Source organism: Blastomyces gilchristii (assembly GCF_000003855.2).
Source record: "Blastomyces gilchristii SLH14081 genomic scaffold supercont1.18, whole genome shotgun sequence".
In the NCBI taxonomy this organism is placed as follows: domain Eukaryota; kingdom Fungi; phylum Ascomycota; class Eurotiomycetes; order Onygenales; family Ajellomycetaceae; genus Blastomyces; species Blastomyces gilchristii.
In genome coordinates this window covers 140,308-212,396 of record NW_003101665.1, presented here as the reverse complement: position 1 = coordinate 212,396, position 72,089 = coordinate 140,308, and the positions used below count along the sequence as shown (strand labels likewise).

Below are 72,089 nucleotides of genomic sequence, written 5' to 3'. Positions count from 1 at the left end.
TGAAATCTCTTATAATCATTCTCTAGATAATTCAGCCAGTTCTTGACTTCAATGTAGTAGAGATCTGTCATTATATAGATAACAGCTTCTTTATCTTTCATATCACACAGTCAGGCTTGTAAGTCAATTTCAAATACAAACTTATAAAAGCTTTTATAGATTGTGATTCAGTAAGTGGCTTTAAGTGATCACAGCTTAAGAAAGTTTCTTTTCAGTTTATAGATGTCTCTGAAAATTATGTTTAGAGACTTGATTTGAGAATGTTTACAGACAGTAAGCATTTCTTGTAGAAAAATAGCTTAATTCTGTAAAAGATGCTCAAGAATGTTCTTTACTGAGATTGATTTATTCATGAGTCTGAAGAGTTTCTCTGTCACAGATACAGAGAATAATATTCTGTAAGTAATTGATAAATTCTCTGAAACTTCTTTTATAGAAGTTATTCATAATTCAGATGACTGCTTCTGAGTGTCTGCAGTAGAGTTCACAGAGATTGAAGCATGCAAGTTTCTAGTTCTTTCAGTCATAACAGACAATTGCTGACTGACTGAGCTTGAAATGTAAGAATAAGAGCTTGCAGACAATTATTCAGATGTTTGCAGCTTGACATAATATATACTGTTAACTACTAGAAGTATTCACAGTAGAAAGATAAAATATAGACATTAAATGTATAATAGCATTCAAGCTGAGTTATGAATAGTATTCACAAACTTCAGTCTATATAGTTGTGTGTAGCCAAGAGCTGCTAACTCTATTAGTTACATGAGAGATAGAAATAGAAGTAAAGAATCCGCAAGAAGCGGGATTTCTTACAATTTAAATGTATCTATCTCAATGTAGAAAGGTTTATCATGATCTGATTAAATAAACACTGAGAATATTGTTATATGTTTTCTCAGTGTGAGAAAGGCCTCTTCACATGCAGTATTTCAGATAATTGAATAAAACTTCTTCTTTTGCAGATTTGTATCTATTTCTCTTAAGAGATCTGAGAGTGATACAGATATTCATGTGAAATTCTTGATGAATCTGCAGTAATATGAGACTAACTTAAGAAACTGTTATATATAGTGTACATTTCTCAGCTGCAGTCAATTCACTATAACATTCAATTTCTCTCAGATGAGATGTATACAGTCATCACTTACTACATATTCTACACACTTTAACTCTTTCATTTCAAACACATACTTTGTTAATTTAATGTAGAGCTTATACTCTGTCAGAGTTATAAGCACTTTATCAAGATACTTCCGATATTCATTATATAAGTTTGAGAAGACTAGAATGTTATTCAGATATATAAGATATAAGATTTCATTCTGTTTATAAAGAATTATATTTATCATTGTTTAAAAGATGACAGGCACATTTATCCGATTGAATAATATTATCAGAAATTCAAACTTCTCTCATTGTATATTAAATACAGTTTATAATACTGATAGTTCATCTATACACATGTGTTAATATTCTGAGAGAAGATTGATCTTCAATAGATATCAGGCATTTTCAACTGTATTCAACTGATGTTGAATCTGTGATAATGAGTATTCATTCTTCATTGTAAGCTTATTAAGTGCTTGATAATTGATACACATCTATCACTTCTTATCTGTCTTTTTCATAAATAGAACTGGAAAGTCTCACATACTTAATGAGAATTATATAAGACTATATTCTAGAAGATCTGTGATCTAACACTTCTGTTCTTTAAGATGTATTTGTGACAGAGAGTACACATTTTGATTGACTGATTTTATGTTCTCTGTGTTAATCTCATGTATAAATTCTTGTTTCAGCAGTAATTTCAGTAAAAGATCTGTTCAGAAGATCTTCTTATACTTCTTCAGAAGTTTCTTCATACACTTACTCTTCTATATATTCTTTATCTCAGTTTTCTCTGCTTCTGAGTCTCATATGATATACAGAATGCTTTTGAATGAGATCTTGTAAATCATTCTCTTTACTTGTTAATGTGTAAGCAGATTTAACTCTTCTATATCAGAGATGTGAAATGTTCTTCTCATATCAGTTGATAGAATTGTATGAACTGTTTTCTTTCTATCAGTTAACTGTATATAGCATGTATATTATTGAATCTGTGAATTGAATCTTTGAAATCAATTGAGTCTGAGAATAAGATTGTATTTCATGTTCTGCAGCTTTTGCACTTAAATATAGTAAGATTATTCTCTGAAGTGCAAGAAAACTCTTACTCTTGCAGATGATACTAAATATTAATTATTAGACAATCTTACATATTGAGAATTCTTCACTCAGTGAATCTCTTTTAGTCTTCAAATTATATAATTATCAATATATTATATAGAAGCTTCTATGTCTGTTAATACTTTTACAGCTATCACTCAATTCTTACTCAAGTGATCTCTATATATTAACATTTCAGATCTCAAGATATTGAGATAAGCATTTACTTCATTCTCATCTGTATCTTAATGAGAAGCCTGCTTTCTCTTTACATTTACAGAATTCAGTGAGTTATCTAACACAGACATCTCTTTCACTTTGAGAACTTTTCATAGAATATCAGTGAGTGTCTCTGAGCTCACTGATTCTGCTAGTTTTTTGACTCTCTTGACTGTGTATACTGTGTGTAATCTTTTACATCATGATTTTAATGTCTGCAGTTGAAGTAAGCTCAATACTTATAATATCAAGATTTTCACTCAGAGAATTTCTTTTTCAGAGAATTCAGTGCTTTAATAGTGACATTTAAATCTAGATTCATCACATCTGAATATATAACTTATATTGTAGAAGTCTGATTATCTGTTCTTCACTGAGATATACTTGATTGCAGTATTTTCTGTTGCAATTGACTCACTTGTTCCTGTATAATAAGAATATTGTATACTTCTTTCACTGTATCTGATTATGAGATTAAGCATTTTCATTCTGCTCTCAACTCAGGTGTAAGATCATGAATGAAGATCTGTAAATAAAAAGTTGTTAAAAGCTCTTTATTCAATGTGAGATAGTTTAAACTGAAGTGTGTAAAGTATAATATAAGATTACTCACTTGTTTACACTCAGTAAAGTATTCATAATACTTATCTCATATATTCACTTTCTCAAAGTTATACAAGATTCATTTGAAAAACTCATTTCATATTTATAAGAATGAATATCACTCTAAGTCTGTGAGATTTATCTTTTTATAAGTTATTCATAATAACTTTGCTTTTTTATGTAGAAACATAGTAGATCTTAAGACTTGTTGAAATTTCATTAACTGTCTATCTATAAGTTCACATTTAATCTGATAATATAATCACATCTGACTTAGTCAGCTGATTACAGCATCATTTTGTTAGTTGTTATTAAAGCTCAGTGACTTCAGCAGATCTTTCAGCTTGATATATTTTATATTCAGATTCTCATTCTGCACAGTGATCTCAGATAATATGTATACTTCTGAAGAGATTATAAATAATTATAATAAGATGTTCAGATTCAGTGTAATTATCTGTCTGTGTAAATATTCAATTTCTCACTGTAGATCTACAACCTGGTTTTCTCTATTCTTATTAATAATGACAATTGTGTCAGTGAAGCTCTTTATAGTAAATGCTTGATTTATAATAAATATTAATTACTGCTTAACTTTCATCTCAGTCTGTCACTGTGTACACAAGGTCTTAATCTTATTTAGAATTCTTATATATATACAGAGTTTCACTTCTGATTTAGTGATCTCAGTTATTTTTCTTACTACTTTAAGTAAATTCTCTGAGAGATTCTGTATATCTTTCAGTTCAGATAGCAGAGAAGAATGTTATTCATAATAATTAGAAAAGATGTTTATTTCAGTGATTTCTCATTGATTATATAATATCTATTATTATATTATTATATGATTTCTGATTTCTGTTTTCTGTTATTATTATATAACTTCAGTGATGACTATCTTTCTTTTATTCTTCTAAGTAGAGAGCAGTCTTCTTTGAATCTGATTCACTGCTCTTATTTCTTTTCTCACATCTCATCTGTTCATATATATGATATTTATCTGAGTGTGAAGTTTTTCTTCAATAAGTAGAGAAGTATCAATCAGATGCTCTTCTGCTTATCACTTCTTTATACACTATCTGTTGAGATATTTTAGAATCACACTGACATGATAACTATGAATTGCTTTATAGACAGAATTATCACACTCTGATGAAGTCTATGCTTCTCACCAGTTTTTAGACATGCTATCAGATGTGATTCAAAGATTGCTTAAGTCAGTGTATAATTACAGGCGTACGCCGGCTTCTTATATACATTATACTAAATTAATTAGTGGCTGCTATGACCTCTTCACATTTAGACTGGCCGCCGGGACTATGAATTTCACATTTGATTTCATTTGATCTGATCTTATATATTTCTTGATTTGAATTCTGCTGAGACTAGTCATTAAAAAAACATGTAAAGTGACAATAGATCAGATCTTAAAATGAAATCATGACTTGAAAAAAATGAGAAAGTAATCTCATTTAATCTCATTTAATCTCATTCTTGATATAAAGTTACCTATTTTTAGACATTTTAAGGTTTTTTTTAAACTATTTTTTAATTTTTTTAAAAAAGTAACACTTTTTAATAATACTTAAATAAGATTTAAAGTTATTTAAAGTAATAAAAATAATTTAAATTGAGAAGTAGAAATCATGATCTTATTTGAAAAATGTGATAAGAGTAAATAGTAAGTCTCACTGAGATAGTATAAGACTACTATCTAATGTTAAAACTGTGTAATGAGATCAGTTGAATTGATAATAAGACTATTACAAAATCTGGTTCTGGTCTCAAACACGGTCACACGGTCAGTCTATTCACATTCGTAAGCATATTCAGAAGTGTAAGCATGTTCGGAAGCGGCCGCATTATTATCTAGTGATTGTACATTCTTCTGAATCACAAATCTGAGTTAGTACTAAAATTATAACTAAGTTAAGAAAGAAGATTATTTTCTCTTATAATAATTCTTCTTACATACATTAGTAATTAGTTATTGAAAATAAATTATTATCTTTCTTAAATTATTATTATATTCTCTAAATTCACTTCTTTCACTTCTTTTACTTTTATTAAAGATTTATAAACTCTTTAAGAAATCACTGTGAATTACAAAGTCTATATTATTTACAATTCAATACAGAATACTCTCTTTTAATTGTAATGAATGATTACTTCATTCTTCATATCTAATTTCAGATCGTGAAACTTATGAAAAACTCAACATAAACACTGCAATGAACTATGAAATAATTATTAATAGATTATATTATAGATTACTAGAGACTCATCTCTTTACTATAATCACTATAACTTCATTTAGAAATATTTATTATAAACTGATCATGATTCTGAAGAAATTTTCTGATATCTGAAGTGATCAGAATGCAGATAATAAAAGAAAAATAATTAAAAAATTATTACTGAGCTGATAAATTACTCTATCAGATAATAATTTTTAATAATACTAACTTTCTAATTTGAAGAAAATTATGTGAAAATAATTATATATCAGTACTCTGATTCTACAACTTTTATCTGATAACTTCTGTGAATAATTACTTTGTATATATATATCTCTGAATCTTTCTCTTTAATTAATTGAAAACTCTGAATTCTGAACACTTCTTTAAATACTTAATTTAAATCTTCATATTTCACATTGATTCTATTTTCAGTTCAATCTTAAGATACACTACAAAGTTAATATATAATATCTAGAATCAGAGTTGAAGAATCATTGAAGAGTATCTCTTATAATAAATGTATAAACTAGTATAAATAATCTTACATTTATGAAAGTTATATGTTATTATATTGATGAGAACTGAACTTATTAAGAGATATTAATTGAATTTGAATCATTGATTAGTAGTTATACTGAGAACTATATAGTAGAGATTAGACTGACTGTGTGACTGTGTCTGAGATCAGAATCAGATTTTTTGATTGTTTCATTATCAATTCAACTGATCTCATTACATGGTTTTAACATTAGATAGTAGTCTCATACTGTCTCAGTGAGACTTACTGTCTACTCTTATTATATTTTTCAAATAAGATCATGATTTTCACTTCTTAATTTAAATTATTTTTATTACTTTAAATGACTTTAAATCTCATTTGAGTATTATTAAAAAGTGTTACTTTTTAAAAAATTAAAAATAGTCTAAAAAAAACCTTAAAATGTCTAAAAATAGTAACTTTATGTCAAGAATGAGACTAAATGAGATCAAATGAAATCACTTTCTTATTTTTTTCAAGTCATGATTTCATTTTAAGATCTGATATATAGTCACTTTGCATATTTTTTTAATAACTAGTCCCAGCAGGATTCATATCAAGAAATGTATGAGACCAGACTAAATGAGATTAAATGTGAAATTCATAGTCTCAGCGGTCAGTCTAGTAGAGATATTAATAACTGTGATTAAAAATAACTATTAAAATATTAGTCTCAGTCTTCTTACAATTATAACTAATAATACTGTGAATAACTACACTATAATGAAGAGCTTGAAGCAAAAATTAACTTTGTATTTCTAAAATAGTAAACAAGGTCATATTCTCTGTATTACTTATTTAGTTCAACTTATAATATAAATACTGATAAAGAATCTTAATATTGAGATGAAGAATAATAAGATAACTAATTCTTAAGATAAGAATAAGATGAAAGTGATTACTTAAATAACTTTTATATTCATTTTATAAAAGATAATATTTTTTAATAATACTTTTTAATATTGCTTTTTAATAATACTGTTTAATAATACTACTGTTAATTTTAAATAGATTAACTAATAATATAAATATCACAGATTTGAAACATTATTAATATAATTTGTATCTTCTCTAAATAATAATGATAATTTATAATATTTAATAAATAAATAAATCAGTCACATCACTGAATATAATACAGAATATTAGAATATAGTAAAGTTTGATATATAAAATAACTGTTCAGACTCAAAACCGCTCCACCATGAACTCACTCGATTTTTCAAATAAGAACCCGCCGATAGATCCATCGAAAAGCCCTCGATCATACGAGCATTTTGACCCCATCGCCGACTGCATACCCCGTGTGGTGGTGGAGTTATCCAGCCAAACGTGAACCAGACGTCGTTCAAAACTCCTGTGTGGGATTATCCCTCATTCTCCCCTATCACACCACAACCCCGGGCCAAATTGCCATACAAATTGTAAGGTGAAGAGACCTAGCCATATGCACCAATCTTCTCAATTTTGGAAGATCCTCAATCTGTAGTTGTGGAGATATCTGAGGAGTGACCTCTGCGAAAACCCTGTCCATCTTTGATGTTCCAAAACACCAATGCCAAGTCTCACCCTTGTACCACCCTTTCTAATCTGGCCCATCCCCGGCAGAAAAATACAAAAAGATACCTTGATGATAATATCAAGCACATAATCAACAGCCACTTCTGAAGTGCAACCTCCGCGGTCTGTCTTCAGTGTATCTAGACATCAATGCCAAGTCTCACCCTTGTACCACCCCTCTCAATCTGGCCCATCCCTGACAGAAAAGTACAAAAAGATACCTCAGCAACTGTACTTGATACATAATCAGCAGACACAACAACTATAAAATCAGTATATCTCAAGGTCTGACTGAGCCTTTGATCCCTGCACAGTGAGATATATTAAATCTAGTTTTAATATCTCAATATTCAATAGATTCTGTAAGGAATTGAGAACAGCAATACTAGATTTCTATTGAATTTAAGAATTAACTCTATATTGATATAATCATTGACAAAGTCTTCTATTTTGAGATATAAATAATCAGTTTCTCTACATCCTTCTGATAATATTTATATTATTATATAGAAACAGACTTATATTCTCTATAATATCAAGACTCTGAAGAGAAAAAGTCTTGATAGAGAATATATAGTAGTGTATATCTTAGCAGTTTCTATCTCATTCTTCTGCAGCAGTTAATGCAAAAAAAAAAAAAAAAGATCTTAGAAATAGTTTTTTACTTCTCTTGAAAAAGTAAGATGTTTTTCTCTGAGTTTTATACAATATTCTTACAAAGAATTAAAAACAGAGTTATTTTCTGTTATAATTTCATATTCTTTTAAGTAAGAATTACTTTTTCAGTGACTGAAGAGCTTTTATTAATATTTAATTCTTTTTTACACTCTTTACTAACTGATTTGAGTTGCACACTTGTTGTGTGAGAAGAATTGAATAATTTAGAATAAAATTAAATAGTTTTAATCAATTTCTCTGCAAAAAATTAATTTATTTTTTGTCAGTTTTTCTCTCAAAAACTGTCATATTATCTGATTTATTATCAATTGATATCATACTTTTTCTCACTATATCTCAAGAAAGAGATTGTAAAGATTTTACTGATTTATCTTAAAAATCAATTTTAGTTTATTAGATTCTCTTCAAAAATCTAATCTAGTTACTGAACTAGTGTGAAAAAAATCAGATATTTTATACACAAAAGTCTGTTATTCTTCTTTTGAAATAGTCTGATCAACTTTTCAATTGAAAACAGACTTAGAAATCTGTTAATTGAAACAGTCTGATCAACTTTTCAATTCAAAAGAGTTTAATAAATATCTCAATTAAATTAGTCTGATCAACTTTTCATTGAGTAAAAACAATGAGTTCAAAAGTACACTTAGTTGATGTGAAAAAGAATGCTTTCTCAAATACTATTTCTGAGATTGAAATTCTGAAGAGAAGAAAGAAAGAAGAAATAGAGAAACAACAAGTTCTTGAAATATAGAAACTTGAAAAAGTAAGTAAAATTCTTGAAAAGCAGTGTCTGAGTGAGATAAATGAAGAAGTTCTGTTAATTCTTCATACTCAGGCTAGATAACTACAGAAAGTGATCAAGTTCAAACTTGAAATTTCAAACACAGTTCAAAAAACTTTGAAAATTCTTAATATAATTACTGACTCTTCAGTTTGCTCTTCTTTCTTTTCTACTTCTTCTTCTTCTTCTTCTTTAAATCAGAAGAAAATATATACTCAAGCAGCTGAATCTGCTGTCTCTAAATCTGCTATCTCTAAATATGCTATCTCAAAACCTGCTCAAAATTCTGAGAAAACTGAGAAGAATACTGCTCATACTTCTATTGATAGAAGAGTAAAGGAAAAAATGTAAAAAGAGAACAATCTTCAAATCTTCAGAAATAGAAGACTTATTCTCAAAGTCTCAAATCAGGACATATTTCAGAGAAATAAGCTAAACTCAAACCTCATTTTCAGAATTAGAAATGAAATCAATCAGCAGTTCTTTTCTCAGTTAATAACTGATATTAAAGTTCAAAAATCAGTTATAGCTTCAATTGAGTCATTCTTCTTTGAAAACTTCATCATTCTGATCACAATGCCTGAATTCAGTGCAGAATTCCTTATTCAGAATAAGAATCTCTCAAAGTCAGCAGTAGAATCTCTGTTAAACATAATAATTCTATCTGAGAGAGATGAAAAGTAGAATAAATTCATTCTTTATAATATTTCAGTTGAAATCTTTGACTGTGAGAAAGAAATGCTACTTCTTAAAAATGAATTGAAAGAGTACAATTCTATTCAACTGAGAAAAGAGTCTGTATGACTTAATTCAATTGAGTTCAGATAGAGTAGAAGAAATGTCTCTGTTCTAGTATATATAAAGATACTTGAACAATCAAGAATCTCTGAAGTAAGAGTAGCAGGTTTGAAAATGAGAGTTCATGAATACAAAGACTCAAGAATGAATCTCAAAGCTTAAACACAGTGTTCAAACTGTCAAAGATATGAATACTTTGTAATCTCTTATTTCAGAGACTTAAAATATGCATTCTGTACTAGAGATCACAAAACTAGTGAGTATAAATGTGAAACATGTTTAAAAAGAGATGAAATATGTTAACATACTCTGCTTAAGTGCTTCAATTGTAAAGAAAAATATGCATCTAGCTCAAAAGAATGTGTATTTACTTCAAGAACTCAGAAGAACTGAAGAAAAGATGAAGCTTAAAGTAAATCTAAAACTGAAGAGAAAAGTCAAGCTAGTAAATCTACAACTGCAAGCTTAAAAAGAAGAAATTCTTAAGTATCTAGATCTTCAAACTTCAACTCTTCAGCTAAGTGTAAACAGAATTTGAATTCTCAAACTTCTGTTAAGATTAGAGAATTGAGAAATAACTCTGATGATAAACTAGATATAATATAAGCAGTTGAGATTCCTACTTTTTAAAATAGTTATAATCTACTATCTGATAATAGAGATTAGATTCTACTCTATCTCTACTCTCTCTTAGTATGAATATACAATAAAAACAACAAAAAAAGTTTAAAAACTCTTCAAAAATTATATTTATTCAAAATAATATGAATAGAAACTCAAATTACATTTATTCTTATCTTCAGATTGTATTTGAATAAAAAGTTGATTTTGTACTTCTTTAAGAATCAAACTTTGATACTGAGTAAAAGTACATCATTTCTCATTCAAGCTATTACTACTTTCATTCTGAAAAATCTGAGATAAAATCAAGAGTAGTGATCTATAAGAGAAAAAGATCAAGATATCAATTTAATTTGAGATTTAATATCATATCTGACTCTGATATTCTAGTGAGTGATATTATAGATAAAGAGAATGAGTTTAATACTATTCAACTTATAAATATCTATAATGAAAAGTCATTGAAAGAAAACAACAATATCTGAATAATTGATAGAGGATTTTTAAATATAACTCTCTTAAAAAACTCTATAATTACAGAAGACTTCAATGCACATTATTTCTGATAAAACTCAGAGTGCATAAGAGCAGTAAGAGTAGATAAACTAGTTGAATGAACTTTTAAGTATTTAATAGATTTAGTTAACAAGTCTGATCAATAAACATTCTTTAGAAAAGATATGAAATAGAAATCTATTATAGATCTAACTTTCATGTTATAAAATCTAATTGAAAAAAGACTTATAAACTGATTTATTAATTCAAATGAAACCTCAGAATCAGATCATGAGATCATTCAATTTAATATTGAACTGAGTGAAAAACAAAGAAGTGAAAATCCTCTTCTCTCTAATCAGTATAACTTTGAAAAAGCTGATTGAAAAGCAGTTGAAGAAAGAGTAAAACAGCTGAAATCTGAAAGACAGAGTGAGCTTTATTGAAATCAAAGTCAAGATATCTCAAATGAAATACTTAAGAATAGAGTAAAGCTGATTATATCTATTCTTCTAATAAGTATTGAAGAAAATATTTCAAAGAAAAAGTCTTCTGAGTATTTCAAATCTTGATGAAATGAGAATATCACTTTTAAAAGAAAGCAATTAGTCACTGCTAAGAGAGAGTGAAAGAATAACTTAATATCTGATAAAGAGTTTAAAACTATTCAAAATGAATATTTTTCAGATATTAAAAAAGTCAAAACAGATTGCTGAAACAAATTTCTTGAAGAAGTATAAGAAAAAGAAGTCTTTAAAGTCTTCAACTATACTAAAACAAGAAGTGTAGCAAAGCTTTCAATCTTAGAATATGAATTTCAGAATGAATTGTATACAGCAAACTCTTTTAAGGAAAAATGTTAAGCTTTTATAAGAATTCTCTTTCAAAACTCATCATATTTAGAAGAGAAGAATATGTCATTTCATAAATATATTGATGAAAATAACTGGGAATGATCTGAGCTTACATGTGATAAACTAGAGTTAGTAATATTCTCAAGTTCAATTAAAACTGCTGCAGACCCTGATTCAATTAATCATTTAATTATTCAAAACACATATTCCTACTTGAAGAATGAATATTTTGAGCTCTTTTTCAATCTCTTAAGAAATGATTATCATTCTGAATACTGAAGAGAAGCTACTGAAGTAATCCTCATAAAATCTAATAGAAAAGTGTCAGTTTCTAAGTTATATAGAGTAATATCTCTGTTGAACTGTTTAAGAAAAGTTCTAGAAAAGATAATAGCTACTAAATTATCTTTTATAAGCTTTATTAGTGATTCTCTTCTATTTAATGAATAAATGAGAGATAGAAAACAATGTTCTGCAATTGACACTGTTCTCTCAGTTATTCATGATATTCAAGTAGCAAAGCATGAAGATCTGGTCTCAACTGCAGTTTTTATTAATATAAAAGATGCATTTAATCATGTTTCAAAGTCTAAGATGATTCAAACTTTGAAGATATTAAAACTGTCACTTTCTCTAATAAAATAAGTTGATTGTTTCATATCTAAAAGAATTATACAACTATTCTTTGATGAAAGAAAACAAGATAAAACTGAGATAAAAATAGAAGTATTATAAGAATCTTTAATCTCATCTGTTTTATTTGTAATATACACTGCATATTTATTCAAGAATAGAGAGATGAAAATAGTGAGATCTTCAAGTTATATAGATGATATTGATCTACTCTACAGTTCAAAGACAATCAAAGAGAATTTAGAAGTGATTGAGAAAGCAGTAAAGAAAATCTTTGTGAGAGCAGATATCAATCTAATTCAATTTAATATGAATAAAACTGAGTTAATTCACTTTTTTCTCAGATTTAATAAGAAAGAACTAAGTATAACTCTTCTGAATAAAGAGATTAAACCCAGTTTGAATATCAAATGACTAGAAGTATGATTAAACTTCAAGTTGAATTTTAAATATCATATTCAATAAAGAATTATCAAGGCAGAGAGACTACTGAATAGTATAATCAGACTATTAAATACTGAGAGAGGTCTATCTTTTCAGGCTATGAGACAGTTATACATAGCCTGTATTATCTCAGTAGCTGATTATAAAGTTCAAGTTTAATGAAACAATCAAGATAACTTCACTGAACTGTTTCAAAGTCTACAAAACAGAGCTTTGAGAAGAATTCTGAGAGCATTCAAATCATCTTCTCTTAAAGTAATGAAAATTGAAGTCTCAATTCCATCTCCTGCTATTTAATTTGAAAAGGCCTGTATGAACTATGCTCTGAGAGTCATAAAGATGAGCTCAAATCATATAATCAGAGAAAGAGTCTCTTCTTCATTTCTATCAGTTAACTCAGGAAATGAACTGGATTGAAATAGATTTCTTGATTGAAATGAGAATAATGCTTTAAAGAAAATACTCTCTCAACTGTATAGACTATGTTCACTTATTAAGAATCAATTTTCTTCATTAAATGTTGAGAAAATTGATCATGAGAAGATATCTCTCTGAAGAGAAAAGCTGAAATCTCTTATAGACTTACAAATAAGTGAACTATCTAAAGAGAGAGAATATGAACAGCATTTGAAGAAGATCTCTACAATCAATATAAAAGACTCTATTCTGATTTACTCAGATGGCTCAAAAAATGAGAATTTGAATAGATTAGGTACAGACATTGCTTATACTGAAGATAATATCAATTTTATCTCAGATTTCTGAAATTTAGGCTGTGAATCTGAAGTCTTTGATGCTGAACTATTTATAATAGTGAAAGCTTTCAAACTCATTGAAATAAAATCTCATAAAAGAGGAAATAGTTTGAAAGAGACATGAATATTCTCTGATAGTCAAGCTGCTTTAAAAAGACTTAGAAATAGTCAGATTCATAATGATTAAATGAATCTTGATCTGATTTTAAACTCTGTTTTGAAAATTGAAAAGAGAAGAACATCTAAACTGATAATTTATCTACATTGAGTTCCTGCTCATATGAATATTCATGACAATGAATTGGCTGATTCAGCTGTAAAAAAGAGTTCAGAATTAAGCAGATCTATTCAAAAAACAGTGTTCTGATCTTTTATAAAGAGAAAGATAAAAGAATCTTGTTTAAATAAGTGAAATGAAAGCTGGCAGAAACAAAAGAAGAGCATATATTATTCAAGATTTGAGATAAAATCAAAGTGAAAATCTTGTTCAATTAAATGTAAAAAGAAAATATTCTCATTCATAATTCAGCTAAAACTAGAACATGGTTATTTCAAATCCTTTATACAAAGATTTGATGATAGATTTGATTCAACAGAGTGCTCATTCTGCAATATAAATGAGAATTCTGAGTATATTGTAATACATTGTGCATTATACAATAGTCTCAGAGTCAGATTAAAGAAGAAGTATGATTTAAATCAATTAAATATGAGGTTCTTATTCTCAACTGAGACAGAACTTAAATACTTAATAGACTTTCTATCAGAAACTCAAGCAGCTATAAGAAAATGACTCAACTCAGAAGTATCTGAATATGAAGAGATGAAAATTGATTAGATATAGTCTGTTAAAACAGCTATACACTATCTTTTAATAATTTTATTTTATCATAGTCTCTCTTTACTGTACTTGTTTCTTTCTGTTCTTTTCTATCTATCTATTTAATGTGTCTATCTTTAAGACTATGTTCTCTTTTCCTTTGTCATGATATTTTCAAATGATTTCAAAGTATTAATAGATGTTGAAATACTGCAATTTGTAAACAGTTTTTGTATTCTGAGCTGGAATTTTCTGATTTTGCATATCTGAAATTGATAAGTGTATAATAGTTGACTCTATAGATATAGGAAAAACTCTGAGAACTAAAGATTCTCAGATAGATGTCATAGTCTCTGACTGCATACATCTATAATTAAAGAATAATAATAATAATAATAATAATAACTGTTCAGACTCTTTAATTATATCAGATAATTAATTATTAAGTGTAATACTCTGATTAGAAAAAGATTCAGATATTACAACTTTCTAATATAAAATAAACTCAGTTAAAATATGTGATTAATTTACTGTTTCAGTTTTATAAAATAATAAAGATAATTTTAATTACTTATATATTAATACTGCAGTCAGTCTTATAAATATATAATAATTTATTTACTTATCTTAAGAATTAGTTAAATTTTTTAAAAAGAAATTCAGTCTGAGATAATACTATAGTACTGACTATCATTACTATAAGAGATAAACTAATATATTACTATAGTAAAACTGAACAATCTTTTACAGAGTACTATATTATAGTAACTTTACTAGATCTCTTTTATTAAGTTAATATCTATACTTCTCAAGATTGAATAGAGAAGAAATAAGACTTATATATTAAATTAATCTGAGACTACTATAATATTAATTATCAGAGATTTGAATAAACAGATATTAGAGATATAAAGATAGTAAAATATAATTCTCTAGTAAATAATAATCTTTGATAACACTTTATATTATATAGAACTATAATTCTAACTTTAAAACAGAACTTATATATATTAATTATAACTGAAAATCAGATAAAACTATATACTTATAAAACTGAATTTAATTACTATCTTCAAGATAATCTGATGAATTTATATACTAAATTAATTCTAGAGTTATAAAAAATTATTAAGAGTATATATTTATAAGGGGTCTACGCCGAATAGATCGGTATAATATTATAGGTCTTATATAACAAAGATAAAAACATTAGAGAAGAAAAGAAAGAGAAAGTGTGAGAATCAGTGATCAAGATGAATATTTATACGCGTATGTGATGATGTACACAGTGGAGCTTCGGGGCGGGAGAATATACGCGTGTTCATAGCAGCTGAGAATCAGTAATCAAGAATGACTGAGAATCAGAGCATATGTATTCAAGAATGAAGTGATTGAGATCTGTGAAGTGTAACAGAATAGTCTATATAATTGATCAGGCACAGTCTGCTACATTAGTCCTCTCTTTCAGAAGCAGTTCTCATCAGTCAAAGACTGCTGTTTCAGATAATATGAAACTCAGAGTTCAGGTTAGTTAATTATAGCTGACTCATTTCATAAGATATTACTGACTGCAGTCACAGAGTCTCTCATTGAGAATATTCTCAATCTCTCACTCAAGCTCATTATCTTCTTCTATGATATCTGATGAGTGTCAGTCAGAAGTCAGTTGAGAAGAGAACAGATTAGTGATAATACAGCAGAGCAAGCTTGTATGAAATACATTATAAATCTCTGATAATATGTTAAGACAGTAGTTATGACTATCTAGAACTTCTATCACTTTATACTTGATATGATGATAATCTAGTGTATAAGATGAATATATGATTCATATATTCTTAAGATTCAATCATATCAGATCTTCTATCTTATATTGTTCAGTGAGATCTCAGTGAACATTGATTTAATTCTCTTGATCTTGTTTCACAGTTGTCATGAAGACCTCTGCTTAATCACAGATATCTCAGAGTTTCATTACTATATTATCAGTGATCTGAATTGAACTGCAGAGATCTGATATAAACTGTGTGATCTCTAGAAGATTCAACACTTTTATATAATATCTATGTGTAAGAAAGAACAGACTTATATCTGTTGAAATAGTATCTTAACTGTTAATAGTAATCTCTGTATGTAGAAGAAGATCATACTAATTGTCTTATAAGTGATTACAGAACTTTCAAAGATAATTCTTCACAGTCTGAATTGTCTGTTCTGATACATTATCAGTCTTAGAATGATAGACAGTTGATAGATAGCATGTAATCTTGAGAACTTAACAGATTCTTATTCAGAGAGTGCTCACAAATTAATAATCTTAATCTGATACTATAGATCTCAGTAATTTATATATCTGATAGAACAGGCTCTGTAGAAAAGCTTTAGTGACTTATTCAGTATTTATCTTATTACAAGATTTCAATATTATATCTTTACTCAGTTAATTCACAATGATCAGAATGTTTCTATAATTCTTACTCTCAGATAGATTAACAGTGAAGTTAATTACTACATCTCATCAGATTCTATCAGAGATATTAAGTGATTTTAATAGATCTTTTCTACAGTTCTTTTATGAGATAATAGAAGAACAGTGATTGCAGTTTCAGATAAAGTGTCTGATACTGTTTAATATCTTGAGTCAGTAGAACTCTTAGAAGATCATTCTATACAGTTATTTACAGCCTGAATAATCAGTTATATATGAATTATACATCTCTTATATTATCTGAGTGTATAAGGGTTCAGAGTGAGAGACTCAGTATCATTCACAGAATTATAAAGTATTATTATTATCAATTGAACATTCTGAGATATCAATTCTTATATATAGTTCTGAGAGAAATCAGAGTGTTTCTTGATATACTGCTTCAATGAGAGTCTGAAGAAGTTCATTCATCTGAGCTGCTGTATATCACAGTTCATTCAGTGTAGAGAAAGTGAAGATATCAATAACAGTTTTAACTGAAGAAGCATGTATAGTGTCATGAACTGTTTCATCTTGATTAACTAGTATCTTCAGATTCAAGAGCTGATGCTCTCAGTTCATTCAGTGAGTATCTGTTACATCAGATAATATATCTTGCTCTCATTGTAAGAGAACATCTATCATCAAGTTCTGGCTATCAGAATGATAGTGTATTGTAAAATAAAAGCAGCTTAAGAACTCAGATTATTATATCTATCATTCAGTGAGTTTACAGATAGTTATGAAGTATTTGAGATTCTTATAATCTGTGACTATCTCAAATTCAGAGATACTTCAGAGTTCAGAGTCTCATTCTTCTAAACAGTATATAATTACAAGAAGTTCCTTGTCATAGATCTTATAATTGTATTCAGTGAAACTCAGTTTCTTAGATATGAAGATATATAATCATAGAATCTCTTTATCATTATATTGCAATATCACTTCTTCTATTATATAGTCAGAGAAATCAGCTTCAATAACTGTCTTATAATCAGAATCAAATATTATCAGTAGAGAAGTATTAATGAATATCTTCTTCATCTGTGTAAATACAGCTTCAGTATTCACTGATTATTGAAATACTGAGTCTTTCTTAGTAAGATCTGTAAGTGATCTTGCAATATCTGAGAAGTTTTATATAAATCACTGATAGAAGTTAATAAATCTGATGAAGCTTCATACATCTTTCATAGTATATAAAGCTTCTTATTCAACAATGATAGAGACTTTCTCAGAATTCATTCAAATCCTCTTATCAGCTTCTATAATAAAACCCAGATACTTGATACTCTTGACTTTAAAATCATACTTATTAATATCTATCAGTAGTTCTACTTCTTGTAGTCATTGTAATATCTTTCACACATACTCTTGATATTCTTTTCTGAATTTATTAGTAAAGATGAGAATATCATCTAGATAAGTAGATACAAACTTATTAAGAAAATCTCAGAGCACTCAGTTGATATACTTCTGAAATATACTGAGAATGTTAGTCAGTTCAAAGAGTGTGACTATTCATTCAAAGAGACTATAATATGTTTAAAATACTGTAAGTCATTCATCTTCTTCAGTGATATGAATCTTATGAAATGCAGCAACAATATCTAGTTTTATAAATCATTGAGCTTACTCAATCTGTGCTAGGGTTTCATTGATGAGAGATAAGAGATATTGATCTTTCTTTGTCAATCTGTTCAGATCTCAGTAATTCACACAGAATCAGAGTTCTTCATCTGATTTCTTTACAAAAAGAATAGAGGCTGCAGTAGAAGAGTTACTAATGTATATAAATTCTTTATTTAATAGATCATTGAGTGTCTTTTGAAGAAGAAGAAGTTCATCTCAGAACATGTTATAAAGAGAGTCTTATAATAGTTTAGAATTCTTATCATTCTTTTTCTCTAACTTGATACTGTGATTCACTTCAGAATCTTGTAAGAAGAATATATTTATAATATTATCTTATCAGAAGATATCTGAATATTCATAATATTATTGAGAGAGTTTTGTACAAGAATCTGTTATTATAATATTGAATAATTTTTCTAGAGCCTTTTTAATATCAGTCAGACTGATGAAATAGATTGATATATAATTCTGCTATCAGTGATTCTTTCAGTAACTTCTTTTTCTAAGCATTTCATAGATATTGACAGAGATCTGTGTCAGATCAATAGTCTTGTGAATATCATCTTTGTGAATTCTATCATTATTAGAGAATATCAAGCTTTTGTTTTAAGCATTTAATAAGATGTCTTATTCAGATAGTCAGGTAAGTTCTAATATAAGATTGTAATCATGATTATCAACTTCATATGCATAGACATCTTCATGTTAATATTCTCTCACATCTATGATCAGCTTCATCATGTAATAAGTACAAATGTCTTTTGAATCATCAAATTCTGTGAGAAGTCAAGGTTTTAATAAAGAAATACACTGAAGATTATAATATCTTACAACTGAAGATTTTATCATTATATAGTGACATAGATTACTATCTATTATGACTTTCATATTATACATGTTATCAATCACAGTAGATATAAGAATCATATTCATTGTTATCTTCTCTTTAAATCATTATTATCTGATCTCTTCAAGCTTCTGTTTACAAATTTGAACAGAAGCTAATCTTTTTTCTGTTTCATCAGAGCATTCTTATAGTTATCTTCTGAATCTTTCTCTAATGTAATGTAGTTGATGTGAACAGACACTGATTCATTCTTTAAATGAGAAGATGCTGATCTTTCTCTCAAGTATGAAGATATATAGATTAATTGATAGTTGAAAGCAATGTGTTCTGATCAGTTACAGTTAATACATACTTTATATTGATATCAATCAGTGACTTCTTTGAGAGTGATCTCAGAGACTCAGAAGTCTGTCTGAACAGCAGAGACTCTTGCTTATGTATAGATATTCAAGTCTATTCAATTCATAGCATCTGCATCATTATTATTTCTCAGTGTGAGTGTATCAGTTGCTGAGATATAATATGTTCTATCACTGTTCTATATATTCTTGAGCTTAGTAAGATGATCATTCATTGTTCAGAGCTGTGTGCAGAAGTCTTCATAAGTCTGATCTTCATCTGCACTTATAAGAGCTTGTAAGAGTTTGAAAGTTAATGTCTTCTTGAGTATACTAATCTTTATTCAATTCTTTCAAGATTGATCATCTGCTTCTAGAATCTTAGTGTTAAAGTCAGAGATGAATATTATAAGAGAAATATTTCTCTATTAGACACTCTGTAGTCAATCTAATACTTTCTGTTATATAGCAGTGTCTTAGAACAGAATATCAAGATATTTCATAATATTATCAGATGTTTATAACACTGATTCATATACTTTCATTCATGAATAAAACTTCTGTTTTATATAATCTTTTAATTATTCATTAATATACTAATCTTAATTGATTAATGAACTGATAACATCTTCATCTACACTTAGTTTCATGAGCATTTTCATTCTTCATGATGAGTAGAGAGTGAGATCAGAAGTATTAAAATATATAAAAGTATCTAAGCATTCTTTCAGTACTTTTGTATTCAATTCTGTAGATGTTGAAATTATGTGAGTTAGTTATTAAATCTCTTTGTATTGATGTTGTTGAGTTGCATGTATATCAGCTATTTATTATTATTGTAGTTTCAACATTACTCAGAGTCACTGTGACACTGCATCTATACTTATATTTGAGAGTTTCATATTATCATTAGACATGATTATATCAATTGTCAGATATATAATTATATTCTTATACATCTGAGTGTCAGAACTCTCAGGTCTTTCACTGATATTCTCTTATAAGATCTTATTCTCTTCATAAGATCTTGTTGTAAGATCAGAGTGACTGATAAGCAAGCTTCTATCTAAGAACTATCTGAGAACTCAGTGTTCACTTAACTGTTTGACTGTTTCTCTATTTCTTACACATTGTCATGTGTTTGAATATTTCTTGATGAATAATCATTTCTGATGAGAAGATAATGAACATTTTTATAGTGTAAGAGACCTACACTGAATAGATCAGTATAATATTATAGGTCTTATATAATAAAGATAAAAACATTAGAGAAGAAAAGAAAGAGAAAGTGCAAGAATCAGTGATCAAGATGAATATTTATACATGTATGTAGTGATGTACATGATGAAGCTTCAGAGCAGGAGAATATACGCGTGTTCATAGCAGCTGAGGATCAGTGATTGAGAATGGCTGAGAATCAGAGTGTATGTGTTTGAGAATGAAGTGATTGAAATCTGTGAAGTGTAATGAAATAGTCTATATAATTGATCGGGCGCAGCCCGTCACAATATTTAACTGTTACACTGATAATATATAATATTCTAATAATTTTATTAATAGAGATAAGAATAAAGTAAAAGTTCAACTTAAGTTGAAATATTTATTACTATTATCAGCAATAATTATAAGAAGAAATAATTAAGATACTTGTAATTATAAAATATAAAAGTATTATATAGTTTAATATCTCTGATTATAGTATATCAGAGAAGTGTAGTTTTTATAAGAAAATAAAGAATAAACTTATACAAGAATATATTTAGTTATTTTATAAGTATTATTAATAATTATTACTAAATTCTGATTATATAAGTAATTACTGAATAAACTGAATAAGATTAAATTTAATCTTCAGTCTCAGTCTTATTCTGATTTTAAAAGAATGATTATTTTTTACAGTTTATTCTAAGAAATTACTTTTATTTTACTATTCTTGAATTAAATCTAGTCATCTTTCACATCATTTCTCTCAGAAATAATTTATTTTCAGATTTTTTTAATACTTGATTCTGATGAGACTTATGTTAAGAAATGTATAAGATCAGATTAAATGAAACTAGACTGACTATATAACTATATCTGAGACTAGAATCAGATTTTTTAATAGTTTTATTATCAATTTAACTGATCTCATTACACAGTTTTAATATTAAATAGTAGTTTTATACTGTCTCAGTAAGACTTATTATCTACTCTTATTATATTTTTTAAATGAGATTATAATTTTCACTTCTTAATTTAAATTATTTTTATTACTTTAAATGACTTTAAATCTTATTTAAATATTATTAAAAAGTGTTACTTTTTAAAAAATTAAAAATAATCTAAAAAAACTCTTAAAATGTCTAAAAATAGTAACTTTGTATCAAGAATAAGATTAAATGAGATTAAATAAGACTACTTTCTCATTTTTTTCAAGTTATGGTTTCATTTTAAGATCTGATATATAGTTACTTTGTACGTTTTTTTAATGACTAGTCTCAGTGAGATTCATGTCAGGAAATGTATGAGATCAGATTAAATGAGATCAAATGTGAAATTCATGGTCTCAGCGGCCAGTCTAAATGAGATCAAATCCGGCCAGTCTAGATGAAGCTAGCTACAAAGAGCTTAATACCATATGAAAAGAACGTAGGGTTATTACACGACCGGATTATGGTTGTTCCATCATTTCAATCAGCGACACGGTCGCCGAGCTGTAAATCATAGTATAATGATGAATGAATGATGGAATCACTGTAAATAAGTAATAAACTGAAAAAATCAATTATTATATTAATGATGTCACTGAATTCAATCTATATAACTACTAATTCTAAAAATCATCTCATTTATCAGTATCATTCTCTATTGAAAATCACAGACACTTCTATCTAAATCCTCTCAAATTGACTGAATCAAGTTTCTTTCATAGTCTTCATTTCTAGTCATGTTGCTCTCATTGACCATATCACTGAACTTGTGAATTGAGGTTTGCAGATTACTCATGATCTGAGAGACACTGTCATCAGTTATCTGATATTTGAGAGTTGAGATTTCAGAGTGATCAGATGCTGAGTATTTGAAAGTCTATATAATTATTAATCTCTGAATAAATCTGGGAATCATTTCACTGACTCTAGCTTACTGTTTCAGTAATTGTTTCATAAGTTCAGAGACTCAGAACACTCATTGAAGTCAGAAGATTGAAGAAGAAGAGAGAGGAAGAATTGACAGTGATAATAGAGAGACTGATGAGAGTTGCAGAGAGAGAAAGAGAATTATCACTATTAACAGATTTCTTATCACTACTACTCTCATCAACTGTATTACTGAGAAGTTTGATAATTATTTCAAATCAGTTTATTATTTCATATATTTCAATGAAAATACACTGTGCTTTCTCTCTAACACTGTTGATCAAGTTTGTGAGATTCTTCATTATCACTTTTTAACTCTTATAATGATTGTTAATCAATCTCAAGATCTTCTGCTGAATAGTAAGCTTTGTATTTTCAATATTCAATTTTCTCTTTTCAATGATGATTTTCTTCTTCTTCACAGCAATTTTCTTCTTTTTAATCTTCAATTTGACTCTTTCAATATTCAACTTAATCTTCTCAATTTCAAGTTTGACTTTTTCAGTGAGACTGATAGACATATTTAAGGCTTTCAATGTGATAGCTATACTCTTCATTTTTTGATTTTCTGCTTCCTGCCAGTGTGTCTTTGCTTCCTTGATTTGCTTGAATAAATCCTTCACTGTCTTCAGCATGGCTGACTTGACTGATTTCTTCATAGCTGTTGAGATGACAAGATAAAACTCATGAGTTCAGACCAGGTTTTCAATTTCATTATTGAATTCATCAGAGTATATCATGCAATCTTTCTTTTCATAGTTACAGTTTGAACATGACTTTATACTTTCTTCAACTTTGTCACAAACAGATTCAATATACTTTCTTCAACTTTGTCACAAACAGATTCAATATAATGAGGAAAAATATATAAGATACAGTGCTTGCACATCATTGACTTGCTAGATTTGATGAGAGTATTCAGCCTGCTTGCTGCCTCTTTCTCTTGTGCTTTTACTGCTGCTGCATACATACACTTAAGAGTGTCTTCAGCCATTTTGATGTTATTGCTGCTGCTGTTGTTGCTGCTGTTGTTACTGCTGTTATTACTGCTATTGTTGCTGTTATTACTGCTGTTGTTGCTGCTGTTGTTGCTGCTGTTATTACTGCTGTTGTTGCTGCTGCTGCTGCTGCTGTTACTGCTGCTGCTGCTATTGCTGCTGCTGCTGTTGATATTACTGTTATTACTGTTACTGTTATTGCTGTTACTATTATTACTGTTGCTGTTATTGCTGTTACTGCTGCTGTTGAATGAAATAATAGATCACTGACATTCTTAGTATACTATGCACATTAGATATCTTGACATTAGAACTGTTGATATTCAAAGCTTTCTATTACAACTGGCAGAATACTAATCTTGCTGAAGATGAGAAGAGCTGAGTGAACTGAAAAAATCAATATTTGCATTGTGATATAATTGCAAGAAGAAGAAAGAAAGAAAGAAAGAAAGAAAGAAAGAAAAAGAAGATGATAAGTTATTCTTCTTATATATATTATTAATTCATCTTTGCAGGTTATTATACAATGAATGCAAATACTTTCATATTTCATCTCTGAGTGCAATCAGCATATCTGATAGATTTTATTCATATCTTAATACTTTCTACACAGGCTATCACTGAATGAATTACAGCTATTTTGAATATAAAATCATTTCTATTAACTAGGAACAAGTGTTCAATGCACTGTCAGAAATATATCTACAGAATTCAAGATTTTCTAATACAGTGAAATCAGTGAATTCTCTACAGTCATAACTATACAAATTGCAAGATAGAGAATATAACAACTTTCTTCAGCAAATATTAAGACAGGTATATTTTAATTATGTATATTAAAGTATATATTAACTAATTTATATATAAAACTCATAGAAAACTAAATATATTGAAATATAAATAGATTATGTTGGAAATCTCTACATCACTGATCTGCCTTTTATCAGAAGTGTTTCTGAAAATTTAATCTTTTTTCACATCTTCTTCTGTACATCTTTCACCAGATATCTCTTTTTTACTGTCAGAGTATTCTGAATTATCTCAGCAAAGTCATCTCTGACAATTTGCTGATATTCAGAAATATCACTCATCAGATCTTAGAATGTCAGAATATTTTATCATTGTAATATAGCTGCAGCAGAATTTTCATTTATATCAGTATTATTAAATATTTTAACCTGGGTTGTAAGATTGATATATATCTCTATTTTTCAGAATCAGTTTCTAGTTTTTCAATCTGAAGTTTTCAATTTAATATCTTTAACTAATGAATATTTAACTTACATTTCATATATCATTGTTCTCACTCAGAGAATCAATCAAAGTCAATGATTTCTTACACTCAGTAAAAAACCAGAAAGAACTTTTCAGCAGTAAATGAATCACAGAAGTATTCAAAGATAATTAATTCTTCATAGCAGTTATATAATTTAATTATCACTGAACTTTCTCTGCTCTTTATCTTCTTCTATTGAATATGATTCTATATTAATAAATGATTAGCTAAGTTAGTCAAAAAAATTTTAATATCTCACTGAAAAGTTTCAAATTCTTCTAAGATATCTCACTGAAAAGTTGATATATTTACTAAAATCTAATACTACTTATCTTCATTTCTTTGAGAGTTCAGAACTTTCATGTTTTAATTGTATTCAGTATTATTATTCTGCTGAATAAAAAGATGTATAATGTTTTATTCTTTATTTTTATCATACTTACAACTGTTCAATTCAAATTATCTTTGTTAAAAGAAAGAAAATACATTTATTTTATCTTCAGACACAGACACTGCTCTGTCAGCTGAATTTCCTTCTTATACATTTCTACATCTGAATGCTGAGTTCAGTGACATCTTTTTAACAGACTGCTTGATATCAGTAATGAGTTTGACTTCTTCTCATCTGACTGGTATTCACTATTACTATCATTATATTTATTCTATGTTCAGATATATTAATATCAGATTTCTTTTGAAATCAGCAATTTATCTCATTAAATCTATCAGATGAGAGAGTTCAGAGAGATCTAGTAGAGCAGAATTCATGACAATATTCATTTTCAGAATCTTGATAGAACTCTGATAAATTTGTAATATGAATAGAAATATAGTAGTTTGATTCTTAATATTAAATTGATATAGATTGTCACTGATTACAGCTCTTATTAATATATCTCTTTTCAGTAATTCAATCTCATCTCTTTATTTTATCAAGACTGCTTATTCACTTCATTCATATCTTTTCAACTACACAACTTTTTTCTACAAATTATATCAGAAAGTAAAATATCATGTCTGTTTAATTAAAATCTGAAACACTATCTATTATCTGTCTCTAGACAAGAATCTGAGAATGATCAATACTCTTCTTTTCTGAAAACTGTAAATGAAGATTTCACTGATAGTGATTCAGATATTGATACTTCTGATGAAGAAGTATTACTATTTTCAGTAAGTTTATTACTTTTGATGTCTCTATCATTATAAAAACTAATATTCTCTAAAGACAGAGTCATATAATGAGAATGCTGCTGATAATATTAAGTATATTAAGTGGCTTTTGAAAGCAGCTGCTGAGAAGAATATTTCTGAAAATGATAATCAAGAGAATTCTGATAAGTTAGTTACTAATAATATTGAAATATCAGCTACTGATACAATTACTGTTACTATTACTGATCAATTTATTGATTCTGATTCAGCAATTGATATACTTTATAAATACAGTAACTTTGAAATAAATTCATTTATTCTGATAATGAAACTCTGAACTGAAGAGTCAGATATTTTCTGAAAAAACTATAAATCACTACTGTAAATTCTGCATTTATTGAAGAATATATCACTGATAAGTCTACTCTCTGAAGATCTATCAACTCTGAAAAAGCAATGCAGAGCATAATTTCTGATTTTATCAGTCAAGAAAACCTCAATTTTAATAGTGTTATTAATATAAATATCAACTCTGAGTTCTGCTCAGAAAAATCTCACTGAATTCTTTATAAGATTACTATACTTTTAAAATCTGATTCTCTTAATATCTGCTCTTCTCAAATCCCCAACTTTTCAGTGACAAATGTATATAGAAATGACAGAAATTGTTAATAATTTTACAGAGTTATAACAATCTCACAGTTGAAGAAGCTCTGTTAAATATTATTTCAGTAAATTCATCTGATATTTATCAATAAATAAACCTATTTTTTCTTCTGATTTTATCTGATATCAGTGTGAGAATCTTGAATACTACTGTAAATCAGAGTTGAATAATATATCTTATATTAAAAGAGTGTATTTTATCAGATATAATTATTAATATTCAGATATGAGGTCTTATATAATAGTTCTGAAAGTTTAAGAAGCTATTCACTATACTCTGCAGACTGCACAAAGATTATTATTCTTAAATTCATTATTTAGTCTCTTTGAAATAATTGCAATGAAGAATGAGATGAAATATATCTTAATTACTCAAGTTCTCAATCAACTTAATATTTATATAAATATAATATTTGAATTGAGTTCTGATCTGTCAGTATATAAGAGTTAAGATCAGTATTTTCTTCACTGAATCATGAGAATTAAAACTGAGATAATTAAAATATAATTATATTATAAATCTTTACTGATTCAGACTGAGTTGAAAATTGCAGTATATAAATAAGATCTTTTGAAAAGTATATTTTACTCTGATATACAAGTTATTCCTCTGTCATATTAATTATTTATTGATGAATTTAACTTATATCAGAATATATACTGAAGCTTGATAAGTTTTTATTTAATTTCTGCACTGAGTGCTGTTGAGCATTTAAAGTGAAATAATATTTTTATTCTAATCTTTGATTCTTATAATATCAATTTTTCTGATATAGTTACTGCATTGTCACATGACTTATCTACATTGAATTGTGAGAAGATTATAATGAATATTAATGAAAAAAAGATGAGAGTGATTACATCTTGTATTACATTTCTTAAAGATATATCACAGTAAAATAGTAATATAGAGATTAAAGAATTAATAGTAAGAAGATCATGCTGAAGCTGCTTTATTAATAATAAGAATTAACTGAATCTGAATTATAATCTATATAATAACAGCTGATTTCACTATTATATATAACATCTTCAGACTAAACTGAATGATCTATCAAATCTCATATATAGAGACTAAATATATTAAGAGTAAGAAATAATATCACAGACTGTATCTCTTTTTCAGATATATTCAAGTTTGAATTTAATCTCTTTTTTTTCATCTGATTTATATTATAGTGAGTTTACTGATATATCAGAGATTTTACACTTATTACTGATCAGTACTGTCTTATCACTGTATAATTAGCTAGAATACTTCTGAATATTATAGATATTCTCTTTTTCTCACAGTTGAAATTGTCTGCAGTCATTAATTACTCATCTTAAGAAGTATCAGCTTCAAGAACATACTTAAGCTTCAATCATTATATCTCTTATCTTGCAGTGTGAGCTTAAGAAGAAATGACTTAATTTAATGATTAAGCAGATCATTTCTGCAGCATTTTTAGCATCAAATCAATCATCTATTAATCTTATTATTCAGATATATACAGTCATTATAAGAAGTAATAGTCTATTAATATCTCAATCTCTGAGAGAAAATGATTCTGAAGTAACTTATCAAATCATACTTACAGTCTGTTAATAGCTATAATTTCTTATTGAAGCTGCAGCAAGAGCAGCAGTGATATTTAAATTATTCTAAGCTGATTCAGTTATTAGTTATCAGTCATTCTCTGCTTCAACAATGAGTACAGTTACTATACATATCAGTGATTATATTAAAAAAGCAAAGCTTATATGATATATAAAGAGTCAGTTAAATATATATATTAATTTACACTATATTAAGCTGATTAAAGAATACACTGTATCTAATAACTGTAATATTCTGACAGAGAAGAATAAGTATTAAGACTATAAGAATCTAGTACAGTGAATAAATTATTGAGATATAAAGAAGATACTACTCTTATAGAAGAGCTTTTATTATATCTTATAACTAGTATTAAGAGATTCTTTTAATAGATCTGACTTACATCTAATACAGAAGATTTAACAGCTATATACAGTTTATTTAACACTGTTCAATAATCTGCTGAGAATGAATAAAGAACTAGATAATAATAATAATTCATTAAACTACTCTATTAAGTTAGAGTTAATAAAAGATTATATTACTCTGAAGATTTTTAGTTATCTATTATTAAATAAGATATCAGAGAAAGTCAGTATATAATTTATAAATCTCTTAAAACTTGAACTTCTTCATCTCTTTCTTAATAAGCTGTGAGAATTCTATAATACTGATTAAAATAAGTTCTCAGTTTTGAAACTAGATCACTATCTGATTCTTTTCTATAATAAGTTAATATTCTCAGTTCAGTATATCTATTAATCAATCAGTTATTAACTTATTACTAACTTATAAATTAGAGATTGTATTCACTGAATCTCTCTTATAAAAGAGAATATCATTCAATATTAAGAGACAGAGCTTGATTAGATTACAATTATATTTATTTATAAAATGAGAGAAATTAAGTAAATTTTCTTTATACTTATTTCTTTATATTATGTCATACATGATTATCTACTGAATCTGCTAATTTTACAAGAGAATTCTGATAATTACACTATTATCAGACTATTAGTAATTTGAAAGACAGTATTGTATAACATTTTAATACAGAATAGTGATAAAAATAATGATTATTTAGTATATAAGTCTCAGATAACAAGATATTTGTATTATAATTAAGATATCTGATTTCTTTAAATAGAATAGATAGTTGATGAATAGCAGCTGTTGTACTGAGTAATAGATAACTAACTAGCTTAATAGTATTAATTTCACTGACAGAACAGTATACAGTGTCTTGTAGTATCTTAGTAGTATTCTGATGATGACATCTGTCAATTACATGATTACTGAGTAGTGTCATGATAATGTTAGAAAGTTCTGCACTGTCTCAATGCCATCTTGACATTTAATATTCAGCAACATGTCACTGAATATAATGATGGAACATGTGTTACGATCGGCGACACGTGACACAGGTGGAATGGTGGATCCACGGTGTAATCACCGTAAATTAACCCTACGTTCTTCCGGTAAGGTATAGTGGTCGGTCACGTGATCTACGGAGATCGCCACAGGCAATAGCCGCAGCGGCCGCAACGGCCAACAATATCTTTCTCTGTAAGAAGCATTTACTTCCGAAGCTAAATTCTGACTTAAGCAACTTTTGAATCACAATCAGCAGAGATGATTCCAGTCCCTTGCTTAGAGCAGTCAGTGTATTGTTTAGCGCACACCATATGATTCATATCCAAGAAGTAGGGATTCCTTTTGCTCTTAGCCTCTTACAGATAACGATACTATTTCCCCCATATATCATCCCATCGGCCTTCCTTCTCTTCAGCCCACATGTGGCTGTTGTTCGGGTATGGACCGTACCGTATCCATGGATCGTATGGCGAACCTCCAGCAAAGAAATAGAGCCGAAGCTATTCATCAACTGTGTTATTTAGCGGCTCCGGCTCCGTCTCCGTCTCCGCCCCCACACTTTCCAGTTTCTCCTGACTGAAATTGTCTCCGCATTTTCCCCCGGACAACGCAGAAACACATCAAATGATGGATCAACAGCAGCTGGACTTTGAAAAGCGGGAATTATTTTCAACCACCACATGAATAGTTACCTACTATTCAGCAGTTCACGCAGACTACCGAGTTGTGCACTTCTAAACCTGAACCTAATATCCCTATCTACACGCATATATAATAAACCTCGGAGCCAACGCAATTTCTTCCCTTACGCTCCCCCGATTAATAAATTAAATAGATAACTAAGGGCGCGTAATGGTCGACAACAAGTTAGACGCTGCGCCTACACAGTCCGGCGCGGGGGTAGATGCGATTAAGGCGGCAGATAACCCCAGCAGCGCACATGTTGAGATGAGCGCGATCCCGGATTCGCACGAGCCCACCCCACCTAATGCTGCTTCTGGGGCGATGGGTGGCAGCGAGCGCCCCGTATACAGGATCTATAAACGCCGTTTCTTCGGCCTGGCGCAGTTGGTATTGCTTAATACCGTTGTTAGTTGGGATGTATGTGAGAGTCATGGTCGCATGGAAAGAGACACATGAAAGGGAGATAGGACGAGAGAGAGAGATAGATAGAACGTTCGCTGACCTTATGATATCTCTATCACAGTGGTTAACCTTCTCCGCCGTTTCAAAAACTGCCTCAGAACATTTTCGCGTCTCAGAAGGCACGATCAACTGGATGAGCGTAGCCTTCCAACTGGCGTTTTGTATTTCGACCCCGTAAGAAAATCCCAAAATACGAATGACGCAGTTACTCGTCACTAACACTCTTCTTCCCTCCCCCAGCGCCGTCATCTGGACCCTCAATAAAGGAGGACCTAAGCTGTCTCTCACTGTCTCCGCCGTCCTCCTCTTATGCGGCAACTGGATTCGCTATGCCGGCGCTCGAGCAGGTAACAGCATCTTCGGCGTCGCGATGTTCGGACAGATTTTGATCGGCCTTGCGCAACCATTCTGCTTAAGCGCGCCCACACGCTATAGTGATCTATGGTTCACCGGCAAGGGGCGCACCAGTGCAACGGCCATTGCTACACTTGCGAACCCCTTTGGTGGTGCGCTTGGCCAGTTGATTGGGCCGATCCTAGCAACGAAGAGCTCTGAAATTCCGAACATGGTGCTCTATGTGTCTATCATTGTAAGTAGGGAGAAAAAACAATTGCTCCTCTCGTCATCTGGGATATAGGATCCGGGAAAAATTAGCGTCAGCAATGCAATACCCGGATTTTGGCCAAGTAGTTGGGGGTCAGAAGTGGAATAAAAGAGCCGCGATGCAGTCAATCTAAGAAGGGTGGCATAAACGGTTACGCTAATTGTGTCAGGATTCGACCCAAATCATCCGATATAAGATGTTAGCAAGACCACGAAAGGAGAGAGAAAGAAAAAGCTAACAGAAATTCTGATGAATAGTCCACCGTCGTCTGCGTCCCATCCTTCTTCATCCCCTCCGCCCCACCAACCCCACCAACCGCCTCCGCAGCCATCGAGCGAATCCCCCTCACCAAGTCTCCGTTAAAACTAATCCGCACCCTTGAATTCTGGCTCATCTTCCTCCCATTCAGCGTCTACGTCGGCCTCTTCAACAGCATCTCCTCCCTCCTCAACCAGATCCTTGAACCCCACGGCTTCAGCGAGACAGATGCCGGTATCACCGGCGCCTTGCTCATCGTCGTCGGCCTCGTCGCCGCCGCCATCATCTCCCCCATCACAGACCGCTACAAGAGCTACCTGCTGCTGACCAAAGTCCTCGTCCCCATCATAGCCGTCTGCTACATCGGCTTCGTCTTCGCGCCGCGCGCAAGCAACGTCGCGGGACCCTATGTCGTCGCCGCCCTGCTGGGCGCGTCCAGCTTCGCCGTTCTCCCCGTCATCCTCGAGTATATGGTTGAAATCACCTACCCGATGTCGCCAGAGGTGACCAGTTCGGTCTGCTGGATGGGCGGGCAGTTGCTAGGCGCCTCGTTTATTCTTATTGAGAATGCGTTGAAGGAAGGGGCGGATGCGCAGCCGCCAAGGAATATGACGCGTGCGTTGATTTTTCAGGCTGTGCTTGCGTCAGTGGTTGTGCCGGTGCCGCTCTGCTTGGGGCTGTTTGGGCGGAATCCCAGGAGTCGGAGGCTTGAGGCGGAGATTGCGGCGGAATCGGCGGAATCGGCGGAATCGGCGGAATCGGCGGAATCGGCGGAATCGGCGGAATCGGCGGAATTGGAGGCACAGACGCGCGGGGGCAATGAATGCGATAGTGATTATGGGAGTAGGAAGGGCAGGGCCCGCCGTGGGATGTGATGAGCCTTTTGATATATATGTTGATGTTTTATATACGAGAGTTTGTGATGTGCTTTATATATGGGGTTATGTTTTCTTATCGACTCTTTTTCTCTCTTTTTCTCTACTTTTGTTTCGCTGCAATCCTACTGATACTCATCGGGGCTCCTTGGTGATCCTGGAGGATTTTCATTTCTCTACCTTGTAAGTTTTTTATATCTTGGCCTTCGATGCTCTCCCCCCCAAGCTTTTCTCTAGGCAATATAACGGTGCAAAGTTTTACGTTGTGTACATCTGCATGTACATACATGTGTCAGTTGTTTTACCTTTTGAAGTGTTTAGTTTTTTAATATCCAGCGGAGATTTTTGCATTTATTATATTACCAAAGCACGAAATTATGCCACAAATATCGGTATATGAGTGCGTCCATGGCTATAAAAACGAAGACCGTCCAACCATTTTCTTGTCCTCAACCCGAAAAAGAATTAATTAGGAACCCGTGAAAACGGCACATTGGAATAAAGGAAGTTAGATAGATACGATATATGAATCTAGATGGGATAATAGGAAGGGGTGAGGACAATGACGTTTATCTAAAGTAGGTCTGTACAGATTAAAGGGAAAACAAGGGGGGCGTGGGGGATAATGATACATGAATTTTTTTTCTTCAATGCGGGCCGATTCATGATTTTTTTGGGGGGAGGGTGGGTGGTACAGTATGTTGTATGTATATGACGGGGGGATATCAAGCAATAACTAGAAAAAGTAAAAAAAAATGGTCACTCAGATCCTTTTTTCACTTCCCCCGTTGCTTGAGTTCTTCCTTCCTCCGCCCAAGTCTCTCGTCTCTCGTTTATTTATTTACTTTATTAATTTTATTTTAAATGGTGATGATCCTCCGAAACCCAAGCCTACACCGCAAGCGGGTTTTGTCCGAAATTCCCGTTTCCTCTCCATATCAATTTTTGACTGTCCACTAGGATAACTGGTCTAGGGGGGTGGTTTTAAATGTTGGAAGGTGACGCGGTATCTGATCAGTAACGGTAGGGCTTCCGGATGGTGAAGGTGGGGTGGGGGTGCTTATTTGAGAGCTCGGAAGAGCTTAGGGGCAGCGCATTTGGTTGCGCAGTGTTGGAGATGGAAGACTAGATGAGGGATTTTAGAAAATTAACCAATTAGCAACTTAAGTAAAAGACATATAGTCGACTGTCAATGGATTTCAGGGACGTTGGCCGTGAATTCGTTTCATTTTCTCTCGCGATGGACCCATTGATTTTGAAAATCGGGGAGGGGAGAGAATATTTGAATCCGAATCATGCGGTGTACGTGTCGCAAAAGAATGCCGAGAGCCGCCGGTAATACGCCCATGAAGACATGATAAGAGAATATAAACTTACACTCCTCAACGCAGTCCTCGTGGGGACCCTTGAAATCGGGATCTTCGCTGTTGCGGGTGACTCGCTCGACGCACTCATCAAAGTGGTGCTTTGCAGGCGCGCATTTGGCAGAGTTGGCGCATTCTATCAATTGAAGCAAAAAGAAAGCGAGATCAGTTAGTTAACTTCGTGTAGCCTTTATACGTAGTTTTGGATCACTGTTTGCATTGTCCCGAGCCCGGTTGACGAAAGGTAGAGCTTGTTGATGAATGCTAGGGGTATTTCCAGGTGGTGCTTCTTTGACAGATTACCCCATTCCGCCCCATGACTCTCTCTGCAAGGTGCATTGGGAAACCAATCCCAATGGGCCGGGAATAAAGCTAGGTCACCGTCTCTTTCTGTCTCTCTCCCTGATTTTAAGAATTCCACCTCGCTACCTATATATCCCACTCATCATGAAGGGAGAGAAAAAACAAGAAAACCCAAACGGGAAACCACTCACCCTCCTCCAACTTAGGTTTAATATCTTCAACTTCCTCCTCTTCTTCTTCCTCCTCGGGCTCCTCTTCCTTCTCCTCCGGTGCGTCCGCAGCAGTCGGCTCCTCGGCTGGTGGTGCTTCGGCCTGCGCCTCCGCGAAGGGCAGCGAGCTAATTAGATCGGTGAACATGTCGACGAAACCCATCTTTGGGTAGGACGGAGGGCAATTGAGAGCAACTGGGGGAAGGCTGGTGGGGGAGGGGCGTGGTGTTGGTTGGTTTTTCGAAGCCAGATGCTGTTGATGTTCGAATGCCTTTCTTTTGCTTTTTCGAGTTCGAGGTTTGCAAGGGAAAAGTCGGGCTGGACTGTGGTTGGTCAGTCAGAATTATGGGACACGTGATTGGCTGTCCCTGAGATTTAAGGAGTAAGTAAATATCAATGGATATACAATCTAGTGCAGAAACCAATTTAATATCTGAATATGATAACTGTTTCTTAATATTCAAGCCAGTTTGATAACTTTCGCCTCCATCAGCCTTCGTATAAACTCATAGAAATAGCACATAAGCTCATATAATCATTAACTATGTATATATATACATACACCATAGAAGATACTAGCAGAAAGAAATACATATCAACTTGCATGCACGAGTAACATCTTTTCTAATGACGATTTTGAAGTCTTCCACCATCGGCATGGTGTCAGACTGTGTAACAACAACATATAGAGAAGTATGTTCCCTCCGCATCGTCATCACTGATATTTCCGCAGACGTGCTTCAAGCGCGTTCGCAACGCTCTGTTGCTGAACTTCCTCGTACCCCGGAGGAGGCTCTGTAGGGCTAGAGTCAGGAGGATTATGCTCCCCCGTACGACTGTTATCGTCTTGGTTGGAAACGCGATGGTTATTCCGTTCATGCAGATCCGGAGATAGAAATGCTGGCAATGACGTGGTATCTGTCGGCTCAGTAGGATGGCCGGGTCCTTCGTATGCGGGGAGCTCATCAAGATGGATCGCTGAGAAATCCACAGAGCCTGTCGCCCTGCCGCTTTCTTGCGATTGCTCGAGAGCCTGTTGCAGACGTTCTTTGATTCGTTCGAAGGCTGAGTGGAAATCAAATGCTCCGCCATCCTTGAAAGTTAACTTTAGCTGGAGGGAAACATGGGAAGGGGGAATGCCGCCGCCAGGAACGGGTTTGACCTGTGCGGTCCAGAGGTTGGGACCAAAAAAGGGAGCTGAAACATGCGTGTCTTGCAGATTTAGGAGAGGGGCGGAGAATGATTGGAATTGTGGAGTGGAATGTGCCGGGAGGTAGACAACCTGAAAGCTTCTGTTAGGAACTATCGTCATGTACGAACAGCGCGAAGGGAAACACACTCGTTGGTTCGTAAGATAGACACGTCCAGTGCTACTCTGAACTGACAGAGGTTCATTTCCCGGTTTGGGATTCCCGCTTTGAAGCATAAGACTTGTTCGAGGCGGGGAAGTATACATGATGCGTTCATTAGGAAGGCGGACGAATGCCTCCGTTTCATGGAGCATGACCCAACTACTTCGCCGGAGCCTACTTAGTATTGTCTTTTTCATTGAAAATTTCGAGGACATGGTCTATTCTCTTAGAAATATGGGATGTGATATTGGGTATCACATTATAAAGGGAAAATAAAGGAATGTATAGTAGATGAGGGCATAAATGGAAAGAGAGGAAAGGGGGAGAGCAACAGAAATTGCAGATCGAACAGAGCAAAGCATGAAATGGTATATGTAGCCACCTAAAAAGAAGGAAAATACATACTTTATAGACATTTTCCTAAAGAATAGCCTGTCCTGGGAAGGTTTTGAAAACTACCTGATAACCAGTGTTTTGTGGCTTGAGGTTGGCGATGAGAGCTGTGGGACACCTTACTCTCCCTTGTTCACAGTAATATTAGCAAACTCTAGCTAGGGTTAAGGAAAACTACCAATCGTCAGCAAGACTGAACCAGGCCAGAACGAAAAGTTAACGGGCGGGGGTTAGTATCAAGCAAGAATTTCGTTAATAATTGACTGCTGGGTGACGGGTATACTTCGTTTCCTAGCGAGGGGTAGTAACTAGTGGCATGACTTGCGGCAAAAATGCTGATTGCGAGTAATATGCACGAATCATAGCTGCTGGAAGCTTCGGGGAAAGGAAGGGAGATTAGTTATACCTTTTGCAACTCCCTGCAGGCCTCAAAGTAACGTCTGTATGAAACTAGTTGCGCAAGTGGAACTGAGTCCGTGCTGCTCTCTGCAAGAAGCGAGTGGCTAGATATCGCGCAACTTTCGTTTAAAGAGGTCTGGCCAGGGGAAAACGGCGCGTAGATCGCTAACTAGAGCAGCGAGCGGAGAGATAAAGCGCAACAAGTGGCCAGATCAATATCGGTCGCTTGGGGCGTTCCCAGTGGTTCAGCCTAATTCTTGCTTAGGTACTCCGTAGACGGAGTGTGGGGAGGGAGGGAGGGAGCCAGCGAGTCTATCTGAAGGATTTGAAGTCGGCGAAGGGATGTCAAAATAAACGCAGAGAGTCGATGGAATCTTTCGTGCTGCGTTGAAAGGACCTCTGATAGATAGTTACGCAATCTGTGGGGTTGAGTGTTGAGTTGTGGGTTGGAGAGGTGGATTTATTCAAGAGGAAGAAGTCCTGGTGGATGTTTTATCATACATAAATAACTAAGAAACACATTATTGTTTCGGATTCTCCTCCCCCGCCTGATCTTCATTACGGAGTACATTTTTATATTTGCTGCCTCTACACAGAGTTAAAGCATTGAATTACACTATCTTTATTCATATCAACTTAGGGAAAAAAAAAAAGAAAGAAAGAAAGAAAGAAAATGAAATGAAAAGAAAAGAAAATGAAATGAAATGAAAACGAGCATTTTCGAGGAGGATTGTACCGTGCGAACCCTACCTAGTTGGTCTATAGATATCTCTCTACCTTCAGCAAACTGGTACTCTATTGATGAGTACTCCTTTGATTACCGGGGAAAATGCCATGGAAAGTCGTCGGCAACGAGAAAATACAGACTGCATCTGCCCTACGATGCTCGTTGAAACATCCCAAAGCTATAAATTATGACATTCCCCGGACCCCGCCCTCCCTTGGACAGACACAGGTCAGCAAACTCAAACTCAACAGTTCGCAGAGGCTACCGGAGACCATTCATACTGCGGTTAGACTAGGATAGATAGTTAGAGGGTTGAACAGCGTCTCCCTACAAGTGACGACATATGATGTATCTGATTTTGAATCTGGGGTTGGAATAATATCGTTGGTCGAAGCACTGGAAATTCAACACATGACAACATGAGCGGGTGAAAAATAAAATTAAATTAAATTAAAATAATAAAAATAAAATAAAATAAAAAAATTCTGACGCCTAAGAAGCTCCTGTGATCATTCTGTGTAGCCTAGGGATGCTTGGGACAATATTAATAAGTGATATCCTTAATGTCATCTTGGATATCCGCACGGAGTAGTGGAAATAATAATAAATGATGATGCCTACGCTGTAACTACACAACGCCCAATAATAATATAATATTAATAATAATAACGGTGTTCCACCGCGCTGGAGGCGTTGCGTGCATGCTGTTTTTCAGCCTCATCACTCCGTCCTGCGCCGGCGTTTGTTCCGGAGAACGTCTTGCTGCGACGATCTGTTGCGCTACTTGTAGTGATGCATTAATGTTATTGTATGTAACCTCTCAGCGAGCCATTGCCCGCAGAAGTCGGCGCAATGAGCTCATTGCTCAGCCCCCATTCTCTCACACTCACCCCGTTCTTCGTTGCCTGTCAGGTAGTGCCATCGGAGCCTATCGTTGTCTTACCCGGGACCGTTGAATGTATACTACATTACCGTTGGCTTAAAAATGAGGCAATGATTGATTGAAATATCCCCCTTATGGCCAAAATTTTTGATGGTTTCTTTGTTTTTTTATTTTTTATTTTTTATTATTTTTTTCTCCATGGCTCACAGCCTTCTTTAGCTGCCGATAGTCTGTAGGGGCTGAGGCTAACGACGCACACCCCACAGGCTCCAGGGAGAGGAAGGAGCTCGGGATGCCGTAACGGTCCAGACAGAAACAAGCCATTCTTTTTAAAACTCCGGGTTTCCAGTTGAGAAAGATTATTTGACATTGCGGGGGATGCGGTGATTCCGAGAGAGCGCCCTGGCATACAGAGAGAACCGTAGGTGTGGAGCCATCCCCGACGTGTTCTGTTGAAGAAAAAGCTAACGATGTCGCGGCAGCTTTTCCATTGCTTTTTTGATCATGGATAATTCCAACTCGCGTCCAGAAACTCCAGCGCCTCGAAGAAATACGCAACAAGAGGCAACTGCTGGAACACCATTCTTTGGGAGAGCTTTTGGATATCCTGCCAGTTCTTCTGCTACTACTCCCAGCCTACCAGGATCAGAAGAAGCCGCAGAAACACCAATCCAGGCTGCTAGAATGCCAACGAGCCTGGAGGTGCGACCTAGTCGAGCTTCTAGCATCGTATCGACGATAACAAATTCTACGATCGCTACACTACAAGACGATGACCGAAGCACTCGAAGTGCTCGAAGCATTGATCTCATGTTAGGCGGAAGGTTATTCCATATCAACCGAGATGGTTCGAAGATATCTAGCTCATCAGATAACGACCTCCCTCCGTATTCTCCTTCCCTGCCAACCTATGCGCAGTCCAGCAACCATGTTGATACCAGTTTTCGCAATGGCCCACAGCCACCTGAGCTAGTTACTTCAACCGCACGTACACCTTCGCCGCTGGCTGCCCCTGCACCAAAAAGCCGCATACATATTCCGTTTTGGACGGACAGATCCCGCCATCGCCGACTATCATCAAGCACATCACAGAGCAATACTAAACCTGCTCTGGGGCGACTAAATTCAAACTCGATGTTTGACTTATCAAAGCTACCAAGCGCAAGCCTGTCCAACCCAGAGTCACAACCAATGGAGGAAAATGGCGTTTATCGCAGCCCATGGGTTATTACTGGGCCGGAAAGGATATCAATCGTTTCTAAAGGGCGTTCTGCCTCTCAAGGCAACATACCGGAAAGTGTACATTCTTGGTATGAGAATAAAGACCCAAAACACCATCTTAGGCGCAGGAACGGCATTCGACTTCCCAGACTCTTCACCAGTTTAACAAATATTAAGTTTGGCAGTACATCCGACCAAGACCAAGACCCCCCTTCACCTAGCAGCCGGATTATACAATCGGCAGGCCCCAGCTGCGGTACATACCAGAGAAAATACGCACAGTCACCCGTATTCACCGCACGTAGCTCCACCAGTGGATATCCCACTCCTTCATACTCAACCCACCTGTCCCCAGAAGACGGGGCCCCTCAACGCAGGCCCTCGCTCCCCAATATCCCCATGCTCTCTCTAGCCGTCCCCCAGAGCCCGGTAAAAGTCGAAGAGGGCCATGTAGATATTGAACCCCCGCCCCCCATGGAAGACGAGAATGACGTTAGTATCCACTACACGCGGCTAATCCGCAGCATTGACCGCGACCACCGCAAGGCGCTGCATGCGCGCGACAAGGAGCTGGCTGGGATGCGCGAGCGCCTGAACGAGATCGACCAGGTCTATCGGCAGGAACTGAAGTCGCGAGACTTTACCATTGACGATATGCGGAAACGGCTAGAGAATCTGCAGGAGCAGATGAATGGCAGTATCGAGCGGGCGAAGAATGAGGTTGAGGACATGTGGGAGGCGCGGTGGAAGCATCGTGATCGCCATCTTATGGAGCGCATGCGTAGGATTGAGCTTGAAACTCAGATACAGGTTGAGAAGGCTGTGGCGGAGCACGATCAAGAGTGGGTGGCTGAGTGGGAGAAGAGGAATAATGAGCTTTTGGAGAGGTTGAGGGTTGCTGAGGGTGGCGCTGCTGGTCAGCGTACCTGAGCGGGGTTTTCTTCAATGATCATTAATACTTATACTATATACTTTAGGATCACGGTGGTGGTGTGGAGGTATGCTAGGTGTATAATTGTATAACCGGTGTGCACCGGGGTACACTAATAATAATGATAATAATGATAATAATAATATACTACTAATATTACAACCACCCCGCACCCGTACTAGGTAGATCTCCCACCCGAGGGGAAAATAGAGGGTTTAGAGAGAATCATATTCATCAAGCCACATAGCATGTGTGGAACTGTCAGCTAGGATATTCATGATAGTTATAGTGTTCATCAAATTCTTACTTTTCGATTTTCACAAAAATTTCAACATGTGTATAGAGTATAGAGTAGTTGAATGTGTCAGGTCACGTAATCTGGCTTACTAATCCTTCCACCATATAACTGTAGGATAGTTGAAGGTTGTATTGATAGATCTATCTACAAGAACATATATAGTGGTGGGTCACGTGATATAGTGGGATCGCTAACCGCAACAGCTGTAACAGCCAACACCCCCCCTCAAGATAACAAGAATCACATATAAAAACACTCAAACCATCAAGAAAGTCTGTCAAAATCAAATACAAATATAAAATTAAACATTCTCAACTTTTATATCTGTAAGACCTAGTAAAATCATGAATTGTGTAAATATCACAGTGTTTAGAGATTTAGTAAGTTCATTCACTACTATTTAAGTGATGAGAATGTATTCTAAATCAATAATTCTCTGATTCAACTGCCAATATGAAAAATGAAAATGTATGTTAATATGCTTACTTCAGACTGTAATGACTGCCATCTTTATAAGATCTATAATACTCTTATTATCAGTGAGAATCTGTATTAAAGATGTAGTTAGACTAATCACTGAGACTATGAATTTTACATTTAATTTCATTTGATCTGATTTCATACATTTCTTAATATGAATTCTGCTGAGACTAGTCATTAAAAAAACATGTAAAGTGACTATATATCAGATCTTAAAATGAAATCATAACTTGAAAAAAATGAGAAAGTAATTTTATTTAATCTCATTTAATCTCATTCTTGATATAAAGTTACTATTTTTAGACATTTTAAGGTTTTTTTTAGACTATTTTTAATTTTTTAAAAAGTAACACTTTTTGATAACACTTAAATAAGATTTAAAGTTATTTAAAGTAATAAAAATAATTTAAATTAAGAAGTGAAAATTATGATCTCATTTGAAAAATATAATAAGAGTAGACAGTAAGTCTTACTGAGACAGTATAAGACTACTATTTAATGTTAAAACCATGTAATGAGATCAGTTAAATTAATAATGAAACTATCAAAAAATCCGATTCTGATCTTAGATATAATCACATAATCAGTCTAGATATAGTAATAAAGCCAACTTAATCATGAGGTTCTGAATTTATGTTACTTCGCGGACTGCCTCACTAAGAGTCATATATTCAGTCTTATTGAAACTTAGAGATATACAAGATTGCTTTACTAAATGCCATGAAATTAAGCCACCTGCAAGCTTAAAAACATAGCTGAATATTGATTTTCTATCATCATTCAAGAGACCAGCTCAATCAAAATCCGAGTAGCTGAAGAGTAGGTAGAAATCATCAGAGAAATTAAGAGAAATGAATCTCTCATGCAGACTGTGTCTGTAGAAAATGCTCAGATTCAGAATCTCTTTCAAATAACATATAACATGTAATAGAGTCTTTCAATATTAAGATGTTAAATCAATGTTCTGTTAAGTGAGTAATGAGACAGCATGAGTGATATCAGAACATGTTTTAACTGCAAGATATTACAAGCAACTCACATCATGTTAATATCACTGAATTGTGAAATCAGTCTCTTTCTCAGATATAGAGAAATCATCAATGTGAAATTCATTCTTCATTGATATTTTGACAACAGCTGTATTATCAAGATAGAAATCTTTAATAAGATATTTAATATATTAATGATATATTAAACTAATTTCTTTATCAGAATAATTGACATTCATACTCAAATACTTAGTTAACTGATGTAGATTCTTGACTTTCAATTTCTCACTGAGCATACTCACTAGTCAATCAGCATTCCCAGGAACTTCAAATATGATGTTAAGATTGTCAATGTAGATTATTATATAGAGGTGATATCTGAATGTATAATATCAGAGTACTGAATCATAGATGCTGACTGCAAATTCAAGATTACTCAGCAGAGCTATTCAGTAATCATATCAGATCTTCACTGCAGAGTTCAGGCTGTATAGACTACTCTTAACTGTATAGACAAGCATTTTCAGTGAATCTGTCTCAAATCTGATGAATTGTCTCATATAGACCTTCTTAGTGAGGTGCTTATAAAGATATATCATCACTATATTCACTTGACAGAGTGTTCAACTATATAGTACTGTGATTATAAAAAGAATATGATTAACAGTATCAGTGATGACAGAAGTGTATATCTCTTCTCTAGAACTCTTCTTAAGTCAGTTATTATAAATCACTTAACATGATTTTCTAAGAATATCATCAGAATCAGTATTCAGGTTCACAGGCCTATCTTTCTCAAGAAATACTCAACAGCTCAGAGCAATCAGTTCATCTCTCAAAAACTTTCAAATCTTCAGAAATAGAAGGCTTATTCTCAAAGTGTCAAATCAGAACATCTTGTAAAGAAACAAGCTAAACTCAAATGTCATTTTCAGAATCAGAAATGAAACTAATCAGCAGTTCTTTTCTCAGTTGATGACTGATATTGAAGTTCAAAAACCAGTTATAGCTTCAATTGAGTCATTCTTCTTTGAAAACTTCATTATTCTGACTACAATGCCTGAATTCAGTGCAGAATTCCTTATTCAGAATGAGAATCTCTGAAAATCAGCAGTAGAATCTTTATTAAACACAATAATTCTATCTGAGAGAGATGAAAAGTGAAACAAATTCATTCTTCATAATATTTCAGTTGAAATTTTTGACTGTGAAGAAGGAATACTACTTCTTAAAAATGAATTAGAAGAATACAACTCTATTTAACTGAGAAAAGAGTCTGTATGACTAAATTCAATTGAGTTCAGATAAAGCAGAAGAAATGCCTCTGTTCTAGTATACACAAAGACACTTGAACAGTCAAAGATCTCTGAAGTAAGAGTAACAGATTTGAAAATAAGAGTTCATGAATACAAAGACTCAAGAATGAATCTCAAAGCTCAAACACAGTGTTTAAACTATCAAAGATATGAATACTTTGCAATCTCTATTTTAGAGACTCAAAATGTACATTCTGTGTCAGAGATCACAAAACTAGTGCGCATAAATGTGAAATATGCTTAAAAAGAGATGAAATATGTTAACACACTCTGCTTAAATGCTCTAATTGCAAAGAAAAACATGCATCTAGCTCAAAAGAATGTATATTTACTTCAAGAACTCAAAAGAACTAAAGAAAAGATGAAGCTCAAAGCAAATCTAGAACTGAAAAGAATAGTCAAGTCAGTAAACTCACAACTGCAAGCTTGAAAAGAAGAAACTCTTAACTATCTAAATCTTCAAACTTCAATTCTCCAGCTAAATGTAAACAGAATTTGAATTCTCAAACTTCTGTTAAGATTAGAGAATTGAGAAATGACTCTGATAATAAACTAAATATAATACAAGCAGTTGAGATTTCTACTTTTTAGAATAGTTATAATCTACTATCTAATAATAGTGATTAGATTCTACTCTACTCTCTTTTAGTATAAATATACAACAAAAACAACAAAAAAAGTTTAAAAACTCTTTAAAAATAACATTTATTTAAAACAATGTGAATAGAAACTCAAATTGCATTTATTCTTATCTTCAAATTATATTTAAATAAAAAGTTGATTTTATACTGCTTCAGAAGCTGAATTTTGATACTGAGTAAAAATATATCATTTCTTATTTAAGCTACTACTGCTTTCTATCTTAAAAGTCTGAGATAAAGTTAAGAGTAGTGATCTATGAAAGAAAGAGATCAAGATATTAATTTAATCTAAGATTTGATATTATGTCTGACTCTGATATTCTGATGAGTGATATTATAGATAAAGAGAATGAGTTTGATACTATACAGCTTATAAATATCTATAATGAAAAGTCATTGAAGAAAAATAACAATATTTAAATAATTAATAGAGAGTTTCTGAATATAACTTGATTAAGAAACTCTATAATTGTAGAAGATTTCAATGCACATCATCTCTGATGAAATTCAGAATGCAAGAGAGCAGTAAGAGTTAATAATCTGATTGAATAAATCTTTGAGCATTCAATAGATTTAGTTAACAAGTCTGATTAACAAACATTCTTTAGAAAAGACATGAAACAGAAATCTATTATAGATCTAATCTTCATATCACAAAATCTAATGAAAAAAAGACTTGTAAACTGATTTATTAATTCAAATGAGACATCAGCATCAGATCATGAGATTATTCAATTTAATATTGAACTGAGTGAAGAATAAATGAGTGAAAATCCTCTTCTCTCTAATCAGTTTAACTTTGAAAAAGCTGATTGAAAGGCAGTTGAAGAAAGCATAAAACTGTTAAAATCTGAAAGACAGAGTGAGCTATATTGAAATTCTGATCAAGATATCTCAAATGAAATGCTTGAGAATAGAGTGAAGCTCATTACATCTATTATTCTAACAAGTGTTAAAGATAATATTTCAAAGAGAAAGTCTTCTGAGTATTCAAAATCTTGATGAAATAAGAATATCATATTTAAAAGAAAACAATTAGCTACTGCTAGAAGAGATTGAAAGAATAATATAATTTCTGAGAAAAAGTTCAAAGCTGTCAGAAATGAATATTTTTCAGATATTAAAAGAGCTAAAATAGACAGCTGGAATAAATTTCTTGAAGAAGTATAATAAAAGGAAGTTTTTAAAGCTTTTAACTATACTAAAACAAGAAGTGTAGGAAAACTTCCAGTTTTAGAATATGAGTTTCAGAATGAATCATATACAGCAAACTCTTTTAAGAAAAAATGTCAAGCTTTTATAAGAACTCTTTTTCAAAACTCATCAGATTCAGATTCAGAGAAAGAGAATATATCACTTCTCAACTATATTGATGAAAATAACTGAGAATGACCTGATCTTATATAAGATGAATTAAAGTCAGCTATCTTCTGAAGTTCAGTTAACACTGCTGCAGAGCCTGATTCAATTAATCAGTTGATTATTTAAAATATATACTTCTACTTAAAGAATGAATATTTTAAGCTCTTTTTCAATCTCTTAAAAAATGAATATTATTCTGAATACTGAAGAGAAGTCACTAAAGTGATTCTTATAAAATCTAATGAAAAAACTTCAATTTCTAAGTTATATAGAGTAATATCTCTATTGAACTTTCTAGAAAAGAATTTAGAAAAGATAATAGTCACTCAACTATCTTTTATAAGCTCTAGTAGTAATTCTCTTTTATTCAGTGAATAAATGAGAGATAGAAACAAATATTCTATAATTGACACTGTTCTCTCAGTTGTTCATGATATTCAAATAACAAAGTATGAAGATCTGATCTCAACTGTAGTTTTTATTGATAAAAAAGAAGTATTTAATCATGTTTCAAAGTCAAAGTTAATTCAGACTTTGAAGATGTTAAAACTGTCACTTTCTATAATAAAATGAGTTAACTGTTTTATATCTAAAAGAATCATATAAGTTTTCTTTGATGAAATGAAATAAGACAAGACTGAGATAAAAATAGAAGTACTGTAAGAATCTTTAATCTCACTCATTATATTTATAATATATACTGCATATCTATTCAAAAAATGAAATATGAGAATAGTGTAATCTTCAAGTTATGTAAATAATATTAGTCTAGTTTACAGCTCAAAAACTATCAAAGAGAATTTAAAAGTGATTGAAAAAGCTGCAAAGAAAATCTTTGTTAGAGCAGATATTAATTAAATTTAATTTAATATGAATAAAACTGAGTTAATTCATTTCTTTTCTAGATTCAATGAGAAAGAACTATCTCTAACTCTTTTAAATAGAGAGATTAAACTCAGTGTAAATGTCAAATGATTAGAAGTATGATTAAACTTCAAGTTGAATTTTAAATATAATATTCAACAAAGAACTGTCAAGACAGAAAGATTATTGAATAATATAATCAGACTATTAAATACAGAGAGAGATCTATGCTTCCAGGCTATGAAACAGTTATATATAGCCTGTATTATCTCAGTAGCTGATTATGAAGTTCAAGTTTGATGAAATAATCAAGAGAATTTCACTGAACTCTTTCAAAGTCTGTAAAACAGAGCTTTGAGAAGAATTCTGAAAGCATTCAAATCATCTTCTATTAAAGCAATGAAAATTAAAGTGTTAATTTCTTCTTCTACTATTAAATTTGAAAAAACCTGTATAAACTATACTCTGAGAGTTATAAAGATAAGCTCAAATCATATAATCAGAGAAAGAGTCTCTTCTTCATTTTCATCAATTAACTCTGAAAATGAACTGAATTGGAACAGATTTCTTGATTGAAATGAAAATAATTCTTCAAAGAAAATGTCTTCTCAACTGTACAAATCATACTGACTGATTAAAAATCAATTTTCTTCTTTAAATATTGAAAAAGTTGATCAAGAGAAGATATCTCTCTGAAGAGAAAAGCTTGAATCTCTTATAGACTTACAAATAAGTGAACTATCTAAGAAGAAAGAATATAAACAGTATTTGAAGAGAATTTCTACAAGTAATATAGAAGACTATATTCTGATTTATTCAGATGACTTCAAAAATGAGAATTTGAATAGATTAGACACAGACATTACTTATACTGAAGATAATCTCAATTTTATCTCAGATTTCTGAAATTTAGACTGTGAATCTGAAGTCTTTGATGCTGAACTATTTACAATAGTGAAAGCTTTCAAACTTATTAAAATAAAATCTCATAAAAGAGGAAATAGTTTGAAAGAGACATGAATATTCTCTGATAGTCAAGCTGCTTTATAAATACTTAGAAATAATCAGATTTATAATAGTCAAATAAATCTTGAACTGATCTTAAACTTTATTTTGAAAATTCAAAAGAGAAGAATATTAAAGCTGATAATTCATCTACACTGAGTTTCTGCTTATATAAATATTCATGACAATGAATTGACTGATTCAGCTGTAAAAAAGAGTTCAGAATTAAGCAAATCTATTCAAAAAATTATATTCTAGTCTTTTATAAAGAGACAAATAAAAGAATCTTATTTAAACAAGTGAAATGAAAGCTGATAGAAAAAAAAGAAGAGTATACATTATTCAAGATTTGAAACAAAACTCAAGTGAAAATGTTGTTTAATTAAATATAAAAAGAAAATATTCTCATCTATAATACAGCTGAAACTAGACCATGACTATTTCAAATCTTATATGCAAACAATTGATGATAGATTTAATTCAATAGAATGCTCATTCTGCAATACAAATGAGAATTCTGAGTATATTATAATGTACTGTGCATTATACAATAGTCTCAGAGTCAGATTGAAAGAGAAGTATGATCTAAATTAATTAAATATAAGATTCTTATTCTCAACTCAGACAGGAATTAAATACTTAATAGACTTTCTATCAGAAACTAAAGCAGCTATAAGAAAATGACTAAATTCAGAAATATCTGAATATGAAGAGAAGAAAATCAATCAGATATAGTCTGTTAAAACAGCTATATACTATCTTTTAATAATTTATTTTATTTCAGTCTCTCTTTACTTTATCTTTTCCTTTCAATTCCTTTCTATCTATCTATTTAATGTGTCTATCTTTAAGACTGTGTTCTCTTTTCTTTTGTCATGATATTGTCAAATGATTTCAAAGTATCAGAAGATGTTAAAATACTGCAATTTATAAACAGTTTTTGTATTCTGAGCTGGAATTTTCTGATTTTACATATCTGAAATTGATGAATGTATAATAGTTAACTTTACAGATATAGGAAAAACCCTGAGAACTAAAAGTTCTCAGGTAGATGTCATAGTCTCTGACTGCATACATCTATAATTGAAGAATAATAATAATAATAAGTTCACCTCTCAGAATATCAGATCAAGAGATAAAACTTCATGTATTATGTCTCTCCAGGTTAATAATCTCGCATTGCATGAACTTCTTTCAATAATCTTCTACTCTCTCTGGCTGAGATGTGACATTCTTGTAGAACTTCAGAAGGTTACCTGTAACAAAGCTTAGAGTGTAAGTAGTCAGCGATTTCGCAGGCTGCAACCATGTAGAATTTGAATCATCAATATCAGAAGCATCTTCATCATCAATCAGATGAATATCAGGTTTCAGTTCACTGACATGATTAATGAGTGTCACAGATGTAACAATCAGTTCTGATTTTTCAGTGATCAGAAATCTCACATTACTACTGATAATAATCTTATCAGATTCAGAATGCCATAGGCAATATATCAATGTGCCACTGAATTCAATGATATGATAGAAATCAGCATGTGAAGAGAGCTTATCCGCGGGCTTCTGAGATTCATACAAGTGAATAAAAACCTCTGCACTCAATCAGTGAAAATGCCTCACATTCAGTGAGATATTCATAAGTGCACATCAAGAAATCTTATATGAACTTGAAATCACAGAAGTCTCTGCAGTAGAGAGTCAAAATTTCAAGTTGTAAAGAGCTGTAGATATGAGAGTATTATTGATTATTGCAATCACTGTCTCTAGAACATCTGCTCAGAACTTCTTAGAAAGATTATCTTTCAAAAGAGCAGCTCTAACCTGTCTCATGATAGTGCAGATCTCATGCTTGAAAACACTATTCTGATGTGATGAATGTGATGCTGTTGATTCTCATTTGATATTATATGAATCCATGACTGTGTGTATATGTGTGGATTGGAAAACATCATTAATATCAGTCTGTAGAAAAGCAGGGGCTGTATACCTGAGATTACTCATGAATCTGAGCCACAACTCAAAGTATTGAACAGCCTCATTTTGAACTTTAAAAAATATATTCAACAGTAGTGAGTCGCATCACAGGTAATAAGTATTCAATATTTGATTCTCTGATGAAACTCTAAGAGATGGTCAGAGAGGTCTTTCAATGTACATTCACTGTCTGCAAGATCAATATAAACCTTCTCAATGAGTTAAATAGATCTGGGCATCAGTGTTTTCAAATAATCTCATATCATTTCTGTCTTGACACATTTCTTGTAAAAGAACTTGATCTTAGAATCTTTAATTATGACTTCAGTATGAGAATTCTTGACTATAGCAATTATAGCATCAGCATGAATGTGACTGAAATCATAGTGTCAATTCAAAAGAGTCTTTGATATCTTTGATGTCTGTGTTTTCACATCTGCAGAATCAATGTTATCAACAGTAGTGACAGCAGTCACAGAAAAATCAACTTTTCAGTCAAAATTGTACTTATTAGGCATTGTAATATACTTGACTGTCTTGCTTGAATAATTGAGATTCTCATTGAACTTCTGTGTATTGATTCTATATATATTGTTCTGAGCAATCTGAACTGCATGAAAGATGACATCATTCAGAGCTCTGTAAATGAAAAATGAGAGAATAGTGAAAGATAATGTAAATTAAAATCCCTGATCTTCAAGCTTTGTAAATGAGAGCAGGTTAACTGTAATATTAGAAATATAGTAAACATTCTGCAAGTTAATATTATTATTCTCAATCTTCAAGGTGATAGTCTCAATCTTCTTGACAAACTCAGTTCTCTCAGTTGTAGAATTGACAGAGATGTTAACATTAAAAGATTTAATATTTAAAAAAGAATAAAGCTCATTCATCATATTCAGGCTTGCACATGTGTTCAAATATCAAGATCTAGAGAATGATTTTTCAGTGACTGTGAAAGAGAAATAGAACTCAATCTTTGTAATTGCTGCATTTGCTGCTGATTAAGAACTCATTAAGTCATTCTTCTTCTCTTTCTTCTTATTATCATTCTTCTTGTCCATCTTCTTTTTCTTCTTGTCAGAGTGTAAAATAAAACACCTGTCAACAGTATATTTATGTCTTCTACAGTGAATGCACTTTCATACAGTTGTGCTTTTATTCTTATCATTGTTCTTGTTCTTATTCTTTTTTACAGTCACAGAATCAGTCTGAGGCTGCTTTTTTCACTTGATAATGATCTTCTTGAATGTATGATTGATCAGTTACTTTATCAAATCATTGATATTAATATTAACAATGAGTTCTTGATCAGTGAAGAAAAACTCATTCAGACATGTCTTAATAAACAGTCTTTAATAATCTTGTAGATTGTTGAGAAAAAGATCATAGTATACATCTTCAGTGCTCTGACAGAGCTTCTTGTGACAGACAATAAGATAGTGAAAATATCTCTGAAAAGTAAGATAATCACTATTCTTGACTTATAATTTTATCAATTTCTTGAAGATATTAACTCATTCTTCAGTCAGTGATATTGTATATTCAACATTGATCTTGTCTCACAGAGTCACAGCATTGTCAGCTTTCAAGATTTCAATAGTGATTTGAACATTTCTAACAAGACTTGACAGTATATATCTATATAGAGACTTAGAATGAATCTTTCACTTCTCAGAATCAATATAACATGCAAAAGAGAGTCTCATTGAGTTCTCAATAGAATATCAGTTTCATTAATAACTTCAGTATCAGTTAATATATCAATACATCAGACTTTATAATTAGAGTCATCAAATGTGATCACTGATTTAATGTCTAGTGTATATTTGACTTTCTTCTGATATTCTCATAACTCATCTCTTATAGTGTCTCTTTGTGCAGAAACAGATGTAGTGAGATATTGAGTGATTTCAGCTGCAGTTATTTAATTCTGTAGCATCATCTGTATAAGATTTATAAGATTGCCTGCAGTGTAATAGATAGATTAATTCAAATCATCATTAAAAATTAGCATTCTGAAGATGAAGAATGATGAAGAATTTGATAAGTTGAAATGAACAGATTCTGCAGATGAATGTTGACTCTGCTTTTCTTTATTCTGAAGTTTCTCTATTGTCTTATCATCAAATTTCATACTCTGATGAAAACTGACCTCAGTCTTGTCTTGTAAGTCAGAAGCCTTCTTATAATAAGTAGTCATTCTATTGATGAGTTGTCTAGTGAAGTGTGTGATTCTGGGCCTTGAGCTGAACTCTGAAGTAACAGGTGTATCACTTATATTGAGATGACTCTGCTTCTTCTAGATATGTAATAAAAAAAGAAAAAAGTGATATTCTTCATAATGAAGAATATGCTTTCTTAAAAATATAAAGTATATGAATCTGCTGACTGACAGATTCAGGGAAAATGAAATATCTCTAATAAAAAGTAAGAGTCTTTTTAAAAAAGATAAACTATTCATGTCAAAAAATGTTGATATAATGTTTTAAAAAGAAAAACATGCCATTCAGGCTATAATCTGTGAAATAGTTGAAGATTATATTGATAGATCTATCTATAAGAACATAATATAGCGGTGGGTCACGTGATCTAGTGGGATTGCTACCCGCAACGGCTGTAACAGTTAATAATAACTTCTCACAAGCTAGCAATCTTTTCAATCAAGTAAGCTTTACACCTTTCACAGGTTATGAGACTCATTTTATGCAAAAACACTGCCAATTCGGGATTTCTTGTTAATATATTATTATTTTAACTACTACTTAGACTGATTATGTAACCGTGTCTGAGACTAGAATCAAACTTTACAGTTATTGTATTGTCTTAAAGCATTACTTCTGATCATAATTTGTATTCATTACATTAATTCTAAATCATGTTATTTTAAATATTAAAGATCTCAGATTCACTTTTCAAATAAAAATCTAGTCTTAAATAAAGAATATATTTAAATTCTTAGTCACATTTTTATTCTGATCTCATTATTAAGAATAATATTAAATGAGATTATAAAATCATTTCTCACTTACATAATATTATAACATAGTACTGATTTATTGAAAATTTAATAGAGAGTATTATTAAATATTATTACTTTTCTAAATACAGATTATAATTTATATAATTTTAATTATAAAAAAAATATAAAATATAAAAAAAAAACAAAAAATAAAAAATAAAATAAAAACAAGAAAAAATCACAATGAAAAAAAAAGAAAAAGAAAAAAAAAGAAAAAGAAAAAAAGAAAAAATAAAAATAAAAAAAATCAAGATTATAGAATTATAGTATTCTTAAAATATTTACTTCTCAGAGTCTTTGTAATATTTATTATCAACTGTGTATTTCTTATAGTAAGAATAATATAGCTGTAATAAGCTATTATCTTAATACTATCTAATAAATAATCAGCATATATCTGTATAAATGTGAATAATTAGAAAATATATACTTAAAAAGTTTAATCAAAGTGAACTCTGCTATCATTATTATTATTATTATTCTTCAATTATAGATATATGCAGTCAGAGACTATAATATCTATCTGAAAACTAAAAGTTCTCAGAGTTTTTCCTATATCTATAAAGTTAACTATTATACATTCACCAATTTCAGATATGCAAAATCAGAAAATTCCAGCTTAGAATACAAAAACTGTTTACAAATTACAGTGTTTTAACATCTTCTGATACTTTGAAATCATTTGACAATATCATGACAAAAGAAAAGAGAACACAGTCTTAAAGATAGACACATTAAATAGATAGATAGAAAAGAATAGAAAGGAAAAAGTAAAGTAAAATAAAGAGAGAGTGTAATGAAACAAATTATTAAAAGATAGTATATAGCTGTTTTAACAGACTATATCTGATCAATTTCCTTCTCTTCATATTCAGATATTTCTGAATTCAGTCATTTTCTTGTAGCTGCTTGAGTTTCTGATAGAAAGTCTATTAAGTATTTAATTCCTGTCTCAGTTGAGAATAAGAATCTCATATTTAATTGATTTAGATCATACTTCTCTTTCAATCTGACTCTGAGACTATTGTATAATACACAGTGCATTATAATATACTCAGAATTCTCATTTGCATTGCAGAATGAGTATTCTATTGAATCAAATCTATCATCAAATCTATGCATATAAGATTTGAAATAGTCATATTCTAGTTTTAGCTGTATTATAGATAAGAATATTTTCTTTTTACATTTAATTGAACAAGATTTTTACTTGAGTTTTGTTTCAAATCTTGAATAATGTATACTCTTCTTTTGTTTCTGCCAGCTTTCATTTCACTTGTCTAAACAAGATTCTTTTATTTTTCTCTTTATAAAAGATCAGAACATAATTTTTTGAATAAATCTGCTTAGTTCTGAATCTTTTTTTACAGCTGAATCAGTCAATTCATTATCATAAATATTCATATAAGCAGGAACTTAGTGCAGATGAATTATCAGCTTTGATGTTCTTCTCTTTTGAATTTTTAAAACAGAGTTTAAGATCAGTTCAAGATTCATTTGATCATTATAAATCTGACTATTTCTAAGTATTTTTAAAGCAGCTTGACTATCAGAGAATATTCATATCTCTTTCAAACTATTTTCTCTTTTATGAGATTTTATTTCAATAAGTTTGAAAGCTTTCACTATTGTAAATAGTTCAGTGTCAAAGACTTCAGATTCACAGTCTAAATTTCAGAAATCTGAGATAAAATTAATATTATCTTCAGTATAAGCAATGTCTGTATCTAATCTATTCAAATTCTCATTTTTTGAGTTATCTAAATAAATCAGAATAGAGTCTTTTATATTAATTGTAGAAATTCTCTTCAAATGCTGTTGATATTCTTTCTCTTTAGATAGTTCATTTATTTATAAGTCTATAAGAGATTCAAGCTTTTCTCTTCAGAGAGATAACTTCTCATAATCAACTTTTTTAATATTTAAAGAAGAAAATTAATTTTTAATCAGTGAGTATAGTCTGTACAGTTGAGAAGACATTTTCTTTGAAGAATTATTTTTATTTCAATCAAGAAATCTATTTCAATTCAGTTCATTTTCAGAGTTAATTAGTGATAATGAAGAAGAGACTCTTTCTCTGATTATATGACTACAGATGCTAGTCACTCACAGAATGCATCTTAAGCTAATTACATTTAACTCTCTATAATTAACTGATCACTGTGTATGTTCTCTCAGACCAGTCACTAATTTCCAGAGATGTTAGTTAGTGACTGCCACTGCTCACTTGATGATGTACACACCAAGCTTCTGATTGCTGATCTCAGTCTCATTAGATACTCATAGGCCTATCAATCAGCTGTTGTGACCTTGCTCTGTGTTAGAGACTAATGACAGACTTGATGACTGCAGTTCTCTCTATCAGTATTAGAGATTGACAGTGAGCTTGCAGACTCTAGTCTATCAGAGTGCTCTGTCTAGAGTCTAGATATGCATCTAGACCTGCTAGTCAGATAGTTTTCAAAATTATTCTCTGTATTTGAGAAAGAGCTAGGCTTCAATGACAGTTCTAGTTAGAGACTTGTTTAAGTAGTGTATAATCACTATATTAGACTTGACTCTATATTGTTAGAATCTTGACAGGTGCACAGTAGAATAGTGAAACATTGACACTTTATACTGACTCTGATGAGTGTTCACAGAATCTCACTTAACTAGTGACTTGACTTACAGTAGAGAGTTCTATCTCATATCAAGTCTTACTAATTAGGCTCAGCCTCTATTATATAAGGGCTTTTATGGATAAGAAGTGACAGATGCCAGCAGTGAGATTCAAACTCACACACCTCTAATGTGTGCGGCCTTGGTTACCAGTCTTATCAACTGAGCCATGCTGGCGAACTCTGCTATCACTTGAATAATATTAAGAATAGAATACTGAAATTAATGATTCTTCTTATTAATTTCATAGATAAGATATATAAAGATAATCTTAAGAAATATAAAAGTTCTCAACTTCTGATAAAAACAGATCTTACAGAGAGACTCTATTTTTATAATATCAGAGACTGAGTGTTATTAAAAAGTGTTACTTTCATACAATATATATATACTTACTGCAGTGATTTATTCTCTGTGTATATAACTAAGAGTTATAGCTTTCTTATACTACACAGCTCTTTCTAAGATACTGCTGCTAATTTATAACTCACACAGTCTCTCAGTTTAGTACATACTGTGTGTATACAGCTCTGTATGCTGAAGCTGTGTTCATTGTTATAATCTGATATGATACTCACTTTTCACAGACTATGTTTTATTTAAGAGAAGAGAAGAAGAAGACACAACTATTATTTTATTAAAAGAGAATAAATAATTAGTATTATTAAATATAATTTAATTCTTCTGTATTTAAAATTTAATTAATCTATACTCTTTAATTTGAGAATTTCTAAGAGTGTTTTAATAGTTTTTATATCAGCTTGAACTTAGTGATGAGTTGAAGAAGAAGAGAAAAGAGAGAGAAAAGAAATAAAAATAACTTATCTATTATACTCTCAGCCGCGTCAAGACCCTGTTACGGTTTCACACAGCTTATCACTTTCATGCGGATGACTTCATCTTATCTGAACCAGTTTTCAACCACTCTATGACATCATTTGAATATATTCTAGAAAGATTCAATTGATGAATATAAGAACTCTGCTTCTATATGAGGTCAGTAGATTACTCTTTCTTGACAGTGAGATATTACTAAGGTATCACTCCAGCTATTCTTGCTTATGAAATAAGAGAAGAGTATCTGCTCATTATCTATATAGAATAGCTAGATACTGACTTCTCATTAAAGAAATCAGTGATTCATTTTTCTCTACTGAAATATATATAAGAGTTACTGTGTTTCTTATACAATCTTCTTAGTATACTAAGTACTGTATCTGTGATATTCTTGTGATAACTCTGTAGTCTACAAGCTTACTATTTAAGTAAGATAGTCAAGCTCACTTATACAGCTTCTTAAATAACTATCTCTATATAATATCACTGACTAGTCACTGCTTCAGTTCTATTACATTACAATTTGAATTCCTCAATCTGATTACAAGTTTGAATCAGTTGAGCTCTATTAATGAACTGATATGATTTCATGCCTCTGTGCTGAGACTGACCTGATCTCATTCTCTGAAAAAAACTTCATATTATTCTCTAGAGTGTGTATATCTCTACTCTGACAGAAATCTGAGATTTCTGAACTCACTGTATATTTTAATATAGGCTCTTCAATCACTCTGTCATCACTGCAGCCTCTACACACCTATATCTATCATAGAGATAGAGAGATTAAGGTTGAAGAGATCTCTGAATTATAAGGGAAATATATTGTCTGAATTTCACAGCTTTATTCATATTCTTGAATGAAAATTCTGTCTTAATCTGAGCCAGTTTAATACTTATAAGATATAAGTAATATACACTATCAACCTTCTTGAAGACATCTCTGCAACTACTTGAGTTATCAAGAAGAGAAAGCTTGAGTGTACTAATACTACTATGACTTGAGAAGAATTCAAAGACTTTCTACTAAATCAAATTGAAGATCACTGTAACTGCAGCTTTACAGCAGTGCAGCAGTTCAACTCATTATATTAATAAGATAATAAGAATTCTTTCAATTTCAATATAAGATTTAAAGAATATTGAGAGGAATTGACTGATGATTTGAATTAATGAAAGACACAGCTTTATCTTACAAAGCTGACTTATAAGATGCAGATAATAATATTACAGTATCAGAGTTCATCAATTAATTATACTGAGCTTGTTAACTTAGCTTTTCAGATCTATTTGAATAATTAATACTCTGAGAAAAAGACTAATAAGATCTCTTCTAAGTAATTAATAATAAGATTTAAACAGTGCTGTGATAACTCTAGTATAGAGAAAGTAAAGAAGAATTTCAAGTATTCTGATTCTTTACTCACTGTGAAGAAATATTAAAAAAGATTTAATAAAGATCTCTGTTTTAACTGCAGAGCTGATGATCACTATACTAGTAATTGTAAGAAGCTGAAGAAGAGAAGAAACTGAGAAGACATCTTCTCAAAGTTAACTTCTCTTCTGACAAATGTATTCATGGAAGATAAAGAAGAGAAAGAAATGAAGAATTAATAATTCTCATATCTCTGTGTTCATATTATAATCACAATGTATACTCTGAATAGAGAGATATCAGTGAGATGCCTACTTGACTTCAGAACAGATATTAACTTCATATTCTATTTCTTTTCTTTGATGAAGAATTGAAAGAAGATAAATCTGTCAGATTATATGAAATTTACTAATGAAAAAAGTATCACTGTTTTAACATAATTCAAGTGAAGTGTGTGATCACAGACTTAGAAGAAATCTTCAAGAAGAGCAGTCTGCTTCTTCACACTGTCAATATCATAGATGAGAATGTTATTCTAGATCTTCTATGATTGAGAGAAAACAATTCTCTCATTGACTGAGTTACTCAGATGTGATAATACTATCTCACTAATAAAGAGACAGTGATAGAGAAATCTAAAGAGTTTCATCAGAAGAATCTTAAGAAAAAGATAGAGTTAATATACTGTATAGCAGATAACTGAGACTTAAGAATAGATGAAGAAGTTATCACTCTCACTGTAAGATTAGCAGCAGTATTCATTATTAAAGACAGATATATACAATATCTCTTTACAGATTATAAGAATATCTTTTCAGAAAGAGAAGTAGTGAAGTTTTCTGATATCAAGATACAATATAAGATTTATCTTGAAGATGATGTAACAATACTGTACAGATCTCTTTATAACTTGTCTATAAAGAAATTGAATATTCTGTGCAAATATCTTGAGAAAGTATAATCAAAGAATGGAATATACTTATTAAAGAGTCTGACAGAGACATCTATACTCTTTATACTCAAGAAGAATAGTAGACTATGTCTATACATAAACTACAGAGGTCTCAATAAGATGAAAGTTAAGAATTACTATTCATTACTATTAATTAATAAGATGATCAATTAATTATCTGAAGCAAGAATGTTCTCTAAGATTGATATACAGAATATCTATCATAGGATTGATATACAGAATATCTATCATAGAATCAGAGTTAATAAAGATGATATTTGAAAAACAGCTTTTCATTCTAAGTACAGCAATTTTAAATATCTTGTTTTATCTTTTAATCTCTATAATACTTCAGTCATCTTTCAGATCTATATGAATGACATACTGCAGAGCCTTGTTGATATCTTCTGCATAGTATACTTAAATAACATTCTAATCTTCTTGAAAATGAAGAAAGAATATGATACTTATGTTCAAGAAGTGTTGAGTTGTTTAAAACAGTATCAACTCTATATAAACACTGAAAAATGCTTGTTCTACATGCAGGAGATTGATTTCTTAGATTATATTATTAAGATGAATGACATTTCAATGAATAGAAGCTGAGTCTTCAATATTAAGAACTGATCAGTGTCACAGATATATCACAAGATACAAATATTTCTAGAATTTGTGAATTTCTACAGATAATTCATCTATACATATTTACAGATTACTGTCTCTCTTACAGATCTATTAAAGAGAAGTGTGAAAGACAGAAAAATAAGACTGTTTATTCTCACTCAAGATACTGTGCAGATATTTGTAGAATTAAAACAAGCTTTTACAGATATTATAATACTGAATCACTTTAACTCTGATTTATTCAGTCAGTGTGAGACTGATATATTCAGAAATAAGATCTGTGAAATCTTTTCACAGTTGATACTGAAGATCTTTCAATGTTAAAAGAATCAGAGAATAATAATCTCTGAGAATACAGACAATACAATATCTATAAGAGAAGACTTTTTTACAGAGTCTATAAAATACTGTGAATAAAGATCAGTGATATTCTTCTTCAAGAAGTTGTTACTTATACAGAGAAGATATGATACTCATAATCAAGAGATATTAATAATTGTTGACTTCTTTAAGATCTGATGACATTATCTTCAGAGTAGTAAGTATTAAGTGTAAGTTCTCACTGATTATATAAGTCTACATTACTTCTTGATAACAAAGAGTCTGACAGAACATCAAGCCAGATGAGTGAAGCTGCTTTCAGAGTATAATTTCTATATCTGATACTATTCAGATCAGCTTAATCTCACTGATATACTGTTTAAATGATCTGATTATAATATTATTAATAAGAAGAAGAATTCTATAAAAGAATCTCTATCATCACTGTAGAAGAAGCTGGCTTCAGAGAGTTGAGATTCTCTGAAGCTCAGAAACAGTGCTAGTAAGACAGCTACACAACTCAGTATAGAAGAGGAAAGAAAACCTGAGTCTCTGTAGAGAACTGACACTGAAGATTATGAGCTTCTTATATCATATCTTACTATCATTGAATTGATAAAGAATGAAACAGTTTATAATCTTTTAATTCAACTACTTTTGAAATTTATTAATAAGTTATAGAAGAAGAACATCTCTACTGCAGCTTGAATTCAGAAGTTGAAGAAGAAAGAACTCAGTTTAAACTTGAAAGAGACAGACTCTGAGCAGAATAATGCTGCTAAGAAATCAAGTCACTAATAACTAGAAGAATATGAACTTCTACTACTGAATGATTCAGTCTTTGTTCCTTGTAACAAAACAGTGTGTCAGAAGTTATTAAGAATTCATTATAATAATTCTCATATGAGACACTTCAGGTTAGAGAAGACTGAGAAGCTTCTAAAATATAAATATATTTGAGACAAGCTCTGAGCAGATGTCAAAGAGTATATTGAGACTTATGATATCTGTTAAAGAATAAAGATCTTATAGTATAAGTAATACAGTGAGTTGATATCACTATCTGTTTCAAAGAGCTTATAATAGAATCTATTAATGAATTTCATAGTTGACCTGCTGAAGTCAACAAGAGTCAAAGAATATGACTTAATTTTGATTATTATTGATCAATTTACAAAGATGATTATATATATCTTTACTTATAAAAAGGTTAAAGCCTCTGAATTAACTGATCTGTTTTTAGATATCATTATTTGTAATCACAGTGCTCTGAAATCATTGATAACAGATCAAGAATTCCTCTTCATCAGTAAATACTGATCAGTTTTTTACTATCATCTTATAATAAGATGTCTTCTCAGTACTGTATTTCATCTGCAGACAGATTATCAGACTGAATATCAGAATCAGACATTAGAATAGTATCTTTAAGCATTCTATTCATATTATCAGAATGATTGACTCAAACATCTTCTAACTGCTGAATTCATATATAATAATATAAAGAATATAATCTTAAAAGTATCTTCTTTCTATACTTATTATGAATATAATTCTTCATTATTCAGTGACATTGTGGACAATATTTTAAAGAGAGAGATAGATAGTCAGAATATTGAATAGATACAGAGAACAGAGTACTTCTCAGTGTCAGAAGTAAAAATGAGATTGAAACTTTTAAATAAAATTTATAAGAAGATAATGAAAAGTATCTATTACATTCAGAAGTGACAGATAAAATACTATAATTGAAAACATCTTTCAATGAAGTTCTTAGTAGAAGATTAAGTACTACTTTCAGTAAAGAATATCAAGATAATAAGACTGTGTAAAAAGCTCAGTGAGTGATGACTAGAATCTTTTCTGATAATAAGAGTGATGAATAAGCAGATATATAAGTTGAAATTATTCTCAGAATTGCAATCAATTCATTCTATTTTTCACATTTTCTATTTAAAGCTCTATAAGTAATACTCTGAGACAGAGCTGTCTTAACTAAATGATATTGAGATCAAGAATGATACTGAATATCTTGTGAAGAAAATATTAAATAAGTGAATATATTACAGTAAGCTTCAATATCTTATAAAATAAGAAGATTATTCATTGTCAGAGAATTCATGAAAACTGTTTAAGCATTTGAAAAATGCTGAGAAAGAGATTACAAGTTATGAGATGACTAGTAGAGATCACTCTGTTATATACTAAAGATGTTGAGTAGGAAATACTGCTTAAGACTTCTTATTTTTTCTTAAAGAGTGTTTTTAAAGATAATCTTACAGTAATAAATCAGTGTCTTATAAACTCTATAGCACTCTTCTTCTATTTTCTCTCAAAGAATTTTTAGAAGTTTAATGAGACTACATAAGTGTAAAATTCCTGAAGTAGTTAGAGAAAAGAGATATTTGAAATTAATAAAAGATTAATATTATTGATTCACAGATCACTGCTATTCTAATAGAGCTGCAGCTCACAGAAAAAGTAAAAAGAAGAATCTCAGAGTCTACTTATTAACAATCATACTCTCATCAAACTCATTCTTCACTGTTGAAGTCTCTGACACTGATATCTTTATCTGCTGTGAAGTTAGTACTGCAGTATCACAGAAGAGCATGCTACAGAAGAGTATAAAAAATGTATGAAGTATTAACTTATTAATTTATTAAGAATCTCAGTCATCTGTTTCAATTGAAGTGAGATTCTCTTTCATCAGTGATTAGTCTCTGTGATACTTTTAATAGCAGTACTGACTGATCTCTTCTTGAGACTGATTATTCTGAGATATTTTTTCATCTCAAGAATTCACACTTTCACCTTCTTCTACAGATGAATAAGAGAGATCTTCTCAGTCTTGATAAAATTCATCAATACTTAAAGCTCTGAGATTCTTGCTCTGTACTACTTGAGCATCTGAGCTTCTTATCAGAACTGACATGATATCTTCTTATAGAGTAGACAATACTTACAGAGAGACAGAAGTCATTGTTTCAAGTATAATAGAAATAATGAGAGTGAGAGAAGAAACAGATATATAAAATCCTCTCTTTCTTCAGCTGCTTAGCACAGTGCAGACAAGTGATAGTATCAGTCAGAGACTGTATCAGAGCCTTCTCATAGAGAGAAGATAAAGAAACTGCAGAACTCTGCAGATTCAATTCAGCAGTATTCTGAGCAGAGCTCAGACATGATATGAGAGAGAAACTATGAATTAAGCTTCTCAGAGCTGCTATTTCTAAAATCAAGCTCTCTCTGAGATTCTCTCTGAATGATCACACAGAGTTAGACTGACTGTCAGAATCATGAATTTCACGTTTGATTTTATTTGATCTGATCTCATACATTTCTTGATGTGAATTCTGCTGAGACTAGTCATTAAAAAAACATGCAAAGTGACTATATATGAGATCTTAAAATGAAACCATGACTTGAAAAAAATGAGAAAGTGGTCTCATTTAATCTCATTTAGTCTCATTCTTGGCATAAAGTTACTATTTTTAGACATTTTAAGGATTTTTTTAGACTATTTTTAATTTTTTAAAAAGTAACACTTTTTGATAACACTCAAATGAGATTTAAAGTCATTTAAAGCAATAAAAATAATTTAAATTGAGAAGTGAAAATCATGGTCTCATTTGAAAAATGTGACAAGAGTAGACAGTAAGTCTCACTGAGACAGTATGAGACTACTATTTAATATTAAAACCATGTAATGGGATCAGTCAAATTGGTAATGAGACTATCAAAAAATCTGGTCCTGGTCTCAGACACGGTCACACGGTCAGTCTACACAGAGTCATATATTATCATGTTGACTGAGAAAGAGAGCAGTGTCACAACAGTGACAGAGAGAGCAGAGAAAGAACTGAACACAGATGAATCAATTAGTAGAAAGAGATGACACCTCACTATAAGATATGATAACTACTGCCACAGTCACAAGAGAAGCAGAAGAAGGAGAAGATGTGATAATGAGAGTGATACTCCCGCAGCTCATTGACATCACTGTCTCCATCTTCAACCTGGCTTTCTTAACAGTCATGAAGACCGCAGCCGCACCATGAAGACATTTAATCACTAGAAAATGTCAGAATAAGTCCTTTATTATCTTTCAAGAACAATGCTTTCATGCACTCACTATTGAAGATGAGAGAGAGAGAAAAAAAATATATTATAAAGAGAAGAATCTTTTCAAAAAAATTCTATCACTACTGTTAGCTTGTCTCTAAAACACATTACTTTTGCAGAGAATTTCATATACAGAACAGAATATGATGAGTGATCTGAAAGTCACTTATTAACTATGTTTTCTACATTTCAAATTAATATATAAGAAACTCACTTATCACGCGGTTGATTTGAATAGAGATAAGAAAGAAAGATTTACACAGTTACCAGAAAAACTCATCTATTTCTTTGTACTATATACAGCACATGTGCTGTTAAATCAGTTAATAACTGTTACTATACAATAAAGATAACTTCTAATCTGATAATCTTAAGAGTATCAAAACTATACTCTTAAAGAGAAGAGTATTATCACACTCTCAGCTGTGTCAAGACTCTGTTATAGTTTCACACAGCTCATCACTTTCATGCAGATGACTTCATTCTGTCTGAACTGGTTTTCAATCACTTTATAACTTTATTTGAATATATTATGAAAAGATCTGATTGATAAATATAAGAATTCTGCTTCTATATAAGATCAGCAGATTACTCTTTCTTGACAGTGAGATGCTGCTGAGATATCACTCTGACTATTCTCACTCATAAAATGAGAGAAGAGTATTCACTCATTGTTTATATAGAATAGCTAGATGCTGACTTCTCATCAAAGAAGTCAGTGATTCATTTTTCTCTACTAAAATATATACAAGAGTTACTGCATTTCTCATACAATCTTCTTAGTATACTAAGTATCATATCTGTGATATTCTTGTGATAACTCTGTAGCCTACAAGCTCACTATTTAAGCAAGATAGTCAAGCTCACTTATACAGCTTTTTAAACAACTACTTCTACATGACATCACTGACTAGACACTGCTTCAGTTCCGCTACGTTACATTGTCTTTATAATATAAAAATAGAGAATTACTGTAATTATTCTCTCTAGTAATAAAGATCTGTTTTCTGCATGTATCTCTGATATAGATTATATAATAACTGTATATAAAGAATATCAATAGTGTATGTATTAAATGAAGATAATATTACTATACAATACTATAACTGTTTCTATACATCTCTGAAAGCTGTTAATAGTTTCTTTAAGTCTCTTTATATTTAATAAGTTAATAATATATTTCAATACACTTCTTCTTTCATCATCATCATTATTATCATCATTATTATCACTATTATCATTATCACTATTATTATTATTATTATCATCATCATTATTATTATTATCATCATAATATTACTAGCTGCTTTCTCTGTCTTCACTCTCTTTTAACACTTATCAAAATTAATTATATTATCTTTCTTTAAATATTCTGCGGTTCTGTAAATCATCAAGGTATATAAGCATTATCAAAGATTGAAAAGTGAGAAGAAGAAGACATTTAAGTGAGAGAAGACAGATTATAAAATATATTATAATGTCTTAAAGAGACTCTGTAAGAGAGTAGAATAATAATGATTTTAAGTAACACTTCTGATAGATTTAAACTGAACTAAGTATAGAAATAATACAGATGATATTGCTTATAAGAGATTGAAAAAGAAGATAGTGAAGAGTCTTATACAGTAGCAGTGAGATCAGAAGAAGTTCTGGAAATGATTTAAAATTAAGATAAAAAGAGAGAGAGAGAAGAAGAGTGTTACTATAAATAAGTAATAGTAGAAGAAGATTAAGAGAGTATTAAAGTAAGAGATAAAGAAGTTAAAACTGATAAGTTTTTTATTAAGAGATAACAATTTTTGATAATACTTCTATTCTCTAATTAATTAGTAGAAGCTGATAGAGAAGAAGAAAATTGAGACCTTGTTCAGATCTTAAATACACTTCATGATTCAGAATATTAAGAAGAGAGCTCTGCTCTCTGAGTCTGTCAATCTACTTACTACTGAGATGAGATCTGAGACAGCAGATTAAGAAATGCAGAATTTTAAAATACAGATTAATCTGACTGAGAGAGAGTAGTAGAAACTCTTCTCTAAGAAGATAGTGAAGAGAGATAATAAAATGATTATCATCTCAGATAAGAAGAAGAAGAAGAAGAATGAGAATAAGAGATAAATTATAAAGAATGATGAGAAGAATAAGAAAGAGAAGAAAGATAATAAATAGAAAAAGTTTTTTTCTTTTTATATTAATTTGTGATTCAAAGGTTGCTTGAGCCAGTGTACAATTACAGGTGTACGCCGGCTTCTTATATATCATACGCTAAATTAATTAGTGGCCGCTATGGCTCCCTTACATTTGTAAGCAAGTTCAGAAGCGGCTGCGTTATTATCTGACAGTTGCACATTCTTTTGAACCACACTGACGGTTATACATTCTTCTGAATCACATCCTTCCTCACTAGATTCAGTCATGCTCACATAATCATGATGTCCATCCTAGCTTCATGCAGATTAGTGCATCACTAGTGTTCACAATCTTGTAACCTATCTCTGATTCAGCTAGCATTTCATGTATATTCTCACAAAGAAACTTTCACTATATTACATCACTCATTCACTAACTTTTCTCATTCTCTAATCATCTTCTTCATCATCATCATCATTGAATATCACTATCTCATTCAAGATTCCTACTTCTTCTTCTATTCAACTCTTTTCATCTGTTCATCTATCACATTGTATGAGTTTCTGATGATGGCCTTCTGTTCTCACAACAAGTATTCTCATAGTGCTCATATCAGGCAGTTTATTAGCAGTATGTGTAACATGTTGTGAAATGTGATCAGAACTTGTTTATCTTCTAACAATTATCAGAATGTACTACTATGAATAACACATCTTCTTCATCTTCTCATATACTCTTAACTGTTTCCTTCTCAGTGAGTTTCTGATCATGTTTTCTGGCACAATTTTGCATGAACACAGATGCTGATATGTTTATTTTTATTTATATAGAATCTTCACATGTTGACAGATCTGTGTCTGCTGATAATAGTGAACTTAATATTAAATCATTGATTAAGAACTTGAAAAACATGATAATGAAGAAATTGTCTGTGTCATATGTGACTGAGTCTCTCATGTTCTCTCTCACTCTCTCTGTTTCTTTCTCTGCTACTTTCTCTCAATCTTTTACATCTGTTTCTGTGTCTGATTCTCCTGCTTCTGCTATTTCTGTTTCTGTGACTCTCACTTCTGCTACTTCTGGTTTTACTGTCTCTGCTTTCATTATCAGCTCTCTCTATTTCAAGAAGATGTTGTGTAGACTTAATGAATCACATTTTTCAGTGTATATACTCCTGCTCTTCTTACTGACTCTCAGAACAATTTATTGTATAAAGACTGTGTATAACATAACTATCTGAAGCTCAGTCACAGACATCAATTATTACATTTATTTTAAATATTTATAATAAGATAATTATTCATTTATATCAGAGAATTATCTCTCTTCTCAACAGTGTTGAGATTATAAGTCTTTTTCTTTTTCATCTTTTCTTTCTGATACTGATTTTTCTGTTCTTAGAGGAAATTGTTATAAGTTTTACTGTGTATGAAGTTGTGATATTCACAGATATCAAGAAGCTTTTTACAACTGTAAAGTTTAATATTACAGAGATATTCACTCTGATGAATTTCTTCAGAATAATAGATCTGTATCAGTCTATTCTCTAATATCTGTTATCTGACTTCATGATGCAGGCAAAAGATATTCATGTTTTCAGAAATGAGAACACAGATGTCATACTCTTTTACACTTACAGATGTGAGACTTGTACATCTTGTCTGAGATATCATCATAAGAATGAGCTGTTCATATACTGTGTTCTGCTTTCTGTATTTCTTCATGTTTCTCTCTCTCTTTCTAAGAAGCCTTGTGTGTGTTGTAATTATATATACAACTCTAAGATCAGTGAGTGTTTATTTAATAACTATTCTCATCTCTGATTTTATGATTTTCATACACTAACAATGATTCTTAGTTGCTTCAGCATCAGAGATCATTCTAATCAAAGATAATAACACTGCTGAGACTACTCTCTTCTATTCTTAAGCTTCTTCTGTCACTTTCTCTCTCTCTTCTGCAGAGAAGATTGTGCACACACTGAGTTATAAATATTTAACCCTGAGTGACTTCTATCATTGTTTATTCAGTTCTGCATCTTCTTCTTCTTCTATTTCTTCTATCTCTGTTCTTTCTATCCTGGCTTCTGATTCTGCAGATTCTGTGCTCTTCTTCAATTTCTCTACATATACACATGCACATTTCTATATTAGCATTTCAGCCAATCTTGTGATAAATGACATTAATATTATACACAGAGTGATAGAGGAATCAGAGACATGTATAGTATTATTATAAGAGTGACTTACAGCTCTTGAATTCCTTGCAGATCTCAAGTTTTGAGATTTTCTTTGTTTTTGACATTTTTCAGATAATGTGATGTGAGAAATAGATTAAATATATGATGTATAAAAATGAATGAGATATGTATAATAACATTTGTCTTTTACAGCTGACTCTTACAGTTAGTGATCAATTCATTATTTCTTTTCTTTTCTTACACTTTTTCTTTATCTGCTAGTCACTACTCTTATACAATCTCTATATAATACAGTGTTCAGTGACTAGATTCAGCAGCTTTCATCTTTTGTGATTCTATCTCATATATTATACTGTCTCTCTTCACCTGCTCAGATCACTACAGTGAACAGCTTATTAAAACTAATCTTATCTGATCTCTGAGCATTCTCAGAGATTGATATGACTTGATTCTACACATTCATGAATATTTCAGATAGTTCATTCTCTGTGATCTTCATGATTAAACTGATATAAACAGTTGAATTCAACTCTGAATTTCTTTTTCTTCTGCAATCTGACTTATATACAAGTCTGCTGCTTTGAGACTGCTCTTTACTATATTACACTCACTGTCTGCAGTGTATTATTATATAATCAGCTACAGTCTCATCACTTATTGAAGTGTGATATTCATCTGATTTCTTCATTTCTTCTCATTCTTTTCTTATAATTGTGAAAAGATTGAAATAAGTGAGATTATCTGATTTATAAGTGTCTATGATTTCTCTTACTTTGTAAGACTTTTCAATTATAAGTCTCTTCTTTTTCAATACTGATGATAGTGCTGTGAATAATTATAATTCACTCAGATCTTGCATCTTTGCTTCTATAAGTTATGAATTATTAATTAAGTTGTGTAAGACTCATCTCTCTGATTTCTTCAATGTATAAGTTCTCAGAGAATGTGATTTAAGTATTTTATAGAGTTTAAATCATCTAGATTGAAACTTCTCAGAATTCTCATTATATACAAGAACTCATGTTTCTATCTTAAGACTTGATTTCTTAACTAGTGAGTCTCATATTCTTTTTGATTGAATTGCTTGATTCAGAAGTAACTTATTAGCTTTCGCACATGTATGACTGATCTCTTTCAATCTTAATTCTGTGTCTGTGACTGCTGTGTCTGTAACTACTGTTTTCTCTCTCATCTTTTCTGAAGCATTCTTCAGGATGTGCGGATGCAATTCATATAACAGGTAGAATGATGAATGCTGAAAGACTGCATGCTGCTGAATTTGCATAGCTAATAGCATCTGACCGAGATATTCATTTCATAATCTTGTAGACTTACTCACTAGATATTTCATCAGCATATTGCTCAAGATTTCATTCAAGTGTTTCATCTTTCTGTTTATCTGTAGATGATATAACATTGTTCTACAATATCTTGTCTATAACTGATCTATGAAATGTCTCATCACTTCTTCTACAAGGTTCACACTGTTATCAGTTAGAATCTCACATGGCATTTCATAGTTGATATAGATCTTATTATATAGAAACTTCATCATCATCTTCTCTATTATCTCTGAAACTGCTTTCATGACTGATCAGTCAGTAGTATAATCAATAGCAGTGATTATTTATTAATTTTCATTTGATATTCATAGTAATATGTCTATGAGATTCACTTCTCATTATTTAAATAGTTGTATTGTACACTTCATCTGATATTATACTTTCTCATGTTTTAATCCTTTCTTAGATTCTTTTATGACCTGACAATTCAGGCACTTGTGAGTGTATATCTGAATATTCTCAGCCATGCTTGGCCAGTATACTCTTGATTTGAGTATACTCATGAGTTCAGAACTTTCTAAGTGACTAAATTCCTTGTGCATGTGAGTCATCAAGTCATGTCTAAATGAAGATTCTAGATAGAGAGCTTCTGTGTATTCTAGATTGCAGTAAGACATAATGTCATTTTTCAATTTCCTCAGTTTGAAGTTTGAAAGCATCTCTTCTACTACTCTCACAAGATGCTTATTATCTGACATCTTGTCATTCTTTAAGCAAGAGATCATGATATTTATTCATTCTGATTCCTTGCATCTTCTCAGTGCATTTAACATGAATATTTCTTATATCTGATTCACAGAATTCTCACTCATGAAATCAGGTCTGCAACTGATTGTATCAGATATCACAGTGTCTGATTTCTTTCAGTATTTAATATGAAGATTGTAAACTTAGAACTCTGAGATTCAATGTGCTAAGTATTTGAAAGATTTTATCATTAATTATAGATAGATGAGGCTTTCATAATCTATGATTACTGTTATTATATACCTGTTGTTAATATATCTATTTTATAACATCAGCATATACTTAATCACTAGCAATTTCTTTTCATACACTGAGTAATTGAGCTCAGCATCTGATAGTTTCCTACTATCATACATTATCAGATGCAGCTTGTCATTCTTACTCATCTATAGAAGAGTATCTCTGATAGCTCATTCAGATGCATCTGTCTCAATGTAGAAAGATTTATCATAATCTGATTAAATAAGCACTGAGAATATTATTACACATTTTCTCAGTGTGAGAAAAGCCTCTTCACACATGACATTTCAGATGATTAAATGAAACTTCTTCTTTCACAGATTTGCATCTATTTCTCTTAAGAGATCTGAGAGTGATACAGATATTCATATGAAATTCTTGATAAATCTGTAGTAATATGAGATCAACTCAAGAAACTGTTATACATAATATATATTTCTCAGTCACAGTCAATTCACTATGATATTCAATTTCTCTGAGATGAAGTGTATACAGTCATCACTCACTACATATTCTACAAACTTCAACTCTTTCATTTTAAACACACACTTGATTGATTTGATATAGAGTTTATACTCTGTCAGAGTTATAAGCACTTCATTGAGATGCTTCAGATATTCATTGTATGAGTTTAAAAAGACTAGAATGTTATTAAGATATATGAGATATAAGATTTTATTCTGTTTATAAAGAATTGTATTCATTATTATTTAAAAGATAATAGACACATTTATCAGACTGAATAATATTATCAGAAATTCAAACTTTTCTCATTGTGTATTAAATACAGTTCATGAGACTGATAGTTCATCTACACAGATCTATCAGTATTCTGAGAGAAGATTAATCTTTGATAGATATCAGGTGTTTTCAACTGTATTCAACTGTTATTAAATTCATGACAGTGAATATTCATTCTTGATTGTAAGCTTATTAAGTGCTTAATAATCAATACACATTCATCACTCTTCATCTGTCTTTTTTATAAATAGAACTCAAAAGTCTCATGTGCTTGATAAGAGTTATATGAGACTATGTTCTAGAAGATCTATGATCTGACACTTCTGTTCTTCAAGATGCATTTGTGACAGAGAATATGCATTCTGATTGACTGGTTTTACATTTCTCATGTCAATCTCATGTATAAATTCTCATTCTGACAGCAATTTCAGTAAAAGATCTGTTCAGAAGATCTTTTCATACTTCTTCAGAAGCTTCTTCATACACTTGTTCTTCTATATATTCTTTATCTTGATTTTCTCTGCTTCTGAGTTTCATATGATATACAGAATGCTTTCAGATGAGATCTTGTAAATCATTCTCTTTACTTATTGATATATAAGCAGATTTAATTCTTCTATATCAGAGATGTGAAATGTTCTTCTTATATCAGTTGATAGAATTGTATGAACTGTTTTCTTTCTATCAGTCAACTGCATATGACATGTACATTATTAAATCTATGAATTGAATCTTTGAAATTAATTGAGTCTGAGAATAAGGTTGTATTTCACATTCTGCAGCTCTTATACTCAAATATAGCAAGATCATTCTCTGAAGTACAAGAGAACTCTTACTCTTACAGATAATATTAAATATCAGTTATCAGATAATCTTATACATCAGAGATTCTTCACTTGATAAACTTCTTTCAGTCTTCAGATCATATAATTATTAATATATTATATAGAAGCTTCTATATCTGCTAACACTTTTACAGTTATCTCTCTGTTCTTACTCAAGTGTCTCTTATACATTAATATTTCAGGCCTTAAGACATTGAGATGAGTGTTCACTTCATTCTTATCTGCACCTCAGTCAGAAGCCTACTTCTTCTTAATATTTACAGAATTCAGAGAGTCATCTAATACAGACATCTCTTTCACTTTGAAGACTTTTTATAGAATATCAGTGAGTGTCTCTGAGCTCACTGATTCTGCTAGTTTTTTAACTCTCTTGCTTCTCTTAACTGTGCATGCTGTGTGTAATCTTTTATATCATGATTTTGACATCTACAGTTAAAGCAAGCTCAATGTTCACAACATTAAGATTTTCACTCAGAGAATCTCTTTTTCAGAGAATTCAGTGCTTTAGTGATGATATTCAGATCTAGATTCATTATATTCAGATATATAACTTGTATTATAGAAGTCTGATTACTCATTCTTCACTGAGATATACTCAATTGCAGTATTTTCTGTTATAATTGACTCA

The 72,089-nt window shown here is 31.3% G+C and overlaps 6 protein-coding genes across 9 annotated transcripts; 3 read left to right on the top strand and 3 right to left on the bottom strand.

Annotated features, from left to right (window-relative positions):
- Positions 1-22,970: 22,970 nt before the first annotated feature.
- BDBG_17582 (uncharacterized protein) lies at positions 22,971-23,318 on the bottom strand (the record flags this gene model as incomplete). The annotated part of the gene is made up of 1 exon (XM_031725270.1): positions 22,971-23,318. The coding sequence occupies one exon, from the start codon at positions 23,316-23,318 to the stop codon at positions 22,971-22,973; it is 348 nt and encodes a 115-aa protein (XP_031580047.1).
- Positions 23,319-23,345: 27 nt separating this feature from the next.
- On the top strand, positions 23,346-23,911 carry BDBG_07207 (uncharacterized protein; the record flags this gene model as incomplete). Its single annotated transcript, XM_031722985.1, has 2 exons — positions 23,346-23,390; positions 23,639-23,911. The coding sequence occupies 2 exons, from the start codon at positions 23,346-23,348 to the stop codon at positions 23,909-23,911; spliced, it is 318 nt and encodes a 105-aa protein (XP_031580046.1).
- A 6,092-nt stretch (positions 23,912-30,003) lies between these two features.
- Positions 30,004-33,179, top strand: BDBG_07206 (cell surface receptor/MFS transporter). The gene is made up of 4 exons (XM_002622208.2): positions 30,004-30,808; positions 30,915-31,027; positions 31,094-31,442; positions 31,715-33,179. The coding sequence occupies exons 1-4, from the start codon at positions 30,560-30,562 to the stop codon at positions 32,588-32,590; spliced, it is 1,587 nt and encodes a 528-aa protein (XP_002622254.1). The 5' UTR covers positions 30,004-30,559; the 3' UTR covers positions 32,591-33,179.
- BDBG_07205 (ubiquinol-cytochrome c reductase subunit 6) lies at positions 32,848-34,803 on the bottom strand. The gene is made up of 3 exons (XM_031722984.1): positions 34,449-34,803; positions 33,968-34,090; positions 32,848-33,715 (listed from the first exon to the last, which is right to left on the bottom strand). Exons 1-3 carry the CDS (start codon positions 34,627-34,629, stop codon positions 33,651-33,653), a joined length of 369 nt encoding a protein of 122 aa, XP_031580045.1. The 5' UTR covers positions 34,630-34,803; the 3' UTR covers positions 32,848-33,650.
- Positions 34,804-34,844: 41 nt separating this feature from the next.
- On the bottom strand, positions 34,845-38,250 carry BDBG_07204. 2 transcript variants are annotated; one of them, XM_031722983.1, is made up of 5 exons: positions 37,669-38,250; positions 36,618-37,550; positions 36,224-36,385; positions 35,806-35,977; positions 34,845-35,748 (listed from the first exon to the last, which is right to left on the bottom strand). In XM_031722983.1, exons 3-5 carry the CDS (start codon positions 36,232-36,234, stop codon positions 35,182-35,184), a joined length of 750 nt encoding a protein of 249 aa, XP_031580044.1. In that variant the 5' UTR covers positions 36,235-36,385; positions 36,618-37,550; positions 37,669-38,250; the 3' UTR covers positions 34,845-35,181. The 2 variants fall into 2 exon arrangements, with proteins under 2 accessions (XP_031580044.1, XP_031580043.1); XM_031722982.1 differs by having other exon boundaries at positions 36,618-38,250.
- BDBG_07203 lies at positions 37,164-40,590 on the top strand (the record flags this gene model as incomplete). 3 transcript variants are annotated; one of them, XM_031722981.1, is made up of 3 exons in its annotated part: positions 37,164-38,641; positions 38,703-39,067; positions 39,139-40,590. In XM_031722981.1, exons 2-3 carry the CDS (start codon positions 39,065-39,067, stop codon positions 40,369-40,371), a joined length of 1,236 nt encoding a protein of 411 aa, XP_031580042.1. In that variant the 5' UTR covers positions 37,164-38,641; positions 38,703-39,064. The 3 variants fall into 3 exon arrangements, with proteins under 3 accessions (XP_031580042.1, XP_002622251.1, XP_031580041.1); XM_002622205.2 differs by having other exon boundaries at positions 37,897-38,641; positions 38,703-40,585; XM_031722980.1 differs by having other exon boundaries at positions 38,616-38,645; positions 38,703-40,371.
- Between the last annotated feature and the right edge of the window lie 31,499 nt (positions 40,591-72,089).

What these genes read in the sequence shown, in the direction of transcription:
- BDBG_07204 (XM_031722982.1), bottom strand. An exon ending in TCTATCTTACGAACCAACGA is followed by an intron (nt 35,749 to 35,805) that starts GTGTGTTTCCCT and finishes AGAAGCTTTCAG; the next exon opens with GTTGTCTACCTCCCGGCACA.
- BDBG_07205 (XM_031722984.1), bottom strand. Translation starts at nt 34,629, where the DNA reads ATGGGTTTCGTCGACATGTTCACCGATCTAATTAGCTCGCTGCCCTTC. An exon ending in TAAACCTAAGTTGGAGGAGG is followed by an intron (nt 34,091 to 34,448) that starts GTGAGTGGTTTC and finishes TTCAATTGATAG; the next exon opens with AATGCGCCAACTCTGCCAAA. An exon ending in CGAGGACTGCGTTGAGGAGT is followed by an intron (nt 33,716 to 33,967) that starts GTAAGTTTATAT and finishes TCCCTCATCTAG; the next exon opens with TCTTCCATCTCCAACACTGC.
- BDBG_07206 (XM_002622208.2), top strand. Translation starts at nt 30,560, where the DNA reads ATGGTCGACAACAAGTTAGACGCTGCGCCTACACAGTCCGGCGCGGGG. An exon ending in ATACCGTTGTTAGTTGGGAT is followed by an intron (nt 30,809 to 30,914) that starts GTATGTGAGAGT and finishes TCTCTATCACAG; the next exon opens with TGGTTAACCTTCTCCGCCGT. An exon ending in TGCTCTATGTGTCTATCATT is followed by an intron (nt 31,443 to 31,714) that starts GTAAGTAGGGAG and finishes TCTGATGAATAG; the next exon opens with TCCACCGTCGTCTGCGTCCC.